The sequence below is a fragment of the Lepisosteus platostomus genome, unplaced genomic scaffold (genome assembly GCF_059453375.1).
Source record: "Lepisosteus platostomus isolate fLepPlt1 unplaced genomic scaffold, fLepPlt1.hap1 Scaffold_49_H1, whole genome shotgun sequence".
In the NCBI taxonomy this organism is placed as follows: Eukaryota; Metazoa; Chordata; class Actinopteri; order Semionotiformes; family Lepisosteidae; genus Lepisosteus; species Lepisosteus platostomus.
In genome coordinates, this window is record NW_028291669.1 from 255,812 (window position 1) to 327,900 (window position 72,089).

Consider the following 72,089-nt stretch of genomic DNA (forward strand, 5'->3'; position numbering starts at 1 on the left):
TAGCATGCACAGTAGCCCAGCGTTTAGCATTGCTAGCTCACAGTGCTGAGGCCCTGGGTACACTTCTGGACCTGGGGTGCTATCTGTATGGAGCTTGTATGTTCTCCCCATGTTTGCATGAGTTTGCTTTGGGTGCTCCGGCTTCCTCCCACAGTTCAAAGAACTACTGGTAGGTTAATTGGCTTCTGGGATAATTGGTGAGTGTCTGTGTCTTCCCTGCATTGGACTACCATCCAGTCCCAGGTATCTCCTGCTTATTACTTTCTGAGGCTCTGGCTCCCCCGTGCCCCGCGACCCCCTGACCCCCTGACCCTGAATTGGATGAAGCGGTTAGAAAATGGGTGGTTTCTGTTATGCTCTGGTCATGCTCTGCCATAGCAACAACTTGTAAAAAATGCAGATGCTAGGATTTAACTCAAAGAAGGAGCTCAGATCACTGTGTTGGCATCACTGTACAGGTGTCCGGTGTGTTTTAGAACATATGTTAAAATCTTATTTACTAACTTCTAGACTTTTTACCCCCCATATCAGTCTGCAGGTGCACAGTGGTCTGTGGACACCCTCCTTGCTCTGTCGTAAAACAGGAAATAAAAAGCAACTGGTTTTGACTTTAATGCACTGAGACTGTGGAACTCACAGAACTCTCTTGTCAGAAAGGCAGCTTCTAACAGCTTTTAAGTGAAGACTAAGAACACTTTTCTATTTTATTAAAATAGATTATATATGTTTTGTTTAAATATATGTTATAAATGTTAAAACGACAGCTCGTATAAGCTTGTATTTTTACCTTTCGATCATTTTTAGAATTGCTTTGAGTTGCTTTTACCATGATAAACAGTACAAAATATGAGGTGTTGAACTTGTCAAAAGTTTTAAAGCGCTTTATGACGTAAAGTGTGATGACAGTCCTTGGCGGTCTATGTAACAATTCTTCTTGAAGTAGGTCATCGGGCCAACAGTATATAAACATTACAGCTCAAGTGCTTTTGTATCTGAACGCTTTTAGGTAAGTAATTTAGCAGCTGCGGTATTAATCGTGATTTTAATGGCAAATTCAATTGCAGGTAAAATAAAAATGGATAACTTTCTTTCTAGCTTCGTGAAGCGGTCACGCCACATTATACATATATACCATAATAAGAAACATAATATGTACAGTAGAATTTTTCACTTTAAGCTGGCATTATCCAGAACCGGGTCAGGGCCCGGACCCGGACCGTGCAGTGTGGTCCGTCGGCCTTCTAAAGATGTTTAGGAGATCGGGGCGCCCTTGGATTTGATTAGAAACTTGCATAATTTCTTAACTTGACCCCATTATCCTAAAAAAAACGGCCAGGCCCAGACCAAAGCATGAAGGCTGCGAGGATCGGGGGACTCTCATTTTTGGTCACAGCGTACAGTAGTAGATCAGTAACCTCTGTTTATCGTGATAACCTTTAATTATTTTCCAGTACTTTTTTAAATGATAAAACACATTGTCTCGCCAGTTTTGCTAAAGATACGGTTTTAGTGTTTACGCATAAATTTGTAAGCCGTAGGTTTAAATCTCGTGTTCTTATTTGCCGCATTTTCATCGTAAGAGAGGCGCTCGTTTGCGATTTACACGCTGAATATTGTAAGCAGAGGAGCCTTAAGGCACAGCCTCGCCTTAACACCATCGTTTGCATTGTTATTGTCATCCAGAAAAGCAGTCGTAAGAAAATGAATCTGTGCCGGCTCCGAACATTAAAAAAACTATATCTAGACTGCAAATACATCCCAATCTTACTATCAACACGTTTTAAGAGCGCTCTCCTTTCCACCGGTATACAAGCTAAGAGAGAAATGTTGGAAATCCCATCTGAAGTAGCCCTCGTCTCAGCTTCGGAGCTGTGAGCGATGGGGATCATAATTAAAAGGGGTACAGTTACTTTGAAAATGTGTATGTGATACTTAAATTTAAATAAAATAAAAAGATAAATTATATAACACAGACTGCTATCAATGTCCATGTGTTTAAGACGTATGAATCGGTTTTAAAACAGGCACACCCCTTTACTTCTCACAAATCCAACTGGAGTCTCAGTCCGTCGTCGCGATGAATTAGGAGCTCAGATGTAGGCTAAGTGATTGCAATTTACTTATTTAAAAGAACCACTTCAAATCAAAAGGGAGACATTTTGTAATGGTAGTTATCGTATTATACAGTATACGTAATTGTAGATATACAGTACATAAAGGGTATGAATAGGTGTGAGCTTTTACTGTATATTTAATATTTTATCTGACCCATTTGTAGAAACCGCCTACCCAGATTTAGTTAAGTGGTCTGCCACCATAAAGACAGAAAAATATAATGACATCCTGTTACATTAACTGTAAAATAAACGCCGTAACTGCGGCCATATGAAAATTTGGATAAAGATTATACAAACATCCTAAGGAGCTCTATGACATATGAGCGTCGTAATAATGGTTGGTGACCTGACGTAACAGTGCTCCCTGAATTACGTGATCTGTATTTACCCAAATACACATATATCACATAGGGAGATGCAGTCAAACATTGCATTGCTATCGTCGTGGTGAACTATTTCTCCGCTGTTTGAGACTTGTTTGGTAAGTGTCATCAAATATTCTTGTCAATTTGTAGCGAAATCGATATACTGTATCATAATCCTTCAGCTATCTATAATGTAGTGAAACGGCTAATTAATATTGATAAATTCCCTTATTCACAGTGACTTTTGCTCAAATCCCTGTTGCATAATGGGTTAATTTTATATAAAAAACATTTATATCATAGATATAATACAAGCTTTGAAATGAAATAGTACATTTCCAGGTTTCAGTTAAACATTTTTAAAAAAGCTCATGACTTTAAGCATTCTGAACATTGAGAATGTTATTTGGGAAACAAATGTTTATTATAATGTTTATGTTTAGGATCTGTCTCCTACTGAGTCAGCATGCAGCATTCAACACCATTAGGTTTAATATTAAAAAGTTGTGTATTTCCTGAATTGTTTTTTTTATTCTTTTCTATTAGACCATACTAGACTGTGCAGGATATCATTTATTTGCCATTTTTGCCTTTTCCAGATACCTGGGAAACAAAGCTCATATCTCATTTGCCAATGGAGCCCAGTCCTAAGCCTGGTGCTCTGTCCCCCTCCCCGAAGGACAAAGACTCGAATCGACCCGCGCCCTTAAGGCGACAGGATCTGATCTCCACGTACTGCCCGCCTCCCAAGATACAGCTTCTGAAGGACACCTTCCAAGAGAAACTGTTGCAGGAAAAGGAGAAAAAAATGATCGCCATATACAATCGACGGCAGGAGGCGGCTCTACAGAAGATGAGAAAATCTTTCCAATAAGTCAAATATGCTGCGGAGAAGAAGACGGGGAACAGCTATCGCTTCCAAACCCAACAGGGCCCCGAGAAGAACATTGTGGGGTATGATCGGTCTTACCCCCTGAAGCCTATGGGTAACAGGAAAGTCTCCGGCCCTGGTGAGGTTCCGGCTGTGGACCGCCCGGAAGCACAGAGTGATTCCTTGTTTGCCTCCACCCTGCCTCAGGATGGTCATGAGAGGCCCTGCGAGAAGCCGGGCAGGAGGGACTCAAGAGTACGCAAACCTAAGGACAGGACTGTCCTCCCCATGGTGGCGACCCCTCCAGGGCAATGCCCTTCTCATGCCAATGGGAAGGAGCACTTTCAGTTGCAAGAGGAGCTACGAAAAGTGGCCGAGGCAGAGGCCGCGCTGAAGGAGGAGCATCGCCGGAGGGAGGCCAGTCTGCAGGATGTGATGCGCCGGAAGGAGGCCATGATGAAGGACGAGATTCGCCAGAAGGAGGCCATGATGCAGGCGAAGCTCTTTAGAGCTCAGGAGGAGCTGAGGATGGTTCAGAGAGAGATGGAAGACTCCAGAGAGGTGGCCGGAAGGGAAAATAGAGGACTCCTGACCCGAAGGAAGACACTCCAGGCGAGGCAGAGCGAGCTTCACCCCAGAGGACCGTGGGCCAACCACCGCTCTAAGGCCGTGCCTCTTCTGACCTGCAGAATGGAGAAGCAAAAAGCCTTCACTCCAAGGAAAGCCCTTCCTTTCAAAGGAGACAACCTTGATTATGGTTCTCCAATGGAAGACTGCGGATGCGCAGAATCGCACTTTCCCTCTGCGCTTTCCCATCAGGAGAGACGTCAAGTGAGCCCTTGCAGCCGTGGGCTAGAAGACGTCCCCTGTGGAAGGAGAAAGTACCTCAAGAAAGCAAGGCTCCCTGAAAGTGACGTGTCAGCGGCACAGGCCGCGCAGGCCCACTTTAGAAATAACACCGCATGTCTGGATGAACAAACTCTGTCAGTGGAAAACAGATATTTGTCCCCTACAAGTCTGATGTGCCCTACCGCTGAGCAATTTCCATATGAGAATAGCCAGAGTGGAAACCCTCAGCTGGTGCCCTGTGAACTGTGTCACAGGAAGTTTGCTGTAGAGAGGTTGGAGAAACACAGCAAGATCTGCAAGAAGCTTCAGAATTCAAAGAGGAAGGTTTTTGACTCTTTCAAGCACAGGGCCAAGGGAACAGAACTGGAGACATACATCCATAAGAAGAAGGTTAGACCGCCAATCGTGGTAAGGGCTATCCTTAAACTCTTTCCAAGCTTCCCTTGTTTTCTCCTAGAGTCAGACTCAGCTTATAAATCAATGTAAACAATAAATAAGTGTTTTATGAAGTACTCTTCTGAAAAACTGCCGCAAAGGCACATTTCCAGACAGAATAAATGGGTCTTAGTGACTTCTGAATTCTGTTGTAAAAATCTACATGAGATATCAAGCAAATAGCACTCACGGGAAACAAAACCATAACTAAATTGTACTCTCTACCCAATGACATGAAAGGTAGGCCCAGAAAGCTACGTTATTACTGTATTGATATTTTCTTGCCTTGTGAATAGTTTGCGACCAGACTGTGTACGCAGTGCTAGTCTGGACTTTTTCTGGAAGCTGTTTCATTGGTTTCATTTCCTGTTCCCAGCTGAGAAAGAACAACTGGAGGCAGAAGCACGAGGATTTCATTCGGAGCATCAAATAGGCCAGGGAGGTGCAGCAGGTGATCACGCAAGGAGGGAAGGTTGTGAACCTGCCCCAGCCCCCGCGAATCCAAACCCCGACTACGTGCCCTGCCCTCACTGCGGCCGGCGCTTTGCCCCCAGGCTGGCACAGAGGCACATCATCAAGTGTCAGCACATCAGGAGCCGCCCTCCTCCTCCTCCTCACAGATGAAAACTGATGTGAAGAAGAGTAAAAGAGTCATGATCTTGGCTCACGACTCACGTCCTGCTTTTTCTTTTTAGAAATATATTTAGCACAGTTCATCCGTATGATGATAAAAAAAATGTTACCTTGTTTTAATAAAATGATTTTTTTTTGGTGGACTGGTGTTTGCGTAACTGTGGTTATTTCAGTTTTTTTCCCTTGCGAGAATGTGTGTCGACCGTGAAAATAAATTTCAAGCTGATCTTATCATTCATACACCTTGACCTCCTAAAAATAATTGTTCAACCTGGAACGTACAATTAGCAGGCAATAGAACAGGTCACATTGGCCTTGGAACCATCAAAAAGTAGTATTCACACATTCTCTGCATCAATTTTCCTTAAAAACAACTGAAAAAGCAAGGTAAAGTGTGATTGATTTTTTTAATTAAAGTTATTTGATTTAATTTATTTAATTTTCATAATATTTGAAATATGTTGGGATTAATGTGACTCAATATTATCTGCAGCTCTTACACTCCAGGCACCTGATAAAGTGGAACGCAGTGTCTTTGCCTTACATGGCGCTCAGCTCTTCCTCAATCCCAGCAGAAGCAGCAGCCTTCGGGTCCTGCCTCATGCACAGCTTAAAATGCAACACCGAGTAATACAACAAACAACAGGGAAAACCATTCACGATCAGACACATCCGTTGATTGCTGGCTCTCAGTAAAGGGACATTGCTGTGGTCCACGCATGAATCTGTTTTCTAAGTGCCTTATCCAATACAGTGTTGAGGCCAGTTTTCCCAGAAGCCATCTAAAGGGGAACACACAATAACTTGTAAAACCTCCAATTTACATCACAAAATAGACTACATTTCAAGGTTAAAGAATTACCATGTTCTGCGATTCAGAACGAGGCAGCAAAACTTCCTGTAATCTGATGTGGCCCTGTGACATTGTAAAGGAGCAGGCTTGTGAATACATCTCGTTTAATCCAATGGAAATATTGCTCTCAACTTTTTAACGTTTTTGCCAATAAATAATATTACATTGTTAACTCTGCATAAAGAACCTTGGAATGGAACGTTTTTTGCAGTGAAATGTTTGCTGCATAACCTATACCTTTTCTCTCCTACATCACATTGCATTAGTCATTACAGTGATTAGTGAGCAGGAAGGGCCGCATCACATCGCAATTTGTGTGGAACTTGAATGCGAATTTGTTACAACATGGCGTAACTTACAGTACTTTCACAAAATTCATGATTTTGTGCTCAATTTTGAGTTTGTAAAGTTTTTCTATAATGTCAATGATTTTATTTTGTGACTGAAATTAAATACTTTTGTGTCTGCAAAATTGGGACTGTAGTTCCACCTTAACCTACTAGTACTGTATGTCTTTGGACTGTGGGAAGAAACTGGAGCACCTGGAAGAAATCCACACAAATGAAGGGAGAACATACAATTCCATCCAGACTGCACCCCAGGAATTGAACCCAGGACCCCAGCTCTGTGAACCACAGTGCCACCTCATTGCTATAGTCACTATAATTAATGTCAAAACTCATTTGCAAATGAGCAGCCTGGGATCCAAAAGGATCAAGACAAGGATCCAAACAAAGCACTATCCCAAAGCTTGGCTTTGTACAGTATATCATACAGGGCTTGATGCAGAAGGCAGATAATCTAAGTCCATGCAATAATTGCTAAGGGAAAGTGACTGTGTTTTTGGAGGGAAGTCACTCAACATGGAGCTGTGTTAGTGAAATGATTGTTCTGATGTACGGCTGATGTCCAAACACTGAAAACATGATTGTGTATGCAATCGCACTCCTGAGCTCCATTGGGTATGGTTAAAATAACTTTTTAGAGTTCATCACATTCAAAGTGTGTGTACCTGATGAAAGTGTAACACGCATTTGGAGGAGTTATTCAGGATTTTCTTTCATTCAACTATTTCAAGACCCATTATTTTCAGATGTTGTAGTATACGTGAATAATGAAAGGCCTTCATATTACACAATGAAGGAATGACTTCGCAGGTGTGAAGAATAAAAGATTAATTCAGCTCACTTTGGGAGTTTCACAATGGCCCTCCTTAAAGAAATGTGGGTTTGATTAAAGGAGTGAAGAAAAAGCACTGAATAATATTTGCTTCTGTAAACGTAATCATCTCAAAATATGGTTGAAGAAATTGAAGAAGGTTAAACATAATCCAAAACGTATACGGTCAATTTAAGTACAACCAGAATTCTAGTGTTTATGCAATGCATCTGTGGGTTGATATGATATGAGTCAAGCAATGCTGAATGAACAAGTACCTGAAATTCAATAGGATTTTGTGTATTGATTACACATAGGTGTGAAATTCTCATGTACAGTGGTATTCATGGATTCCTTACACAAGCAGCCGTTGTTATGATACTTTCGTAATCTGAATATAAATCTGTTATCTACTTGAAACTGTAATTATTGAATAGATTAATGTCTTTGAAATGCTTCATTAACTGGGCAGTTTCCATGTTTGGAAATGTTTTTATTTTGATTGCTGATTGCTAGATACTGTATGTTTAATAGGCATGCTGTTAATATTTTCTACAAGAGCCAAATAAGACAGTTATGCTGTAGTAAGTTCTATATAAGTTATATAACATAAGTTATATTTTGTTCTGAGGTCAATTTGAATCTCATACTAAATTACTGGTGTCCTTTTATCTGAGAAACACTACCTGATTGATCACCTGATGCCTAGAAATTAGCATGCACAGTAGCCCAGCGTTTAGCATTGCTAGCTCACAGCGCTGAGGCCCTGGGTACACTTCTGGACCTGGGGTGCTATCTGTATGGAGCTTGTATGTTCTCCCCATGTTTGCATGAGTTTGCTTTGGGTGCTCCGGCTTCCTCCCACACTTCAAAGAACTACTGGTAGGTTAATTGGCTTCTGGGATAATTGGTGAGTGTCTGTGTCTTCCCTGCATTGGACTACCATCCAGTCCCAGGTATCTCCTGCTTATTACTTTCTGAGGCTCTGGCTCCCCCGTGCCCCGCGACCCCCTGACCCCCTGACCCTGAATTGGATGAAGGGGTTAGAAAATGGGTGGTTTCTGTTTTGCTCTGGTCATGCTCTGCCATAGCAACAACTTGTAAAAAATGCAGATGCTAGGATTTAACTCAAAGAAGGAGCTCAGATCACTGTGTTGGCATCGCTGTACAGGTGTCCGGTTTGTTTTAGAACATGTGCTAAAATCTTATTTACTCACTTCTAGACTTTTTACCCCCCATATCAGTCTGCAGGTGCACAGTGGTCTGTGGACACCCTCCTTGCTCTGTCGTAAAACAGGAAATAAAAAGCAACTGGTTTTGACTTTAATGCACTGAGACTGTGGAACTCACAGAACTCTCTTGTCAGAAAGGCAGCTTCTAACAGCTTTTAAGTGAAGACTAAGAACACTTTTCTATTTTATTAAAATAGATTATATATGTTTTGTTTAAATATATGTTATAAATATTAAAACGGCAGCTCGTATAAGCTTGTATTTTTACCTTTCGATCATTTTTAGAATTGCTTTGAGTTGCTTTTACCATGATAAACAGTACAAAATATGAGGTGTTGAACTTGTCAAAAGTTTTAAAGCGCTTTATGACGTAAAGTGTGATGACAGTCCTTGGCGGTCTATGTAACAATTCTTCTTGAAGTAGGTCATCGGGCCAACAGTATATAAACATTACAGCTCAAGTGCTTTTGTATCTGAACGCTTTTAGGTAAGTAATTTAGCAGCTGCGGTATTAATCGTGATTTTAATGGCAAATTCAATTGCAGGTAAAATAAAAATGGCGGATAACTTTCTTTCTAGCTTCGTGAAGCGGTCGCGCCACATTATACATATATACCATAATAAGAAACATAATATGTACAGTAGAATTTTTCACTTTAAGCTGGCGTTATCCAGAACCGGGTCAGGGCCCGGACCCGGACCGTGCAGTGTGGTCCGTCGGCCTTCTAAAGATGTTTAGGAGATCGAGGCGCCCTTGGATTTGATTAGAAACTTGCATAATTTCTTAACTTGATCCCATTATCCTAAAAAAAAAACGGCCAGGCCCAGACCAAAGCATGAAGGCTGCGAGGATCGGGGGACTCTCATTTTTGGTCACAGCGTACAGTAGTAGATCAGTAACCTCTGTTTATCGTGATAACCTTTAATTATTTTCCAGTACTTTTTGAAATGATAAAACACATTGTCTCGCCAGTTTTGCTAAAGATACGGTTTTAGTGTTTACGCATAAATTTGTAAGCCGTAAGTTTAAATCTCGTGGTCTTATTTCCGCATTTTCATCGTAAGAGAGGCGGTCGTTTGCGATTTAGGCGCTGAATATTGTAAGCAGAGGAGCCTTAAGGCACAGCCTCGCCTTAACACCATCGTTTGCATTGTTATTGTCATCCAGAAAAGCAGTCGTAAGAAAATGAATCTGTGCCGGCTCCGAACATTAAAAAAACTATATCTAGACTGCAAATACATCCCAATCTTACTATCAACACGTTTTAAGAGCGCTCTCCTTTCCACCGGTATACAAGCTAAGAGAGAAATGTTGGAAATCCCATCTGGAGTAGCCCTCGTCTCAGCTTCGGAGCTGTGAGCGATGGGGATCATAATTAAAAGGGGTACAGTTACTTTGAAAATGTGTATGTGATACTTAAATTTAAATAAAATAAAAAGATAAATTATATAACACAGACTGCTATCAATGTCCATGTGTTTAAGACGTATGAATCGGTTTTAAAACAGGCACACCCCTTTACTTCTCACAAATCCAACCGGAGTCTCAGTCCGTCGTCGCGATGAATTAGGAGCACAGATGTAGGCTAAGTGATTGCAATTTACTTATTTAAAAGAACCACTTCAAATCAAAAGGGAGACATTTTGTAATGGTAGTTATCGTATTATACAGTATACGTAATTGTAGATATACAGTACATAAAGGGTATGAATAGGTGTGAGCTTTTACTGTATATTTAATATTTTATCTGACCCATTTGTAGAAACCGCCTACTCAGATTTAGTTAAGTGGTCTGCCACCATAAAGACAGAAAAATATAATGACATCCTGTTACATTAACTGTAAAATAAATGCCGTAACTGCGGCCATATGAAAATTTGGATAAAGATTATACAAACATCCTAAGGAGCTCTATGACATATGAGCGTCGTAATAATGGTTGGTGACCTGACGTAACAGTGCTCCCTGAATTATGTGATCTGTATTTACCCAAATACAGATATATCACATAGGGAGATGCAGTCAAACATTGCATTGCTATCGTCGTGGTGAACTATTTCTCCGCTGTTTGAGACTTGTTTGGTAAGTGTCATCAAATATTCTTGTCAATTTGTAGCGAAATCGATATACTGTATCATAATCCTTCAGCTATCTATAATGTAGTGAAACGGCTAATTAATATTGATAAATTCCCTTATTCACAGTGACTTTTGCTCAAACCCCTGTTGCATAATGGGTTAATTTTATATAAAAAACATTTATATCATAGATATAATACAAGCTTTGAAATGAAATAGTACATTTCCAGGTTTCAGTTAAACATTTTTAAAAAAGCTCATGACTTTAAGCATTCTGAACATTGAGCAACAAAAGCAACTGGTTTTGACTTTAATGCACTGAGACTGTGGAACTCACAGAACTCTCTTGTCAGAAAGGCAGCTTCTAACAGCTTTTAAGTGAAGACTAAGAACACTTTTCTATTTTATTAAAATAGATTATATATGTTTTGTTTAAATATATGTTATAAATATTAAAACGGCAGCTCGTATAAGCTTGTATTTTTACCTTTCGATCATTTTTAGAATTGCTTTGAGTTGCTTTTACCATGATAAACAGTACAAAATATGAGGTGTTGAACTTGTCAAAAGTTTTAAAGCGCTTTATGACGTAAAGTGTGATGACAGTCCTTGGCGGTCTATGTAACAATTCTTCTTGAAGTAGGTCATCGGGCCAACAGTATATAAACATTACAGCTCAAGTGCTTTTGTATCTGAACGCTTTTAGGTAAGTAATTTAGCAGCTGCGGTATTAATCGTGATTTTAATGGCAAATTCAATTGCAGGTAAAATAAAAATGGCGGATAACTTTCTTTCTAGCTTCGTGAAGCGGTCGCGCCACATTATACATATATACCATAATAAGAAACATAATATGTACAGTAGAATTTTTCACTTTAAGCTGGCGTTATCCAGAACCGGGTCAGGGCCCGGACCCGGACCGTGCAGTGTGGTCCGTCGGCCTTCTAAAGATGTTTAGGAGATCGAGGAGCCCTTGGATTTGATTAGAAACTTGCATAATTTCTTAACTTGACCCCATTATCCTAAAAAAAAAACGGCCAGGCCCAGACCAAAGCATGAAGGCTGCGAGGATCGGGGGACTCTCATTTTTGGTCACAGCGTACAGTAGTAGATCAGTAACCTCTGTTTATCGTGATAACCTTTAATTATTTTCCAGTACTTTTTGAAATGATAAAACACATTGTCTCGCCAGTTTTGCTAAAGATACGGTTTTAGTGTTTACGCATAAATTTGTAAGCCGTAGGTTTAAATCTCGTGGTCTTATTTCCGCATTTTCATCGTAAGAGAGGCGGTCGTTTGCGATTTACGCGCTGAATATTGTAAGCAGAGGAGCCTTAAGGCACAGCCTCGCCTTAACACCATCGTTTGCATTGTTATTGTCATCCAGAAAAGCAGTCGTAAGAAAATGAATCTGTGCCGGCTCCGAACATTAAAAAAACTATATCTAGACTGCAAATACATCCCAATCTTACTATCAACACGTTTTAAGAGCGCTCTCCTTTCCACCGGTATACAAGTTAAGAGAGAAATGTTGGAAATCCCATCTGGAGTAGCCCTCGTCTCAGCTTCGGAGCTGTGAGCGATGGGGATCATAATTAAAAGGGGTACAGTTACTTTGAAAATGTGTATGTGATACTTAAATTTAAATAAAATAAAAAGATAAATTATATAACACAGACTGCTATCAATGTCCATGTGTTTAAGACGTATGAATCGGTTTTAAAACAGGCACACCCCTTTACTTCTCACAAATCCAACCGGAGTCTCAGTCCGTCGTCGCGATGAATTAGGAGCACAGATGTAGGCTAAGTGATTGCAATTTACTTATTTAAAAGAACCACTTCAAATCAAAAGGGAGACATTTTGTAATGGTAGTTATCGTATTATACAGTATACGTAATTGTAGATATACAGTACATAAAGGGTATGAATAGGTGTGAGCTTTTACTGTATATTTAATATTTTATCTGACCCATTTGTAGAAACCGCCTACTCAGATTTAGTTAAGTGGTCTGCCACCATAAAGACAGAAAAATATAATGACATCCTGTTACATTAACTGTAAAATAAATGCCGTAACTGCGGCCATATGAAAATTTGGATAAAGATTATACAAACATCCTAAGGAGCTCTATGACATATGAGCGTCGTAATAATGGTTGGTGACCTGACGTAACAGTGCTCCCTGAATTATGTGATCTGTATTTACCCAAATACAGATATATCACATAGGGAGATGCAGTCAAACATTGCATTGCTATCGTCGTGGTGAACTATTTCTCCGCTGTTTGAGACTTGTTTGGTAAGTGTCATCAAATATTCTTGTCAATTTGTAGCGAAATCGATATACTGTATCATAATCCTTCAGCTATCTATAATGTAGTGAAACGGCTAATTAATATTGATAAATTCCCTTATTCACAGTGACTTTTGCTCAAACCCCTGTTGCATAATGGGTTAATTTTATATAAAAAACATTTATATCATAGATATAATACAAGCTTTGAAATGAAATAGTACATTTCCAGGTTTCAGTTAAACATTTTTAAAAAAGCTCATGACTTTAAGCATTCTGAACATTGAGAATGTTATTTGGGAAACAAATGTTTATTATAATGTTTATGTTTAGGATCTGTCTCCTACTGAGTCAGCATGCAGCATTCAACACCATTAGGTTTAATATTAAAAAGTTGTGTATTTCCTGAATTGTTTTTTTTATTCTTTTCTATTAGACCATACTAGACTGTGCAGGATATCATTTATTTGGCATTTTTGCCTTTTCCAGATACCTGGGAAACAAAGCTCATATGTCATTTGCCAATGGAGCCCAGTCCTAAGCCTGGTGCTCTGTCCCCCTCCCCGAAGGACACAGACTCGAATCGACCCGCGCCCTTAAGGCGACAGGATCTGATCTCCACGTACTGCCCGCCTCCCAAGATACAGCTTCTGAAGGACACCTTCCAAGAGAAACTGTTGCAGGAAAAGGAGAAAAAAATGATCGCCATATACAATCGACGGCAGGAGGCGGCTCTACAGAAGATGAGAAAATCTTTCCAATATGTCAAATACGCTGCGGAGAAGAAGACGGGGAACAGCTATCGCTTCCAAACCCAACAGGGCCCCGAGAAGAACATTGTGGGGTATGATCGGTCTTACCCCCTGAAGCCTATGGGTAACAGGAAAGTCTCCGGCCCTGGTGAGGTTCCGGCTGTGGACCGCCCGGAAGCACAGAGTGATTCCTTGTTTGCCCCCACCCCGCCTCAGGATGGTCATGAGAGGCCCTGCGAGAGGCCGGGCAGGAGGGGCTCAAGAGTACGCAAACCTAAGGACAGGACTGTCCTCCCCATGGTGGCGACCCCTCCAGGGCAATGCCCTTCTCATGCCAATGGGAAGGAGCACTTTCAGTTGCAAGAGGAGCTACGAAAAGTGGCCGAGGCAGAGGCCGCGCTGAAGGAGGAGCATCGCCGGAGGGAGGCCAGTCTGCAGGATGTGATGCGCCGGAAGGAGGCCATGATGAAGGACGAGATTCGCCAGAAGGAGGCCATGATGCAGGCGAAGCTCTTTAGAGCTCAGGAGGAGCTGAGGATGGTTCAGAGAGAGATGGAAGACTCCAGAGAGGTGGCCGGAAGGGAAAATAGAGGACTCCTGACCCGAAGGAAGACACTCCAGGCGAGGCAGAGCGAGCTTCGCCCCAGAGGACCGTGGGCCAACCACCGCTCTAAGGCCGTGCCTCTTCTGACCTGCAGAATGGAGAAGCAAAAAGCCTTCACTCCAAGGAAAGCCCTTCCTTTCAAAGGAGACAACCTTGATTATGGTTCTCCAATGGAAGACGGCGTATGCGCAGAATCGCACTTTCCCTCTGCGCTTTCCCATCAGGAGAGACGTCAAGTGAGCCCTTGCAGCCGTGGGCTAGAAGACGTCCCCTGTGGAAGGAGAAAGTACCTCAAGAAAGCAAGGCTCCCTGAAAGTGACGTGTCAGCGGCACAGGCCGCGCAGGCCCACTTCAGAAATAACACCGCATGTCTGGATGAACAAACTCTGTCAGTGGAAAACAGATATTTGTCCCCTACAAGTCTGATGTGCCCTACCGCTGAGCAATTTCCATATGAGAATAGCCAGAGTGGAAACCCTCAGCTGGTGCCCTGTGAACTGTGTCACAGGAAGTTTGCTGTAGAGAGGTTGGAGAAACACAGCAAGATCTGCAAGAAGCTTCAGAATTCAAAGAGGAAGGTTTTTGACTCTTTCAAGCACAGGGCCAAGGGAACAGAACTGGAGACATACATCCATAAGAAGAAGGTTAGACCGCCAATCGTGGTAAGGGCTATCCTTAAACTCTTTCCAAGCTTCCCTTGTTTTCTCCTAGAGTCAGACTCAGCTTATAAATCAATGTAAACAATAAATAAGTGTTTTATGAAGTACTCTTCTGAAAAACTGCCGCAAAGGCACATTTGCCAGACAGAATAAATGGGTCTTAGTGACTTCTGAATTCTGTTGTAAAAATCTACATGAGATATCAAGCAAATAGCACTCACGGGAAACAAAACCATAACTAAATTGTACTCTCTACCCAATGACATGAAAGGTAGGCCCAGAAAGCTAAGTTATTACTGTATTGATATTTTCTTGCCTTGTGAATGGTTTGCGACCAGACTGTGTACGCAGTGCTAGTCTGGACTTTTTCTGGAAGCTGTTTCATTGGTTTCATTTCCTGTTCCCAGCTGAGAAAGAACAACTGGAGGCAGAAGCACGAGGATTTCATTCGGAGCATCAAATAGGCCAGGGAGGTGCAGCAGGTGATCACGCAAGGAGGGAAGGTTGTGAACCTGCCCCAGCCCCCCGCGAATCCAAACCCCGACTACGTGCCCTGCCCTCACTGCGGCCGGCGCTTTGCCCCCAGGCCGGCACAGAGGCACATCCCCAAGTGTCAGCACATCAGGAGCCGCCCTCCTCCTCCTCCTCACAGATGAAAACTGATGTGAAGAAGAGTAAAAGAGTCATGATCTTGGCTCACGACTCACGTCCTGCTTTTTCTTTTTAGAAATATATTTAGCACAGTTCATCCGTATGATGATAAAAAAAATGTTACCTTGTTTTAATAAAATGATTTTTTTTTGGTGGACTGGTGTTTGCGTAACTGTCGTTATTTCAGTTTTTTTCCCTTGCGAAAATGTGTGTCGACCGTGAAAATAAATTTCAAGCTGTTCTTATCATTCATACACCTTGACCTCCTAAAAATAATTGTTCAACCTGGAACGTACAATTAGCAGGCAATAGAACAGGTCACATTGGCCTTGGAACCATCAAAAAGTAGTATTCACACATTCTCTGCATCAATTTTCCTTTAAAACAACTGAAAAAGCAAGGTAAAGTGTGATTGATTTTTTTAATGAAAGTTATTTGATTTAATTTATTTAATTTTCATAATATTTGAAATATGTTGGGATTAATGTGACTCAATATTATCTGCAGCTCTTACACTCTAGGCACCTGATAAAGTTGAACGCAGTGTCTTTGCCTTACATGGCGCTCAGCTCTTCCTCAATCCCAGCAGAAGCAGCAGCCTCCGGGTCCTGCCTCATGCACAGCTTAAAATGCAACACCGAGTAATACAACAAACAACAGGGAAAACCATTCACGATCAGACACATCCGTTGATTGCTGGCTCTCAGTAAAGGGACATTGCTGTGGTCCACGCATGAATCTGTTTTCTAAGTGCCTTATCCAATACAGTGTTGAGGCCAGTTTTCCCAGAAGCCATCTAAAGGGGAACACACAATAACTTGTAAAACCTCCAATTTACATCACAAAATAGACTACATTTCAAGGTTAAAGAATTACCATGTTCTGCGATTCAGAACGAGGCAGCAAAACTTCCTGTAATCTGATGTGGCCCTGTGACATTGTAAAGGAGCAGGCTTGTGAATACATCTCGTTTAATCCAATGGAAATATTGCTCTCAACTTTTTAACGTTTTTGCCAATAAATAATATTACATTGTTAACTCTGCATAAAGAACCTTGGAATGGAACGTTTTTTGCAGTGAAATGTTTGCTGCATAACCTATACCTTTTCTCTCCTACATCACATTGCATTAGTCATTACAGTGATTAGTGAGCAGGAAGGGCTGCATTACATCGCAATTTGTGTGGAACTGGAATGCGAATTTGTTACAACATGGCATAACTTACAGTACTTTCACAAAATTCATGATTTTGTGCTCAATTTTGAGTTTGTAAAGTTTTTCTATGTCAATGATTTTATTTTGTGACTGAAATTAAATACTTTTGTGTCTGCAAAATTGGGACTGTAGTTCCACCTTAACCTACTAGTACTGTATGTCTTTGGACTGTGGGAAGAAACTGGAGCACCTGGAAGAAATCCACACAAATGAAGGGAGAACATACAATTCCATCCAGACTGCACCCCAGGAATTGAACCCAGGACCCCAGCTCTGTGAACCACAGTGCCACCTCATTGCTATAGTCACTATAATTAATGTCAAAACACATTTGCAAATGAGCAGCCTGGGATCCAAAAGGATAAAGACAAGGATCCAAACAAAGCACTTTCCCAAAGCTTGGCTTTGTACAGTATATCATACAGGGCCTGATGCAGAAGGCAGATAATCTAAGTCCATGCAATAATTGCTAAGGGAAAGTGACTTTGTGTTTTTGGAGGGAAGTCACTCAACATGGAGCTGTGTTAGTGAAATGATTGTTCTGATGGACGGCTGATGTCCAAACACTGAAAACATGATTGTGTATGCAATCGCACTCCCGAGCTCCATTGGGTATGGTTAAAATAACTTTTTATAGTTCATCACATTCAAAGTGTGTGTACTTGATGAAAGTGTAACACGCATTTGGAGGAGTTATTCAGGATTTTCTTTCATTCAACTATTTCAAGACCTATTATTTTCAGATGTTGTAGTATACGTGAATAATGAAAGGCCTTCATATTACACAATGAAGGAATGACTTTGCAGGTGTGAAGAATAAAAGATTAATTCAGCTCACTTTGGGGAGTTTCACAATGGCCCTCCTTATAGAAATGTGGGTTTGATTAAAGACGTGAAGAAAAAGCACTGAATAATATTTGCTTCTGTAAACGTAATCATCTCAAAATATGGTTGAACAAATTGAAGAAGGTTAAACATAATCCAAAACGTATAAGGTCAATTTAAGTACAACCAGAATTCTAGTGTTTATGCAATGCATCTGTGGGTTGATATGAAATATGGCCGTACTGCATTTCGAACAAGTTGTAAGGGATTTAGCCAGGAGAGGTATTCTCATTCACTCAGTAAGGTCTTTATTCATTTTGCAATATGGGAAAAACCCATCACCTGTCTGCGCAGAGAAGTGAAAGCTGATTCAAAAGCAAGCAGGGAGACCCCTTGTTTTATATCTTTTTTAAGCTGATGCAACACTTCAAGGACAGGCAAAGCAGTCATTTTCCATTCCTTATAGGTTTTTGCTTTAAGCAAAGAAGAGCAGTTATTCAAATGGTTTCTCACACTCCCTTCTTCAAGCAGCCGAGATAAACAGTATTAAAACATCCTGTGCCCTTGACAAGTTGGGTGCTATCACACTTTGTTCTAAGTATCCAGCTGCTTCTGCAGCACAGCTCTGTCCGTAAACAACATAGAATAAAACACTTTTTCTCAGTAACTTTTCATTACATTCCCTCCTTTTTATCCTTAAATGTGTTCATACCACAGAGTCCTCATAGGGGTCACCCTAGTCAGACAACAGCACAACAGCAAAAACACTACAACAGGCATGAATAGCTTTAAGAAAAACAGTACCCAAGACCCAAAAAATGATTTTAACCATGAAAAGAAGGGGAACTCATTGCCAATGCCCTGTTCTTGATTTACCCTGTTCTTAAGTTCTTTCAGCCGGTGTATTGCGAGGGTGAGGTGACCATGGTCATCATCACTAGCAGGGATATACAGATGCAGCCATTCAAAACAAGCGGGCGATACCGCATTATTTTGCGGTGTGCTTATCGCGGTGTAACACAAGTTACCATATTAATACCGTGTATTCTCGCATAGTACCGCATAATACCACATGTTCTAATGAATGACCTTGGACAAGCTGTAAACTCAAAGTATTGCCCTGGTCCACATTCTTTTTTTCATTGACCGTCTTTGTAAAAGTAACACCACAGCATTTCGTTGATCCAATCACGCATTTGTTTCCAATCATGCAAAGTACAGTCATTTTTGAGAATCTCCAATTCACCATGCCTTTTGCATGCTCATAAGAGATATTGATTTAGGAACATAAACATATTACTGTATGCAAACTGTACTGTATACAGTATGTATATGTATATTTAATGTCTTTACAGTGCCCGTTTAAGTATTAAATATTTATATGGAATTTTACCACTGAAGGGAAATCTTAGTAGCTGAGCATAAAAAGAATAGGAGCATAACGCGTGTGAAGGCCATAAACGATATTAATTTTGGAACATAAATATACAGTATTACAGTATGTAAACTGTATATGGCTGGTCTCGGTACAAAAATACACACCAGTATTCCATTTCTCCCTAAACAATATTAAGCATCGAAGTCTTTAACTAACATGTGAAATAACGTGTGTATAAAAAGTGGTAGTTTTAAGCTTTTCTGCAAATACGCTCAATACAGGAGCAAACAAGCATACTTTTAGAATTTGATTAATAGGGAATATAATATGGAATCGCATATCTAAAGAAATTAATAATGATATAATTCTATTCATGTGCTGAACTTGTAAGTGAGAGGTTGGCTGTTCAAATCCAGCCTGTGCCATGACTTTTCTTTTAACAAGCATTTCTTTGAAGAAATAAAATAGCAATATTATGGACAATTAATTGACTTTTTATATTTCTAAATATCACAACATGTTCGAATCTAAGTCATTTTTTAATAACAATGAATAGTCACCACGCATGCTTACACAGCTCCCTGGGTAAAGTATCACAAAGTCTTAGAGAACTTAACATTTTTATTATCAACAAATTGTAAATACGCTGTTTACATTGGGGTTATTAATATTTCACTTGAGTGTATGGGGGATTGTCAGCAGACCCCCCCCCCTCTTAGACTGCGCAAACAATTTTTTTAATTTTTAGAAAGAAATGGCGGCTGTATGCTTTACAATATAAACATTTACTGTCAAACTTTAAATCAACAATTGATTTAAAGATGATCTGTCAAAGTGCAATGGAAAACAATATTGTTTTTGTTTTTGTTGTTTTTATCCCGTAAGGCACTTTGAGAAGCCACCTTTAAAGGCACTATATAAAGGCACTGATTCCTATGGAATGTGTATTCTTTCTTCTTTTTTTCAGCATGGAATAAACCTATTACGTGATTTTAAGGTTTGTGTGAGAAGCCAGGGTATCAGCTTGTTCTCCCCACCGCCTCTCTCTGTGTACAGTAGAGCCTCCTGTCCTGACTGGTGGAGCTCATACAACTGTGTCTGGAGGGGATCCATGGTATCAGGGTCAACCCCATGGCTATGCAGCTTGTTTCCCCCCCTGCACCTCTCTGTGTACAGTAGAGCCTCCTGTCTTGACTGGTGGAGCTCATTCAGCTGTATCTGGAGAGGATCAAGCGGGGTATCAGCTTCAAACCCACGGCTGGGCAGCTTGTTCCCCCCTCCTGCCCCCCTCTGTGTACAGTAGAGCATTATCTCATGACTGGTGGAGCTCATACAGCTGTGTCTGGAGAGGATCCAGGGTATCAGCTTCAACCCCACGGCTTGCAACTTGTTCCCCTCTACCACCCCTCTGTGCGTACAGTAGAGCCTCCTGTCCTGACTGGTGGAGCTCATACAGCTGTATCTGGAGAGGGAGGGAGAGAGGGGTGCGGAACCAGGGAACTATTTACATGGAAAACGGGCGATCTCCCCAGCCCGTATGCCCCTTTCACTGTGTGGCAGCTGCAATAGTCAGCGGCCTACCTAAACCCCGCCCTGACCACTCCTGTCCTGCCCCTCACCGCGCACCCCAGCTGGGTGTTCTTCAGCCGCCCCCCAGGGCGAATGCGCTACAATGCTAAAAATAAGATACACTCTGCAGACATTCACAACAGCGACTGTCAGAAGATAGGACACAGCAACTCAGACACCCATTGAATGGAAAGGGACACTTTAATGTTCTGTGCGGGTGGTACAGCACCCCACCGCGCCCGCGCGCCAGCAAAGAGAGAGATACACACCAGTTTTCATTGTCAAAAAGTAATTGTTTTTTACTTTTGTACACCAACGCATTAGCAAGTTAAAGCTATCCCATTGAGGAGCTGGGCACAATAATTGTTTTGTTCCTTGATTTTCTGATCTGCAAGGCCATTAGAATTCTGTCTGGCATTGCCAGATTGTGAAAAAATAAAAGTATTTAAATCATAAGATACAATCTACAGACATTCACAACATATACATATCTTAAAACATTTACATATCTTGTTAAATTATTACTTTAAATATGTACTTTAAGTTACTGAAACAGCCAGTTAATAAAATCGTTGCAATTTTGTTCTTGTTTGGAGGTGGGGATATTCTGACAACAATTGATTTAAAGACAATCGGTCAAAGTGAAATGAAATACAATATTACGCTGGGTAAACGTTCCGAGGTCAAATTCTTCCGTGATGGGGGTACCTTTAAAGGTCTAAGCCGGAAACCATCATTATGTCTCATTTTTTATTCTCTTTTCCAAACGAGAACAAAATTGCGACAATTTTATTAGCGGGCTGTTTCAGTAACTCAAAGTATTCATTTAAAGTAATAATTTAACAATAAATCCCGCACCCAGCAGAAGAATCCTACTCCGTTGGGCTGCTGAGCAAGGCCCTTAACCCCAACTGCTCCAGGGGCGCTGTACAATGGCTGACCCTGTACTCTGACCACAGGCTCTCTCCCTATCTCTTTCATCTGTGTGTCTGTGTATCTCATGGAGAGCAAGCTGGGGTATGCGAAAAGATAATTACTAATGCAAGAAATTGTAAAGGTTTAATAAAATAATGTTGTTGTATATCTAAGCAAGTGTTCCTGCATCCCTCTTCTGCACTATAGGCATGGCTTTTATTCTGTTTGCTCCATTTCTAAAACTTTTTGCTCATGTGCATTTTTGTATTTTTTTACACCTCTAGCACTTTAACGTCCCGAATTTTCATTTGCCTTAATTTGTAGAATGAATTTGAGTTTTAGCCTTAAAAAATCTTAAGTTTTCACTATCTTTTGTTTCTTGTCCTACAACTGTTATTATTGATCACCATGACTTCATTCAGCCTTTCCTGAACGTCTATGACAGGCAGAGAGAGTGCTGTTTCTGGGGCGATCTTTTGCAGCTGACATTTCACTGTTTTAAACGAACAAGAAATTAGATTGCTTATAAATCACTTATCCTATATAAATACAGCGTAATTGCCCTCCGAAAATCCTCTTTTTCTTGTTCGTTTTAGAGACCTTGATCGAAACTGATTTTATATGTCAGAAAGGAATTCTTTTCTCTGTATTTCCTACATTGCTTTGTTGAGATTTTAACTTTATATTTAGGCTCAGATTTCAACTATAAATCTTACACTAATTAATAGCAGTAAATACTGATGTTTTGCTCCCTCTTACCACAAAAATATATATGTTTTGTAGCTGGGATTAACTTTATTTCGTACGCGTAGCTACTGCGATTTGGACACGAAGCGGTTAAAGATGGCGGCAAATCAGGCACCCAGAGAGGGGGGGGGGCGTCTTCTCGCCTCCATAACTAAAATGCCAAATAGGAGTGGCTTAAGCGACATACACAGTCGTGTAACTGACAGTTTGAGGTAGCCTATCGTGTAAATTTCGCTTTGTTGCTGATAGGTTAAGCTTTCGAAACTCTGCCCCTGTTTTCGTTGGTTAAACGCAATGATCACAAGCACCACCATGGTAACTGGGATGTGTAGTTTTTAATTCCGTTTGAATTATAACTGTACGTACTGTCTTCATATTTGGCCAGGGCTTTAAAGAGAAGGCGCGCCAAAACATTTCGGTGCCGTCGTCTCCGCTTTAAAGGTACAACCGTGCTGGAAGAATTTGACCTCGGAAGTTTGCCCAGCGCACTTCAAGTACTGCACCTTCTCACACGTGTAGCCAGCTGCGTTGAGCCGTGGTTATATGATGTCATCTTTTATTTTATTATTTTATTTTGTGAACTTCCCCCAGATGAGTTCCGTTTTTCTGTATGGAGTTGGCTTTGCGACAGCCCTTGGGGTTTGTGAAGGTGCCCCTGGGGTCACAGGCGGCTCGTTTCTCTGGGGAGCCCTCAGACGCGCTGTGGCCGCCAGTCGGGTGAGACGCCAGCGGCATTTTTAATTTTATTTTCATTACAGATTCGTGTGGCGACATTATATATATTATTTCTGTAGTAGTACAGTTGTGTGCCAGATGAATCGCGGTAATGCACGAAGGTGATGTTTAATGCCTCACACGGTGTTGACCCACATGTTGTGTTTTGCTGAGCAGGAGAGAGACATTCAGCGTGTGTGACGCCAACGGGTTTTCTGTTCTAGAGGCTCTGTCATCCGTTGTGTTATAATTGTTTTCTTTCTTATTTAGTATTTCAGGTGTGTCGATTTTATGAACCAAATGTTAACGTACAACACGGGAAAAGGTGCATTGTAGAGTAAGATAACGGATATCGGCTTGTATCGTGGAGAGGACGTATAATGTGCTGAAAGATGGGAAGAGAAAGGGGCGATTTCTGCGCGCATTCTAATCATTGTGATTGATTTGATATTGATCTGATATGTGTGGTCATGTGAATGTACATAGATGGTGGGTATGGTGTTAATAATATATGATATGATATAATTACTTGTATATATCATATATCATTCTTTCTATTTTTATATATGGTAATCCTTCTAGATATTATGATTCTGTTTCCCGAAAGCATCGTAGCGCTAAGAACATCGTAAACTCGCTCTTAAGCTCGATCGTTAATTGACGAGTGTTTCCCAAAACCCATCGTACTGAAGTAGCACGTTAAATCCTTCGTCATCTACGTGCTCCCCGACCCGCTCGTTCATCACTAAGTGCTTCTTAAACTGGCCTCCTCCTGCCCACCCTGAGCGCCAGAGATCGCCAGACAGAGCACAGTCACTTCACGGCAGGGGCATCCTCTGGGAATACAGGACACTAAGAGTTTATATGAAGGACTTTGATATTGTGTTGTACTGTGTCAGAGGAAATTCGAAAAAAGAACATTTATTTATACAGTGATGAATCTATGAGTCATCTTGGGTATATTTCATATTCATTTTTATACTTGACTAGATGATATTATTTTCAGTATGAAGTGCAGCAATGCATTATTTAAGTGAAATCATTGGGCCTGACATGTATTTATAATGTAGCGCCACGCAGGGCGCTTTAGTCCTGCGCACGCAAGGCGGGCTGAGAACAGCACCTGGGTTCTACCGGACTGTATAGCGGGACGGAGGCTGGGATACAGTCTCTTCCCTTCAGGTGTGTGTGTGTGTTAGTGAAGGTGCAGCGCTGTAACCCCTGTCCCTGTGTGTGTACCTTTCCCGATTCGAGTTAATAAATGTGTTGTTCAGCCCCAGTCCTGAGTCCCACGCCTGCTCCATTCCGTACCCAAACCCGCGGTCGATACCGCGTAGTTCAACACCGTTTGATGTTCTGTCGTGATTGTTGACGGTAAAGCTTAGATCTACTTGTTTTTAAATTTGATTATAGGTCCTGTATTTGTTGAGTGACACATGCCAAGCTTAGTAGTTAATGTTTCCATTGAGTTCCAGTACACCCAATAACTATAAATAACAGTTTTTTCTTATGAAATATTGTGATTCTTAACTATGGCAGCGCGCCAAAAAATATTGCTTTAAATCAAGGACGTCGTGCGGGACGCATACACTGTCCACGCAGTTAATCTTGGTTTTCTTTTACGGCATGTCAGTCATTTCTTTTCTTTGCTCTTAGAAACAATAAGGTCCCTTTTTGTGCCTATCTATATGCTTTTGCTTAAACTATGATGTCAAGTTTACTTCATATTCCTTTTCACAACTTTATTTCATCCCACTGAAGGACCAAAACCGACACCATATAATGAAAGAATTGTCAATCGATTGTTTACATACGTACATACGTACATCGTAAAGTTGCTTGAAAGTCTCTAAGATTATTTGTTTTCGGGAAACTCACCCCTGTTCTTTATCCTTCTGCTCTCACTGTGTTTATTACCACTATCTACTGTCTCCTCTAACTGTGTATTGTCATCATGCATATCTTGTGTATTATTTATTGTTGTTGGTTTTGTCATTCTATTAAGAAGCCACCTTTCAAGGCGCTATATAAATTAATGTTTATTTTTATTATTATTATTTATTTTTTTAAAGTTGTACATTCTGACGCCATGAGATTTTTAGATTTTGAGATTCTCATATTTTTGGCTTCTACAACAAACAGGAACAATGCGCTTGAATGGTTCTGCAAAAGTTTAGCTGTATCTTTAAAGCCATCCTCATCTTTATCAGGTACAAAGAAAAGAAGGTAGGCCGGCTTCTGTTTGGAATGTTTTAGTTAGTTTTAATTTTTTAAACCCCAAGTAAACATATTTTGTGCCTTTCTCTGAACTTTTTTGCATTTCAGTTCAGTTGTTTTTAAGCTTATTTTACAGTTGCTAGGTTCCTGAACTGTGCAGTATTTCTTTTGGGTTTGGTGCAAATCATATTCTAACGGTTGGGGGGAAAAAGCACAGGTGCCATCCCACCATTAAACCCTGAAACTTACCTTAGCCGATTCTTCAACTAAACCAGACATGTTAACTAAGTGTTACAGTATGTTCTTCGAATGTGTGTCAGCCAATCAGATTTCAGGACTGGAATTATTGGTTTTGTAATAGGGAATATAGTATGGAATCACGTATCTAAAGAAATGAATAATGATATTAATTTAAGGATCTGAATATCTAAAAATATGTATCTATATAGCAGGTAGTATTACTGTATTCCACTTTCTTTGTAAATACGGAATAACAGATTCACAACGCAAAGCTGTGTCACTCTTCTGGGTAAAAAAAACTTTTTGAACACCCTGTTTTTAATAAGCTGCTGAGTAAAGAACAGCTAAACTGGGAAGAAAAGACTTTCAGAAAAAATGTTTCAGGTTTCAAGAACACAGATCCCCAATGCAATTTCAACCAAACCTGTCCCCACACACCCTCTCCCCACTGCGATTAGAATATACACAAAGCACTAAAATCTTTCGAGTAGATGATCAGGTGTTTCGCAGACGTAGGCATAGTACGTAAATCAGGCCTTATGAACTCACACCTGGGATTCGATTAATTAGGGTTATTTATTATTCATAAAGTTCATAAAGCCTGAATTACGTACTATGCCTATGTCTGCAAAACACCTTTTCTAGTTAATGCTACAGTACTTCTCTTTCTCGGGCGTGATTTTTTTAAGTAAAATCCAGGCTAGCAGGCTTGTTTTGTGATCTTCAAAAAGACCATGTTGAAAAAATCCTACAAAGAGATTTAAAGGCATGAGGTGTGCTGGCAGCTGTGGGACGCAGTGGTGGCCTGGCACGTTGAGGTGCGCTGGCAGCTGTGTGTTGTGACTCAGTGGTGGCCTGGCACGGTGAGGTGCACTGGCAGCTGTGTGGTGTGACTCAGTGGTGGCCTGGCATGGTGATGTGCGCTGGCAGCTGTGTGGTGTGACTCAGTGGTGGCCTGGTACGGTGAGGTGCGCTTTCAGCTGTGTGTGGTCTGACGCAGTGGTGGCCTGGCATGGTGAGGTGCGCTGGCAGCTGTGTGACGCAGTGGTGGCCTGGCACAGTGAGGTGCACTGGCACCTGTGTGGTTTGACGTAGTGGTGGCCTGGCACGGTGAGATGCCTTGGCATCTGTGTAATGAAATGGTGGCCGGGGAGAGTGATGTGCACTGGCAACTGTGTGGTGTGATGCAGTGGTGGCCTGGCACGGTGAGTTGCGCTGGTAGCTGTGTGGTATGACGCAGTGGCGGCCTGGTACGGTGAGGTGTGCTGGCAGCTTTGGGACGCAGTGGTGGCCTGGCACTGTGAGGTTCGCTGGCAGCTGCGTGACGCAGCTGTGGCCGGGCACGGTGAGGTGCGCTGGCGGCTGTGTGGTGTGACTCAGTGGTGGCCTGGCACGGTGAGGTGTGCTTGCAGCTGTGTGGTGTGACGCAGTGGTGGCCTGGCATGGTGAGGTGCGCTGGCAGCTGTGTGATGTGACGCAGTGGTGTTCATCAGGCACAAGTTCATCAGTGAAAAGACCACTGGCATTTTTCCTTCCCCCTACATTCTCAGAGCAGAATCGAATTTAATATTAGCATAATTTATTACAGTGCTAAGTTTAATATTATTTATTACTAATAGTTTATGCTAACACCTAACTTTCTTAACGCGAGAAGTACTAATGTAAGTACCTACTGTATTGTACTTAAGTACTACCATAAGAAGTACTGCTGCATGCAACAAAAAAAAAAGGAGTGGTGAAACAGCCCTACTCATACAGTATCAGTATCAACAGACATTTTATCAGTATCAGTTCTTGCTTTGTGCTGGGTTTAGCAGTTTTCCAAACATAGTCTTTCAGCGAATGCCATACCATCTCTATTGGATTTAAATCTGGAGATTCGGCTGGAGTTTTCACCCAGTTCACTCGTTCTTCTGTAAGCCTCGCCCTTGCTGCTTTGTGTTTCGGATCGTTGTCTTGAAAGAGACTGTGCCTTGATCCATTGTGCTCCCTGATATATGGGGCGGCATGCTGTGTGACCCCGACTTCCTCGAAGAATTCCCGATCCATAATTCCTTCGAAATAAAATTGTTTTTCAAGCAATGTAATGCAAGGTGCTTTCTAACGTTGGGCAATGTGTTTTTTCTTGAAATTTTGTTTCGAGAGACTAGATAAGTAATTCAAGTGTTTATGATATGTCACTGTTGTGAATGTCTGTGGAGTGTATCTTATTAGCCTGTCCTGACTGGTGGAGCTCATCCAGCTGTGTCTGGATATCTTGGTCAAATATTCGGGTAGTATGTTTTGTCTGTTTAGGGTTCTGTAGCATTCCACACGGCTGGGCAGCTTGTTCCCCCCTCCCTCCCCTCTCTGTGTACAGTAGAGCCTCCTGTCCTGGCTGGTAGAGCTCATCCAGCTGTGTCTGGCTAATATTAAAGCCAGTACTTTAATATTGTTTTCTGTATGTTTATCAATAGTGGGTACTGCCCTAATTCGGTCCTGCACCCGTTGTTAGGTGTTTTTTAGGTGTTGTTAGGGCTTCTACCAAATATGAACACATGGCTGAAAATGTATACAATTCTAATATTTCCTTTTTTCCCATTGAAGGTATAACATATGTGGTGTGAGAATGAGGTCCTCATTTAAGTGCATAAAACTCAGGCACTGGCGCAACAAACTGAACAAAGTTCAAGGGGGTATACGCTTTCTGTAGACACTTTATTTCCTCTTTTTCCATACTCTAAGAAATGATTTGGGAAACCTGTGGGACACTGGAGGTCATTACACATGAGCCTCTTTCTGCACCTTTTAAGCCATTGAAACCTAGTTGCCTTGTTACAAGGTCTAATATTACAGTAGGTGTGGTTTCTGTCTCCTAATTTCTGAGAATGATCAAATTGGGGAATAAGTTGTAGGGAATACCACTCTTGCACTTCTAAGAAAAGACTATCTCAAATGAAACTCGCTATAGAAAGACATCTTGTTGAAAAATTCTTTATTTTTTGTAATTTCTAAAGAAAAAACATTCATCAAGTCCTTCACAAATGTTTTGTTTGTGACTTTCTCTGTTGTTCCCTTTCACACTCAACTGAACTATGTGTTATGTCTTGTAAACGTAATCAAACATTTCACTTAGGTGTGTGGGTTAACACAAACCCATATTGTATGAAACATTCAGTTTTTCATTCACATTTTTTCTAACAATTGCATCCATGCTAGGACTACAGTAAACAACACTTTTTACTAAAGTAAATGAAATTGTTGATTAAACAAGACAAATTGTTTTAAATGTATGCAATACGACGACATGAAAAACAACACTGAAACTTTTCATTGAAATACTGGACGAGATTGTGCATATTCAATGGATTTCTCCTGGTGCTTTTTTTCATCAGTCTTTTCATATTCTTGTTCTCTACTCAGGTGTCTCCTGTTCCTTTGGTGATGTCTGCTGTACACACATGGCATCATACACTTGAGCAAAGTGTGATACCACCGTTTGTTCTTCTCCTAAAATAAAGATGAACATTGACAAAAGTCAGAAGCACTCTTTTCTTTGACAGACGAACAAACAATGCAAGAATAACCATACTCTCTGTTCCTTACTCATTTCTACCTACCTGTTTGACCACTTTGTCTGCTTCAGTCAGGACAGGGTGCTGGGGCTGACTCTGAGCAATCTGAGAAGAGCTCTCTGTGATCTTCTCCCCTACAGTGGCTACATTGTACTCTGTTTGAAATCCAGGTATCGCCTCCGGTAAGTTCCTCGGTCCTTTTTGGGACTTGAAAGGGTAGAATCATTTTGTGACTACATTTCATTGTCATGCACTGATATGTTCTGGTTTGTGTTCGATTACTGCAGGCGTTCAAGTACTTTCTTTTTGTTCTAGATTGGCAGTGTTTGAGATGGTAGGAACTTGTCATATTCTCAACTTATTTTCTCTATGGGACTCTGAATGCTCTGTAAACATACTATTTTAGCAATTCTTAGAAATCTGAAAGCAGTGTTACCTGTATCATTTTTTGTTTTGGTAGTAGTATTGCAGCTCCAACATCAGCACTTAAATAATGGTTTGTGATGTTACTTGTCCTTGGAGTTAGTATACTCCTGAGAAGTCAAGAGAAATCTTAAGTAAGCATTAATTGTGTTTCACTTTTGAAAGCAAAGTACGTGTCAAGTACTTTGAAGGCATTTGTTGATACTTTTAAGCACTTTCGTTGATTATTATTATCCTTCAATTAGTTATTACAAGTCCAACATTCTCTACATGATCTCACTCCATTTTCAGAATGTGGGAATACAGTTGTTTTAAGGAAATGCCACTGAATAGATAGTAGCTGCACTCTACAAAGATGAATTTGCTAATTAATCAGTCAGGGACACAGCTTATACTTCAGTAGTCTTAGATCATGTAATGATGATTATTGTACTTTATAACTAGCAAAATCCCCATATCCTGTTCATTGCCCCTTTTTCAGTCATGTGGATTGACTTATGCCTGAAGTGGTTAATTCTCACCTTGACATCTCATAGAACAACTGAATCTCTACCAAGGGTGAATGTGTCCTTCCTCTTAATGTCTAAAAGAAAAGGTTAAAATTCATTGAAGCAAAATGCAACAACCCAAAATGTTGGGGAAGTCGTTTCCACAGTTATTTCATATGACAGTGCTTGGAGTGAAACTACATGACCATGGTGAAGAAGTAAAAACACTTTACCTTGTTCCTCCTGACTGATGTCCTTATGCGTGTTTTGCACAGTTGAGCGTTTTGTGTCTTGTCGTCTGTGTAGGCAACAGCCCTCTTCCCTGGGATAGAACTAGATGATATTTAGACACGTTAATTTGACTTCTCCATTGCTCACATTGATGTGGATATGATTATAATGCTCGGTTTTGTGGGCTTCCCAAGAAAACAATAAATCCCTTACTACTTGTTCGAAATGCAGTAGCACAGATCCTAACAAATACAAGAAATAGAATATCATTCCTGTTTTGAAAAAACTTCACTGGTCACCTGTATTATCTAGGATAAATTTGAAAGTTCTTTTACTTGTTTTTAAAGCTTTAAGTGACCTAGCACGTCTGTACCTTACTGAATGTCTGTCTTCATATGTTCCTATACGTGACCTGAGATCTGCACATACTGGCCTACTGCAAATACCACATGTGAAATGCAGAAAGAGTGGAGAGGCTGCTTTTTGTTTTTATGCTTCTTAATTATGAAACTCACTTCCACTTTTTATTAGGCAGTCAAGCTCGGTACATTGTTTTAAAAAACATTTGAAAATGTTGCTTTTAGTTAAAGTGGTTCTTTGTTCTTTCTATTTCTTTTTCTTTTTTTAGTTCTCTTTAATTGTTCTTATTTTATTACGACTTTCCTAATTTGTATTTATTTAATTGACATGTATGTTGCTTTACTGTATTGCTGTATTTTCCTTTACAACTGAAAGTATATATCTCTCAATTTTAATATTTTATTTTTACGCTTGTTTTTTAAAGCACCAAAGCACTATTTGTATGAAAGGTGCTCTATAAATAAAGTTTATTATTATTATTTTTAATATTATTATTATACTTTGTTACATTTTTGGTTAGGACAAAGATTCTAGTAGAGGTGGCCTCTTTTACCCTGTTCCAAAAAATTGGAAAACTACCTTCAGAATACACTGACAATGACCATCTACTGTCTCCTCTAACTGTGTATTGTCATCATGCATATCTTGTGTATTATTTATTGTAGTTGGTTCTGTCATTCTGTAAAGAAGCCACCTTTCAAGGCACTATATAAAATAATGTTTGTTATTATTATTTACATTTTTCATCGTAAAATCTGGCGAAGAGTCTTAAGAGAATATCAAAGAACACGTTGCTCTTACCTTTGCATTCCAAGAAATGCCCTCAGCTCGGATTGCAGAGATTGACCTCTCTGTCTCAAATTCTGAGAAACATAGACTGGATTGAAAAATGACCATTTCCTAAGATTCACATAACATCACCAGTCAACATTTGCCACTTGACATCAATAGAAACCATAGAGTACATGACATTTCCAATCAGTTTTCTTTCAAGGTACAATAGCAATCGCCTTGCCAGAAGAGTTATACTGCGGTAGATAAATATTACAAATGTCAGATACACGCAGAGTTGTTTGGATTACTATGAAAAGATTGGCAAATATATTTATGTTCATTATATTTCTTGGAGTGACAGAGCTAAAGAGAAAAAAATACTTACCTTTATCTCTGCAGACAGGATCGCAAGGGATTCCCTTATACTGGGTTCCTATATAACAAATAATACATTATTCAAAAAACATGATATTTCTCTGTCCATTGGCAGCATGATTGTTTATCATTACAGTTTTAGTTAGCTTTAATTTTGGAAACCCCAAGTAAACATAGTTTGTGCCTTTCTCTGAACTTTTTGGCATTTCAATTCAGTTGTTTGTAAGCTTATTTTACAGTTGCTAGGTTGATGAAGTTCCTGAACTGTGCAGTATTTCTTTTGGGTTTGGTGCGAATCATATTCTAGCAGTTGGGGGAAAAAAGCACAGGTGCCATCCCACCATTAAACCCTGAAACTTACCTTAGCCGATTCTTCAACTAAACCAGACATGTTAACTAAGTGTTACAGTATGTTTCAAAGTGTGTATTTTAGCAAACACAACTGAAGTTCTGTTGTCTCCTTGGAGACACCTGGAACTGGTGTGATGCTGGTTCTATGACATCATTCGTTCTAAATGTAAATGCAGGTATTGGCACAACATAGTAAATTGATGTAAAGTTATGGATCCATTTATGATTTTCACTCAGTTTAAAAGAGTTCCTGTCGTGTGGTTAAACTTTGTGTTACGGAGGGTTAACTGGGGTTCTGGCTATTAGTTAGGCTTGGTCATTCAGTCATCTGGTTCATGAAATAGGAAACTAAGAGATCTGTGTTTTAGTTTTACTGTTTGTTTTTGTTCCATAGAATAAGAAATGTTTCATTAATATTAGTAATAGAGTAGCTGTTTCTCTAAACAGTGTGTGTCAGTTTGCACTGCAGGTGTGCCAGGTAGAGACCATTTAAGAACGAAAAAATATGCTGTCATTTACTGCCGTGGCTAATTTCTGTTAACCTTGTCTCTCACTCACTTTGATGAGCAAAATGTTCATACATAAAGCATACATTTCTGATTGGTCAGAAGAAGCTTCTTAACATATAAGTAATAAAGAAAGTCAGAAATTTAGGCACTTAGGTCAGCCTTAGGCAGTTAACCAAGACCATAATCCGATAAGAAGCTATTCCCTTTCATGTTGCTAAATCACATGTAGGATACATGAGTTACACCTCCACTTAAGAGACCTTAAAGAGACCTTGGCCAGCCAGGAGTGTGGAAAACCGTAAAACAGTTCTTGAGGACCTAATTGTTAACTCTTAACAGGCAAAGGTTCCTTCAGTCCTATGAGAAATATTTTAGAATTGAACTAAAGTGTGTTTCCGATACAGGAGCATATGTCTGTCAGGGCCTGTTGGAGAGGCCCTGCGTGAGAACCCCTGGCTGCAGTTCCACATCCCCCTGAAAGTAAATAGAGCCATAAGCATGGAGCTAAGGACACTGTTCCAGGACATGCTGGCTGTCGATCCTGACCAGCGACCAGAAGCCATCCAGCTGAAGAAGCAAGTCAGGCAAGCCATGGCACGAGAGAAAACATCTTTGTAGTGACTGATAGCAAGATGTCCGTGACCAAGGGCAATTCGTCTGAGTAAAGTCTGATTTCATTCTTATGTCCCGAAAGGCCACTGCCTTTGTGCTGTAGATTTCTGATTTAGACGGGCATTTCTATGGACAACTTTGACTTTTCTGTGGGTCCAATGAAGATAAGTTTTTTAACTTATTCTTTGTTACAGTTTTCGAAAGTTTAAAGACATTCACTGAGTTGACGATAAAGGAAAAGTTTCATCTTTCACCTCTTCGAAGGTAGGCCGGTCAGAGGTACAATATATGTCTTCATGTCTTCATCCTCCATGTTTGTAACTACAGGTTTCACAGTGTTGAGCTAAGACACAAAAACACCTACAAGTGTCAGTTCCAAATGTATCAAATGTATAAACCTGGGCTGAAAAAGTGTGTACAGTATATACTCTGTGTAGGTCTGATAAAAGTATTCGAGTCAAAGTGTCATATGGATACAAATTCTCATGATTTTGTATTGTGTGTTTTTTCTCTGTTCTGTTTTATTGAAAGAAATCAGATGCTCTTCCTGAAACTTACCTTAGCTGATTCTTCAGCTAAACCAGACAGACTTCTGAAATTCTCAAATATTATCAAATCTTGTTGGTGCAGAGGTGGTGGAGCCCATTACCAACAGACTCACAGCTGAAATTGCTGTGAAAAGGGCTTCTACCAAATATTAACATGTGGTTGAAAATGTATACAATTGTAATATTTCCTTTTTTCCCATTGAAAGTATAACATATGTGGTGTGAGAAAGAGGTCCTCATTTAATTGCATGAAACTCTGGCACTGGCGCAACAAACTGATCAAAGTTCAAGGGGGTATACGCTTTCTGTAGACACTTTATTTCCTCTTTTTTCATACTCTAAGGAATGATTTGGGAAACCTGTGGGACACTGGAGGTCATTATACATGAGCCTCTTTCTGCACCTTTTAAGCCATTGAAACCTAGTTGCCTTGTTACAAGGTCTAATATTACAGTAGGTGTGGTTTCCGTCTCCTAATTTCTGAGAATGATCAAATTGGGGAATAAATTGTAGGGAATACCACTCTTGCACTTCTAAGAAAAGACTATCTCAAATGAAACTCGCTATAGAAAGACATCTTGTTGAAAAATTCTTTATTTTTTGTAATTTCTAAAGAAAAAACATTCATCAAGTCCTTCACAAATGTTTTGTTTGTGACTTTCTCTGTTGTTCCCTTTCACACTCAACTGAACTATGTGTTATGTCTTGTAAACGTAATCAAACATTTCACTTAGGTGTGTGGGTTAACACAAACCCATATTGTATGAAACATTCAGTTTTTCATTCCCGTTTTTTCTAACAATTGCATCCATGCTAGGACTACAGTAAACAACACTTTTTACGAAAGTAAATGAAATTGTTCATTAAACAAGACACATTGTTTTAAATGTATGCAATACGACGACACTAAAAACAACACTGATACTTTTTATTGAAATACTGTACGAGATTGTGCATATTCAATGGATTTCTCCTGGTGCTTTTTTTCATCAGTCTTTTCATATTCTTGTTCTCTACTCAGGTGTCTCCTGTTCCTTTGGTGATGTCTGCTGTACACACATGGCATCATACACTTGAGCAAAGTGTGATACCACCGTTTGTTCTTCTCCTAAAATAAAGATGAACATTGACAAAAGTCAGAAGCACTCTTTTCTTTGACAGACGAACAAACAATGCAAGAATAACCATACTCTCTGTTCCTTACTCATTTCTACCTACCTGTTTGACCACTTTGTCTGCTTCAGTCAGGACAGGGTGCTGGGGCTGACTCTGAGCAATCTGAGAAGAGCTCTCTGTGATCTTCTCCCCTACAGTGGCTACATTGTACTCTGTTTGAAATCCAGGTATCGCCTCCGGTAAGTTCCTCGGTCCTTTTTGGGACTTGAAAGGGTAGAATCATTTTGTGACTACATTTCATTGTCATGCACTGATATGTTCTGGTTTGTGTTCGATTACTGCAGGCGTTCAAGTACTTTCTTTTTGTTCTAGATTGGCAGTGTTTGAGATGGTAGGAACTTGTCATATTCTCAACTTATTTTCTCTATGAGACTCTGAATGCTCTGTAAACATACTATTTTAGCAATTCTTAGAAATCTGAAAGCAGTGTTACCTGTATCATTTTTTGTCTTGGTAGTAGTATTGCAGCTCCAACATCAGCACTTAAATAATGGTTTGTGATGTTACTTGTCCTTGGAGTTAGAATACTCCTGAGAAGTCAAGAGAAATCTTACGTAAGCATTAATTATGTTTCACTTTTGAAAGCAAAGTACGTGTCAAGTACTTTGAAGGCATTTGTTGATACTTTTAAGCACTTTCGTTGATTATTATTATCCTTCAATTAGTTATTACAAGTCCACCATTCTCTACATGATCTCACTCCATATTCAGAATGTGGGAATACAATTGTTTTAAGGAAATGCCACTGAATAGATAGTAGCTGCACTCTACAAAGATGAATTTGCTAATTAATCAGTCAGGGACACAGCTTATACTTCAGTAGTCTTAGATCATGTAATGATGATTATTGTACTTTATAACTAGCAAAATCCCCATATCCTGTTCATTGCCCCTTTTTCAGTTATGTGGATTGACTTATCCCTGAAGTGGTTAATTCTCACCTTGACATCTCATAGAACAACTGAATCTCTACCAAGGGTGAATGTGTCCTTCCTCTTAATGTCTAAAAGAAAAGGTTAAAATTCATTGAAGCAAAATGCAACAACCCAAAATGTTGGGGAGGTCGTTTCCACAGTTATTTCATATGACAGTGCTTGGAGTGAAACTACATGACCATGGTGAAGAAGAAAAAACACTTTACCTTGTTCCTCCTGACTGATGTCCTTATGCGTGTTTTGCACAGTTGAGCGTTTTGTGTCTTGTCGTCTGTGTAGGTGTAGTGGAAATCTAATGAGTAAATTGATTCTTAAAAATGTAGAGAGCTTTACAAAAAAATATATTGGTGCTTTTAGATAATATTTCAAGGATATAACTGCTATGCTACAGTACGTGCAGAATTTTAGAAAACAGTTCGTCAACAAAGTACACTGTTTAGGTTAGTTTAGAAGACAATGTACCAAAATAATATATGCTGTCTGGGTCATTAGAATTAGCTGAAAGTAACTGATAAGCTTTGAATAACAAATCTAGTTTTTCTTCTCCCGCTCTATGATGTAATCTGTTTTCTCTTAGAGAAAGGGGAAGTTTTAGAAGGGACCAAGTGCTGAACTGTTTTACAGCGCAACGTCTTATAAAAACCCTGTACTGCTTGTAACAAATTGAGTCTCTGGTTGCACTTGGCGAAGTGGCAGCAGGGCTCCCAATATTGCAATATTGAAATAAAGACCTTACTCAGGTGAGAACTCTCTCTTGTGGCTTCCTTGATAGTTATATTTCCATGACAGTTTGGGGGCTCGTCCGGGATCACAAACCTGAACGCGAACGGCTGCTGAAACTCCATCCGGACCCGGACAATTTTAGCAAATTAGACGAACCTCGGAGGATAAACTGTTTATCCTTCCAGAGACGCGTCTGGAGAATTGGCAGCTGTCTGACGTCAGTAAGTGATCCTTAAAAATTAATAGTTTGAGAAGCGAGCCACAGGGGTGTTCTCACGCGGGTTTGATGAGTCTGGGACTTATATAAAGAACTTATCTTAACATAGACGTGTGGTTTTTGCTCTGCGGAGTAGTTAATGTGATAAGGTTCTAAGTAAGGCACCGATCGGTAAAAATGGGAAATTAAAATTCAAAGATGAAAATGGGACCGAGCAGTCCAGCAAAAGTACATGTACGACAAATTCGGAGAAACAATTATAGCCTGAGTTAGAGTAAAAAAAAAATATGTTCATGAACTGTAAAGCTAGGGTAATAGGTGTAAGGGAACTTGCACATAATTTATATATGATAATTAGGGGCCCATAACTATGAAGGATCTTTGTAAGTGAATCAGAATGGACAGAGGAAAGTTGAATTAGGAAAAAGAAGTTTCCTGAAGAAGGGGAAACTTAGAAGAGAAGGAGAAGAAATGAAAGAAAATGAATTGGAAAACTTATTTAATGGAAAGAGGAATCACAGAAAAAATGGGAAGCTTAAAAAAAGACTAGTCTTGAAACTAAAGAACAGCAAGCTGCAGCTAAAGTCATGGCCATGCGTACTAAAAAGAAAAGATCTCCACCGAAATTAGAAAGCGGTCCGGAGCCACTTGTTTGTGAAATACCAATGTGCACTTTTCCAGGTCCAGAAGGAACTCCAGCATATGTACAGTACATTGACATTGGTCTCCTAGTGAATTATTTGCATTAGTTAAGTCTTTTCCTTAATTGCCTGATGATCGTAAAGAATTTAGAAGAAAGGCAAGCGCCTTGTTCTTGATTGTCTTAAGCCTAATTACAGTGACATAACCTTGTTGCTAGATCATATTGTTCCTAAAGGTTTACAACGTCCTCTAAAAAGGAGGAGGCAGATTGGCGGATATGTGACCCAAATGATGAAGAAGTATCCATCTAAATTAAACCACAAGGACATGGAGAGGAAAAGTTAGGCGGCCGCTTCTAAAAAGAGGTAAGGACTCCTCTTTTCTAAAAAGTCCCTTGTCCTCTCCATGTTGCTGTGGTGGGTTCAGGGTTTTCCTGAAGCTGAAGCGAGTACAACAGAAAAATGAGTTAATGGTGTATGTGTTTTAGATGCCTGTTTTGTGAAGGTGGGGTAGAAAAGGAGGGATTGCTGAAGGAATAGCATCTCGCCCTGCCCGTGCGAAAAAATCCAGGTGTTGCATCCTGGTACACGACTGCAGTATGGCTGAAGGTAGTAACTAGAACTGTACTCGCAGAAGAGCCAAAAATGGTAACTCGATTCAACTGTGTGTTTAAAGCCAGGATTTGGAACCTGGTCCGTGTTCCTGTATTGTGATAGTTTGTCAGTTTGTCTCGACTGGGGGATTCCGCGGGGCGCGTGGGAGACGTGAAAATGGTTTGGGGTGAAGGAAAAAAAGTTTGATTAATCCAAAGTGAAACTTAAAAGAAATATTGACTGTCAGACGGAATTTAGGCTGAACAGGAATGTAGAAAAGTGTATGAACCTTTGGATAAAAATATTTAGAGGAATATTTGAGAATTCAACAGAATATCATAGATGAGACGGAAAAATCCCTGATGGAAAAGCTAAGAGCAATGGCTGAACGAAACGAAGTTGTATATGTAGAAAAAGAAAAAGCAAAAGAAGAAATAGAACGCCTTAAGAGAGAATCTGGGAGAAGGGTGGGAATTAGTGTGGAGATTTTTGAAAGAGCATTACCCACCGAAAACTGATTAGAGAAAAGTAACAGCATGTCAGCAGAAGGAAGTGAGGATGTTTTCAGATTTTACAGAAAGGTTTATAGCTTTATGAATAGTATACTCGGGGTTAGCCGATGAAAAGGAAGTGAATGAAGATACTTCCACAGTAATAAAACAAATTTACTTGGGTGGGTTAAAACCTGATGTTGCCAAGAATGTGCAACTATGCTTTCCTGATATTACGAACAGAGACAGATGTGATTTAATAACTCGCGAAGCATGCATGCAGAAGTGCGAGCGCTGCAAATGGGAGGTAAAAAGACTCCCAAGGAGGAGAAAAGGGAGCCGCCAGTTTGTCGAAATTATTGTGCGACTTTAATGTTATACCGAGATATAAAACCTCAAAGACAAAACTACTAATAAGCTGGTGTGCAGTTACTAAAAAAAAAGGTGTTTTTTGGAGAAATTGTAAGAAAGAGGCTTGATTTCACAATTAAAGAACATATCAGAAGCTGAAACGAGAGCCGTGTGTGAACTAACAGTTTTAATCTAGTAAACCCCTCTGTAGCCTTCCTAAATTTATCTCAGGATTTAAATAAAAGTGAAATAATCTTACAGTGTGCAGTAACTGTGGGGCACAGGAGCACAGCTGTCCTGTTTTTAGACTAAAACAGCATAAAGATATGATATAACGTTTTCTAACGGGTAACAGGAGGCTACAGGAGAAGGGGTGTAAGGGTTGTGTTTAAAGCAAATAAGCTGTCCCAGTCTGCTTGGGTAAAGATGTACAGTTTCAACTACTGATGTGGGTGGGGGACACCCCAGACCTATTTTAGGCCCAGACTGCAGCATTTTCTGTATGAAATAGCATTTATGTGAACTACCTCGAAAGAGTTATGTGATATTGTGATTGTTTACCTAATGAGGGAATCCATAAGGCCGGACTACTCCAAGTATTGGATCTTGAGAGGAAAAAAAAAGGAGTATAAACCAACTACATGATAAAGCCAGGGTGAATGCCTTCTCAGAACGAGCTTGTCTAGTGACGTATTGGTTTAAGGGGGGTAGTGCAGTCTAAAGACAAAATTGCCTTGACCCCTGCAGCAGAAACCGTTTTTGATGTTTTGAAACAAGCTTTCTTGCAGGCACAGGCCCTGGACAGGATTCCCTCAGACGGATCATCTGTATGTAATCTGTCTGTAAGTGAAAGAAATGGGTCGTGAGCTGTTGTGCTGGTGCAGGAGGCATGGAGATAGGCATCGTCTGGTGGGTTATTATTATTCAGGACCCCTTGATGCGGTGGCCAAGGGGCCGTGTTTATGTGTTGTGCAGGCTACCTGCCTGGCTGTATAAACTGTGAATAATCTGGTGTAGAACTAGCAGACTGAATGAAAAGATTTAATTGAAACTTGTAAATATGCTAAATGGAAAATTGTAGCAATTTATATAGACTGTATATATACATTTGGTGTATGCCACAATTTTGGATGGCAGTGAAGGAATAGGGATTTCCCCAACATGGCAGGGACTCCAGTTAAGAATGCTGGGTTTGTCTCTGAACTGTTAGAAGCTTTGCAGCTGCTGACTGAAGTAGCTGTGGTAAAGTGTAAATCACATAATAAAGAAATGTTTCCAGTAACTCGAGGGAACAACTTTGCAGATGTAGCTGTCAGGTGAGCAGTACTTGTAGAACAGGAGTCTGAGACCCCTGTGAGACCTCTGTTGGGGAAAAGGGGACAGCTGCAGGATATTCAGGCTGAGGCCTCTAAAGCAGAGAAAAGGACATGGTTAGAAAAGAGTGTGGTGCTGCCAGCACACTGGACACTCTGCAGGCCCTCACAGCCTAATGCCCTTTGTAGCTCGACAAATGCACTCTGTCGGACACCTGGGTGGGGACCGTGTTTGAAGCAGTAGCCACTTATGTGGTATCTCAATGTGATGCTTATCAAAGGAACTCAACTACAGTTCAGGTGCAGGTGCTACAGCTCAAAAGGCCTGCTCCTGAGAAACCTTTCATGCAGTAGCAAATGTTTACAATTTACATTTGTAAAGGGAAACCTTGGCTCTTATAATCTGTTTTCCCAGTGGGTTGCTGTCACTGCCTCTGTGTCTACCAAACACTTGATGATGGAGATAAGCCCTCGGTGGGCACTGACCTACCGCTTGTATTATGATCAAGGGACAGGCTGTGGCTGGATTATTCGGGGTGAGATGGACTGAGATCACCCTCAGTCTGCTGGAACAGTGGAATGAAGGAACAGAACTCTAAAAGATCGACTAGACATCAGACTGAAGGAACGCCATGGAATGCTGTGTAATTACTGTGTAATAGAGCCTGTTTGATATCATCACAAGCCAATCAACAAAACTTCCAGGAGGGATGAATTTGGCTAATGGATTGTTGAATTTGCTAATTCTCTATTGTAGTATTGTAGGTTGTTAATTGAAGTGGTGCATGGGGCTGGTGAATAGGTGCTGGACGCTTGGTGACCTCCAGTAGAGGGAAGACACGACCTGATACCTGGCGAGTGGGTGTGGTGAGGAAGATATACCCTGCCAGATGTTGCAACCCTGCTGGGAAGGACCATATCAAGTGCAACTGACTACCGACTCTGCCATCTGAGTGACAGGACGAGATCGCTGGATCTACGCATTGCGCCGACACCGAACCACTGCACCAGAGACTGAGTGAACATTAATTATTATATTGTCACTGTTTCTGTGTTTGTTGAGCTTCCTGAGGGGGGGCGACAGTGTACCTGTTAAGTGTAATGAGTTTTACTTTGATAAAATGGGGATATGGAATCAATACTTTATCAGTCAGCCACAAATAATAATCAGAGCTCATGTTGGGATTGTATTGCTATATAAGATGCTCATGGGAGTAATCCCCTTTGATAGAGGTAATTATTTAGGTTTATTGGCATGGGTAAATAGCCCTGCTTTTAGTCTGAGTGTAACTCAGATATATTAAAATGGAAATAACTGTTTGCTCCTCGCTATAATCACAGTTTTAGGCCATTCTCTATTAGGGTGATAGACAGCTGTTTAGGTGAGCAAAGACTAAACAGTACTTGTATTCTAGACAATTATTAGCAAATTAATGACTTAGCAAAGCACATCTATGATGAAGAAAAATATATATCACAATTATAATCCAGATAATTGGGGCATTGGTGCATGGCTACAGTCTGTGCTAGGAACCTGGAGAGGGTCTCTGGTTCAATACATATTTGTGTGTCTGGTATTATTCGTTATGATCATACTGTTAATATCCTGCTTGAAAAACATGTGGACTAAAGCTGCTGCTTCTGTGCTAATTGTACGCCCTGAAGGGATCATGAAGGTAAAAAAAATGTAGAGAAAGGTTCTCTTATCTTGTGGCAGAACCTGATGGGTAGAACAATATAGTTTTAAGGGGGGTTACCCTTGGGAGTGATTCCCATAGATGCACATTATTATTATGGTTTGTTTGTTCATAATAAGATGTTTTGCAGGAACGGACCAAAGAGAAATTTTACAACTTCAGCTAGAATTGTTCTGCAAAACGGCACAGCTGAGGCAGTGGAAGAGTGTGTAGATTTTTCTAAGAGTTATTACCCAGCTGTTGACCAATCTTGTAAAAAAAAACCCTAAGAAAAATGCTGGGCTCCAGCCCACAGGGATTTACCTGTGCTGTAAGAACTAATGCGTGAATAAGGAGACTGGATTCTGGTGAAAGACAGGAAAAAGAGGTGGTGTTCGCTCAGGTGGAGGGGGCCGTGCCAGGTGCCCTGAATTCATGCTTCCCACTGTAAAAAGGTCACAAACGAACTGAGCAAAGACCAGGAGTGATTTCTCCACAGGGATAGATGGGGATCACATGCTTGGGACTGATGTGCACAGCCTTTTTCCTTTTTATGTGGAAGCCTGTCACCACCCAGAAAGAGGAAGAATCTAAACGCGAAGCCTCTTTGTATACAAACTGGCTGAATGAAACTGATAATGAGGGGGATATGAGTAATTTGTGGTACAAATTTATAAATCATACTGTAAAGTTAAAGAAATTTAATGCATCTTGTTATGTATGTGCTTTAATGCCTCATTCTACAGCCTCACCCATTTCTCTCCTGGTTAGAATCACTGTTTGGGCCAGGGGGAATGTTTGTCTTTAAGTTACTAACACCGATTATAGTAGCTGTGATACTTGTCTTTCTGTTTTTGTGTTGCTGTACAAAATATATTATTCCAATGCTTTGAAATATGGTAATGAATATGTTTGCGCATCAGTATGTTCTGGTAAGAACGCAAGAATCCGAAGTATGGGAGCCTCCTGGGAGTCCATATGAAGAATCTAACTTTTAATCATTTTCAAGAATAAAAAGGAGGGAATTGTAGTGGAAATCTAATGAGTTAATTGATTCTTAAAAATGTAGAGAGCTTTACAAAAAAATATATTGGTGCTTTTAGATAATATTTCAAGGATATAACTGCTATGCTACAGTACGTGCAGAATTTTAGAAAACAGTTCGTCAACAAAGTACACTGTTTAGGTTAGTTTAGAAGACAATGTACCAAAATAATATATGCTGTCTGGGTCATTAGAATTAGCTGAAAGTAACTGATAAGCTTTGAATAACAAATCTAGTTTTTCTTCTCCCGCTCTATGATGTAATCTGTTTTCTCCTAGAGAAAGGGGAAGTTTTAGAAGGGACCAAGTGCTGAACTGTTTTACAGCGCAACGTCTTATAAAAACCCTGTACTGCTTGTAACAAATTGAGTCTCTGGTTGCACTTGGCGAAGTGGCAGCAGGGCTCCCAATATTGCAATATTGAAATAAAGACCTTACTCAGGTGAGAACTCTCTATTGTGGCTTCCTTGATAGTTATATTTCCATGACAAGGCAACAGCCCTCTTCCCTGGGATAGAACTAGATGATATTTAGACACGTTAATTTGACTTCTCCATTGCTCACATTGATGTGGATATGATTATAATGCTCGGTTTTGTGGGCTTCCCAAGAAAACAATAAATCCCTTACTACTTGTTCGAAATGCAGTAGCACAGATCCTAACAAATACAAGAAAGAGAATATCATTCCTGTTTTGAAAAAACTTCACTGGTCACCTGTATTATCTAGGATAAATTTGAAAGTTCTTTTACTTGTTTTTAAAGCTTTAAGCGACCTAGCACGTCTGTACCTTACTGAATGTCTGTCTTCATATGTTCCTATACGTGACCTGAGATCTGCACATACTGGCCTACTGCAAATACCACATGTGAAATGCAGAAAGAGTGGAGAGGCTGCTTTTTGTTTTTATGCTTCCAAATTATGAAACTCACTTCCACTTTTTATTAGGCAGTCAAGCTCGGTACATTGTTTTAAAAAACATTTGAAAATGTTGCTTTTAGTTAAAGTGGTTCTTTGTTCTTTCTATTTCTGTTTCTTTTTTTAGTTCTCTTTAATTGTTCTTATTTTATTACGACTTTCCTAATTTTTATTTATTTAATTGACATGTATGTTGCTTTACTGTATTGCTGTATTTTCCTTTACAACTGAAAGTATATCTCTCAATTTTAATATTTTATTTTTACGCTTGGTTTTTAAAGCACCAAAGCACTATTTGTATGAAAGGTGCTCTATAGATAAAGTTTATCATTATTATTTTTAATATTATTATTATACTTTGTTACATTTTTGGTTAGGACAAAGATTCTAGTAGAGGTGGCCTCTTTTACCCCGTTCCAAAAAATTGGAAAACTACCTTCAGAATACACTGACAATGACCATCTACTGTCTCCTCTAACTGTGTATTGTCATCATGCATATCTTGTGTATTATTTATTGTAGTTGGTTTTGTAATTCTGTAATGAAGCCACCTTTCAAGGCACTATATAAAATAATGTTTGTTATTATTATTTACATTTTTCATCGTAAAATCTGGCGAAGAGTCTTAAGAGAATAACAAAGAACACGTTGCTCTTACCTTTCCATTCCAAGAAATGCCCTCAGCTCAGATTGCAGAGATTGACCTCTCTGTCTCAAATTCTGAGAAACATAGACTCGATTGAAAAATGACCATTTCCTAAGATTCACATAACATCACCAGTCAACATTTGCCACTTGACATCAATAGAAACCATAGAGTACATGACATTTCCAATCAGTTTTCTTTCAAGGTACAATACCAATCGCCTTGCCAGAAGAGTTATACTGCGGTAGATAAATATTACAAATGTCAGATACACGCAGAGTTGTTTGGATTACTATGAAAAGATTGGCAAATATATTTATGTTCATTATATTTCTTGGAGTGACAGAGCTAAAGAGAAAACAATACTTACCTTTATCTCTGCAGACAGGATCGCAAGGGATTCCCTTATACTGGGTTCCTATGTAACAAATAATACATTATTCAAAAAACATGATATTTCTCTGTCCATTGGCAGCATGATTGTTTATCATTACAGTTTTAGTTAGCTTTAATTTTGTAAACCCCAAGTAAACATAGTTTGTGCCTTTCTCTGAACTTTTTGGCATTTCAATTCAGTTGTTTGTAAGCTTATTTTACAGTTGCTAGGTTGATGAAGTTCCTGAACTGTGCAGTATTTCTTTTGGGTTTGGTGCGAATCATATTCTAGCGGTTGGGGGAAAAAAGCACAGGTGCCATCCCACCATTAAACCCTGAAACTTACCTTAGCCGATTCTTCAACTAAACCAGACATGTTAACTAAGTGTTACAGTATGTTTCAAAGTGTGTATTTTAGCAAACACAACTGAAGTTCTGTTGTCTCCTTGGAGACACCTGGAACTGGAGTGATGCTGGTTCTATGACATCATTCGTTCTAAATGTAAATGCAGGTATTGGCACAACATAGTAAATTGATGTAAAGTTATGGATCCATTTATGATTTTCACTCAGTTTGAAAGAGTTCCTGTCGTGTGGTTAAACTTTGTGTTACGGAGGGTTAACTGGGGTTCTGGCTACTAGTTAGGCTTGGTCATTCAGTCATCTGGTTCATGAAATAGGAAGCTAAGAGATCTGTGTTTTAGTTTTACTGTTTGTTTTTGTTCCATAGAATAAGAAATGTTTCATTAATATTAGTAATAGAGTAGCTGTTTCTCTAAACAGTGTGTGTCAGTTTGCACTGCAGGTGTGCCAGGTAGAGACCATTTAAGAACCCAAAAATATGCTGTCATTTACTGCCGTGGCTAATTTCTGTTAACCTTGTCTCTCACTCACTTTGATGAGCAAAATGTTCATACATAAAGCATACATTTCTGATTGGTCAGAAGAAGCTTCTTAACATATAAGGTATAAAGAAAGTCAGAAAGTTAGGCACTTAGGTCAGCCTTAGGCAGTTAACCAAGACCATAATCCGATAAGAAGCTATTCCCTTTCATGTTGCTAAATCACATGTAGGATACATGAGTTACACCTCCACTTAAGAGACCTTAAAGAGACCTTGGCCAGCCAGGAGTGTAGAAAACCGTAAAACAGTTCTTGTGGACCTAATTGTTAACTCTTAACAGGCAAAGGTTCCTTCAGTCCTATGAGAAGTATTTTAGAATTGAACTAAAGTGTGTTTCCGATACAGGAGCATATGTCTGTCAGGGCCTGTTGGAGAGGCCCTGGATGAGAACCCCTGGCTGCAGTTCCACATCCCCCTGAAAGTAAATAGAGCCATAAGCACGGAGCTAAGGACACTGCTCCAGGACATGCTGGCTGTCGATCCTGACCAGCGACCAGAAGCCATCCAGCAGAAGAAGCAAGTCAGGCAAGCCATGGCACGAGAGAAAACATCTTTGTAGTGACTGATAGCAAGATGTCCGTGACCAAGGGCAATTCGTCTGAGTAAAGTCTGATTTCATTTTTATGTCCCGAAAGGCCACTGCCTTTGTGCTGTAGATTTCTGATTTAGACGGGCATTTCTATGGACAACTTTGACTTTTCTGTGGGTCCAATGAAAATAAGTTTTTTAACTTATTCTTTGTTACAGTTTTCGAAAGTTTAAAGACATTCACTGAGTTGACGATAAAGGAAAAGTTTCATCTTTCACCTCTTGGAAGGTAGGCCGGTCAGAGGTACAATATATGTCTTCATGTCTTCATCCTCCATGTTTGTAACTACAGGTTTCACAGTGTTGAGCTAAGACACAAAAACACCTACAAATGGCAGATCCAAATGTATAAACCTGGGCTGAAAAAGTGTGTACAGTATATACTCTGTGTAGGTCTGATAAAAGTATTCGAGTCAAAGTGTCATATGGATACAAATTCTCATGATTTTGTATTGTGTGTTTTTTCTCTGTTCTGCTTTATTGAAAGAAATCAGATGCTCTTCCTGAAACTTACCTTAGCTGATTCTTCAGCTAAACCAGACAGACTTCTGAAATTCTCAAATATTATCAAATCTTGTTGGTGCAGAGGTGGTGGAGCCCATTACCAACAGACTCACAGCTGAAATTGCTGTGAAAAGGGCTTCTACCAAATAGTAACATGTGGGTGAAAATGTATACAATTGTAATATTTCCTTTTTTCCCTTTGAAAGTATAACATATGTGGTGTGAGAAAGAGGTCCTAATTTAATTGCATGAAACTCTGGCACTGGCGCAACAAACTGAACAAAGTTCAAGGGGGTATACGCTTTCTGTAGACACTTTATTTCCTCTTTTTCCATACTCTAAGAAATGATTTGGGAAACCTGTGGGACACTGGAGGTCATTATACATGAGCCTCTTTCTGCACCTTTTAAGCCATTGAAACCTAGTTGCCTTGTTACAAGGTCTAATATTACAGTAGGTGTGGTTTCCGTCTCCTAATTTCTGAGAATGATCAAATTGGGGAATAAGTTGTAGGGAATACCACTCTTGCACTTCTAAGAAAAGACTATCTCAAATGAAACTCGCTATAGAAAGACATCTTGTTGAAAAATTCTTTATTTTTTGTCATTTCTAAAGAAAAAACATTCATCAAGTCCTTCACAAATGTTTTGTTTGTGACTTTCTCTGTTGTTCCCTTTCACACTCAACTGAACTATGTGTTATGTCTTGTAAACGTAATCAAACATTTCACTTAGGTGTGTGGGTTAACACAAACCCATTTTGTATGAAACATTCAGTTTTTCATTCAAGTTTTTTCTAACAATTGCATCCATGCTAGGACTACAGTAAACAACACTTTTTACTAAAGTAAATCAAATTGTTCATTAAACAAGACACATTGTTTTAAATGTATGCAATACGACGACACTAAAAACAACACTGAAACTTTCCATTGAAATACTGGACGAGATTGTGCATATTCAATGGATTTCTCCTGGTGCTTTTTTTCATCAGTCTTTTCATATTCTTGTTCTCTACTCAGGTGTCTCCTGTTCCTTTGGTGATGTCTGCTGTACACACATGGTATCATACACTTGAGCAAAGTGTGATACCACCGTTTGTTCTTCTCCTAAAATAAAGATGAACATTGACAAAAGTCAGAAGCACTCTTTTCTTTGACAGACGAACAAAACAATGCAAGAATAACCATACTCTCTGTTCCTTACTCATTTCTACCTACCTGTTTGACCACTTTGTCTGCTTCAGTCAGGACAGGGTGCTGGGGCTGACTCTGAGCAATCTGAGAAGAGCTCTCTGTGATCTTCTCCCCTACAGTGGCTACATTGTACTCTGTTTGAAATCCAGGTATCGCCTCCGGTAAGTTCCTCGGTCCTTTTTGGGACTTGAAAGGGTAGAATCATTTTGTGACTACATTTCATTGTCATGCACTGATATGTTCTGGTTTGTGTTCGATTACTGCAGGCGTTCAAGTACTTTCTTTTTGTTCTAGATTGGCAGTGTTTGAGATGGTAGGAACTTGTCATATTCTCAACTCTGAATGCTCTGTAAACATACTATTTTAGCAATTCTTAGAAATCTGAAAGCAGTGTTACCTGTATCATTTTTTGTCTTGGTAGTAGTATTGCAGCTCCAACATCAGCACTTAAATAATGGTTTGTGATGTTACTTGTCCTTGGAGTTAGTATACTCCTGAGAAGTCAAGAGAAATCTTATGTAAGCATTAATTATGTTTCACTTTTGAAAGCAAAGTCCGTGTCAAGTACTTTGAAGGCATTTGTTGATACTTTTAAGCACTTTCGTTGATTGTTATTATCCTTCAATTAGTTATTACAAGTCCAACATTCTCTACATGATCTCACTCCATATTCAGAATGTGGGAATACAGTTGTTTTAAGGAAATGCCACTGAATAGATAGTAGCTGCACTCTACAAAGATGAATTTGCTAATTAATCAGTCAGGGACACAGCTTATACTTCAGTAGTCTTAGATCATGTAATGATGATTATTGTACTTTATAACTAGCAAAATCCCCATATCCTGTTCATTGCCCCTTTTTCAGTTATGTGGATTGACTTATCCCTGAAGTGGTTAATTCTCACCTTGACATCTCATAGAACAACTGAATCTCTACCAAGGGTGAATGTGTCCTTCCTCTTAATGTCTTAAAGAAAAGGTTAAAATTCATTGAAGCAAAATGCAACAGCCCAAAATGTTGGGGAGGTCGTTTCCACAGTTATTTCATATGACAGTGCTTGGAGTGAAACTGCATGACCATGGTGAAGAAGGAAAAACACTTTACCTTGTTCCTCCTGACTGATGTCCTTATGCGTGTTTTGCACAGTTGAGCGTTTTGTGTCTTGTCGTCTGTGTAGGCAACAGCCCTCTTCCCTGGGATAGAACTAGATGATATTTAGACACGTTAATTTGACTTCTCCATTGCTCACATTGATGTGGATATGATTATAATGCTCGGTTTTGTGGGCTTCCCAAGAAAACAATAAATCCCTTACTACTTGTTCGAAATGCAGTAGCACAGATCCTAACAAATACAAGAAAGAGAATATCATTCCTGTTTTGAAAAAACTTCACTGGTCACCTGTATTATCTAGGATAAATTTGAAAGTTCTTTTACTTGTTTTTAAAGCTTTAAGCGACCTAGCATGTCTGTACCTTACTGAATGTCTGTCTTCATATGTTCCTATACGTGACTTGAGATCTGCACATACTGGCCTACTGCAAATACCACATGTGAAATGCAGAAAGAGTGGAGAGGCTGCTTTTTGTTTTTATGCTTCCAAATTATGAAACTCACTTCCACTTTTTATTAGGCAGTCAAGCTCGGTACATTGTTTTAAAAAACATTTGAAAATGTTGCTTTTAGTTAAAGTGGTTCTTTGTTCTTTCTATTTCTGTTTCTTTTTTTAGTTCTCTTTAATTGTTCTTATTTTATTACGACTTTCCTAATTTTTATTTATTTAATTGACATGTATGTTGCTTTACTGTATTGCTGTATTTTCCTTTACAACTGAAAGTATATCTCTCAATTTTAATATTTTATTTTTACGCTTGGTTTTTAAAGCACCAAAGCACTATTTGTATGAAAGGTGCTCTATAGATAAAGTTTATCATTATTATTTTTAATATTATTATTATACTTTGTTACATTTTTGGTTAGGACAAAGATTCTAGTAGAGGTGGCCTCTTTTACCCCGTTCCAAAAAATTGGAAAACTACCTTCAGAATACACTGACAATGACCATCTACTGTCTCCTCTAACTGTGTATTGTCATCATGCATATCTTGTGTATTATTTATTGTAGTTGGTTTTGTAATTCTGTAATGAAGCCACCTTTCAAGGCACTATATAAAATAATGTTTGTTATTATTATTTACATTTTTCATCGTAAAATCTGGCGAAGAGTCTTAAGAGAATAACAAAGAACACGTTGCTCTTACCTTTCCATTCCAAGAAATGCCCTCAGCTCAGATTGCAGAGATTGACCTCTCTGTCTCAAATTCTGAGAAACATAGACTCGATTGAAAAATGACCATTTCCTAAGATTCACATAACATCACCAGTCAACATTTGCCACTTGACATCAATAGAAACCATAGAGTACATGACATTTCCAATCAGTTTTCTTTCAAGGTACAATACCAATCGCCTTGCCAGAAGAGTTATACTGCGGTAGATAAATATTACAAATGTCAGATACACGCAGAGTTGTTTGGATTACTATGAAAAGATTGGCAAATATATTTATGTTCATTATATTTCTTGGAGTGACAGAGCTAAAGAGAAAACAATACTTACCTTTATCTCTGCAGACAGGATCGCAAGGGATTCCCTTATACTGGGTTCCTATGTAACAAATAATACATTATTCAAAAAACATGATATTTCTCTGTCCATTGGCAGCATGATTGTTTATCATTACAGTTTTAGTTAGCTTTAATTTTGTAAACCCCAAGTAAACATAGTTTGTGCCTTTCTCTGAACTTTTTGGCATTTCAATTCAGTTGTTTGTAAGCTTATTTTACAGTTGCTAGGTTGATGAAGTTCCTGAACTGTGCAGTATTTCTTTTGGGTTTGGTGCGAATCATATTCTAGCGGTTGGGGGAAAAAAGCACAGGTGCCATCCCACCATTAAACCCTGAAACTTACCTTAGCCGATTCTTCAACTAAACCAGACATGTTAACTAAGTGTTACAGTATGTTTCAAAGTGTGTATTTTAGCAAACACAACTGAAGTTCTGTTGTCTCCTTGGAGACACCTGGAACTGGTGTGATGCTGGTTCTATGACATCATTCGTTCTAAATGTAAATGCAGGTATTGGCACAACATAGTAAATTGATGTAAAGTTATGGATCCATTTATGATTTTCACTCAGTTTGAAAGAGTTCCTGTCGTGTGGTTAAACTTTGTGTTACGGAGGGTTAACTGGGGTTCTGGCTACTAGTTAGGCTTGGTCATTCAGTCATCTGGTTCATGAAATAGGAAGCTAAGAGATCTGTGTTTTAGTTTTACTGTTTGTTTTTGTTCCATAGAATAAGTAATGTTTCATTAATATTAGTAATAGAGTAGCTGTTTCTCTAAACAGTGTGTGTCAGTTTGCACTGCAGGTGTGCCAGGTAGAGACCATTTAAGAACCCAAAAATATGCTGTCATTTACAGCCGTGGCTAATTTCTGTTAACCTTGTCTCTCACTCACTTTGATGAGCAAAATGTTCATACATAAAGCATACATTTCTGATTGGTCAGAAGAAGCTTCTTAACATATAAGGTATAAACAAAGTCAGAAAGTTAGGCACTTAGGTCAGCCTTAGGCAGTTAACCAAGACCATAATCCGATAAGAAGCTATTCCCTTTCATGTTGCTAAATCACATGTAGGATACATGAGTTACACCTCCACTTAAGAGACCTTAAAGAGACCTTGGCCAGCCAGGAGTGTAGAAAACCGTAAAACAGTTCTTGAGGACCTAATTGTTAACTCTTAACAGGCAAAGGTTCCTTCAGTCCTATGAGAAATATTTTAGAATTGAACTAAAGTGTGTTTCCGATACAGGAGCATTTGTCTGTCAGGGCCTGTTGGAGAGGCCCTGCATGAGAACCCCTGGCTGCAGTTCCACATCCCCCTGAAAGTAAATAGAGCCATCAGCACGGAGCTAAGGACACTGCTCCAGGACATGCTGGCTGTTGATCCTGACCAGCGACCAGAAGCCATCCGGCAGAAGAAGCAAGTCAGGCAAGCCATGGCACGAGAGAAAACATCTTTGTAGTGACTGATAGCAAGATGTCCGTGACCAAGGGCAATTCGTCTGAGTAAAGTCTGATTTCATTTTTATGTCCCGAAAGGCCACTGCCTTTGTGCTGTAGATTTCTGATTTAGACGGGCATTTCTATGGACAACTTTGACTTTTCTGTGGGTCCAATGAAAATAAGTTTTTTAACTTATTCTTTGTTACAGTTTTCGAAAGTTTAAAGACATTCACTGAGTTGACGATAAAGGAAAAGTTTCATCTTTCACCTCTTGGAAGGTAGGCCCTTCAGAGGTACAATATATGTCTTCATGTCTTCATCCTCCATGTTTGTAACTACAGGTTTCACAATGTTGAGCTAAGACACAAAAACACCTACAAATGGCAGATCCAAATGTATAAACCTGGGCTGAAAAAGTGTGTACAGTATATACTCTGTGTAGGTCTGATAAAAGTATTCGAGTCAAAGTGTCATATGGATACAAATTCTCATGATTTTGTATTGTGTGTTTTTTCTCTGTTCTGCTTTATTGAAAGAAATCAGATGCTCTTCCTGAAACTTACCTTAGCTGATTCTTCAGCTAAACCAGACAGACTTCTGAAATTCTCAAATATTATCAAATCTTGTTGGTGCAGAGGTGGTGGAGCCCATTACCAACAGACTCACAGCTGAAATTGCTGTGAAAAGGGCTTCTACCAAATATTAACATGTGGGTGAAAATGTATACAATTGTAATATTTCCTTTTTTCCCATTGAAAGTATAACATATGTGGTGTGAGAAAGAGGTCCTCATTTAATTGCATGAAACTCTGGCACTGGCGCAACAAACTGAACAAAGTTCAAGGGGGTATACGCTTTCTGTAGACACTTTATTTCCTCTTTTTCCATACTCTAAGAAATGATTTGGGAAACCTGTGGGACACTGGAGGTCATTATACATGAGCCTCTTTCTGCACCTTTTAAGCCATTGAAACCTAGTTGCCTTGTTACAAGGTCTAATATTACAGTAGGTGTGGTTTCCGTCTCCTAATTTCTGAGAATGATCAAATTGGGGAATAAGTTGTAGGGAATACCACTCTTGCACTTCTAAGAAAAGACTATCTCAAATGAAACTCGCTATAGAAAGACATCTTGTTGAAAAATTCTTTATTTTTTGTCATTTCTAAAGAAAAAACATTCATCAAGTCCTTCACAAATGTTTTGTTTGTGACTTTCTCTGTTGTTCCCTTTCACACTCAACTGAACTATGTGTTATGTCTTGTAAACGTAATCAAACATTTCACTTAGGTGTGTGGGTTAACACAAACCCATTTTGTATGAAACATTCAGTTTTTCATTCAAGTTTTTTCTAACAATTGCATCCATGCTAGGACTACAGTAAACAACACTTTTTACTAAAGTAAATGAAATTGTTCATTAAACAAGACACATTGTTTTAAATGTATGCAATACGACGACACTAAAAACAACACTGAAACTTTTCATTGAAATACTGGACGAGATTGTGCATATTCAATGGATTTCTCCTGGTGCTTTTTTTCATCAGTCTTTTCATATTCTTGTTCTCTACTCAGGTGTCTCCTGTTCCTTTGGTGATGTCTGCTGTACACACATGGTATCATACACTTGAGCAAAGTGTGATACCACCGTTTGTTCTTCTCCTAAAATAAAGATGAACATTGACAAAAGTCAGAAGCACTCTTTTCTTTGACAGACGAACAAAACAATGCAAGAATAACCATACTCTCTGTTCCTTACTCATTTCTACCTACCTGTTTGACCACTTTGTCTGCTTCAGTCAGGACAGGGTGCTGGGGCTGACTCTGAGCAATCTGAGAAGAGCTCTCTGTGATCTTCTCCCCTACAGTGGCTACATTGTACTCTGTTTGAAATCCAGGTATCGCCTCCGGTAAGTTCCTCGGTCCTTTTTGGGACTTGAAAGGGTAGAATCATTTTGTGACTACATTTCCTTGTCATGCACTGATATGTTCTGGTTTGTGTTCGATTACTGCAGGCGTTCAAGTACTTTCTTTTTGTTCTAGATTGGCAGTGTTTGAGATGGTAGGAACTTGTCATATTCTCAACTCTGAATGCTCTGTAAACATACTATTTTAGCAATTCTTAGAAATCTGAAAGCAGTGTTACCTGTATCATTTTTTGTCTTGGTAGTAGTATTGCAGCTCCAACATCAGCACTTAAATAATGGTTTGTGATGTTACTTGTCCTTGGAGTTAGTATACTCCTGAGAAGTCAAGAGAAATCTTACGTAAGCATTAATTATGTTTCACTTTTGAAAGCAAAGTACGTGTCAAGTACTTTGAAGGCATTTGTTGATACTTTTAAGCACTTTCGTTGATTGTTATTATCCTTCAATTAGTTATTACAAGTCCAACATTCTCTACATGATCTCACTCCATATTCAGAATGTGGGAATACAGTTGTTTTAAGGAAATGCCACTGAATAGATAGTAGCTGCACTCTACAAAGATGAATTTGCTAATTAATCAGTCAGGGACACAGCTTATACTTCAGTAGTCTTAGATCATGTAATGATGATTATTGTACTTTATAACTAGCAAAATCCCCATATCCTGTTCATTGCCCCTTTTTCAGTTATGTGGATTGACTTGTCCCTGAAGTGGTTAATTCTCACCTTGACATCTCATAGAACAACTGAATCTCTACCAAGGGTGAATGTGTCCTTCCTCTTAATGTCTAAAAGAAAAGGTTAAAATTCATTGAAGCAAAATGCAACAACCCAAAATGTTGGGGAGGTCGTTTCCACAGTTATTTCATATGACAGTGCTTGGAGTGAAACTGCATGACCATGGTGAAGAAGAAAAAACACTTTACCTTGTTCCTCCTGACTGATGTCCTTATGCGTGTTTTGCACAGTTGAGCGTTTTGTGTCTTGTCGTCTGTGTAGGCAACAGCCCTCTTCCCTGGGATAGAACTAGATGATATTTAGACACGTTAATTTGACTTCTCCATTGCTCACATTGATGTGGATATGATTATAATGCTCTGTTTTGTGGGCTTCCCAAGAAAACAATAAATCCCTTACTACTTGTTCGAAATGCAGTAGCACAGATCCTAACAAATACAAGAAAGAGAATATCATTCCTGTTTTGAAAAAACTTCACTGGTCACCTGTATTATCTAGGATAAATTTGAAAGTTCTTTTACTTGTTTTTAAAGCTTTAAGCGACCTAGCACGTCTGTACCTTACTGAATGTCTGTCTTCATATGTTCCTATACGTGACCTGAGATCTGCACATACTGGCCTACTGCAAATACCACATGTGAAATGCAGAAAGAGTGGAGAGGCTGCTTTTTGTTTTTATGCTTCCAAATTATGAAACTCACTTCCACTTTTTATTAGGCAGTCAAGCTCGGTACATTGTTTTAAAAAACATTTGAAAATGTTGCTTTTAGTTAAAGTGGTTCTTTGTTCTTTCTATTTCTGTTTCTTTTTTTAGTTCTCTTTAATTGTTCTTATTTTATTACGACTTTCCTAACTTTTATTTATTTAATTGACATGTATGTTGCTTTACTGTATTGCTGTATTTTCCTTTACAACTGAAAGTATATCTCTCAATTTTAATATTTTATTTTTACGCTTGGTTTTTAAAGCACCAAAGCACTATTTGTATGAAAGGTGCTCTATAGATAAAGTTTATCATTATTATTTTTAATATTATTATTATACTTTGTTACATTTTTGGTTAGGACAAAGATTCTAGTAGAGGTGGCCTCTTTTACCCCGTTCCAAAAAATTGGAAAACTACCTTCAGAATACACTGACAATGACCATCTACTGTCTCCTCTAACTGTGTATTGTCATCATGCATATCTTGTGTATTATTTATTGTAGTTGGTTTTGTCATTCTGTAAAGAAGCCACCTTTCAAGGCACTATATAAAATAATGTTTGTTATTATTATTTACATTTTTCATCGTAAAATCTGGCGAAGAGTCTTAAGAGAATAACAAAGAACACGTTGCTCTTACCTTTCCATTCCAAGAAATGCCCTCAGCTCGGATTGCAGAGATTGACCTCTCTGTCTCAAATTCTGAGAAACATAGACTCGATTGAAAAATGACCATTTCCTAAGATTCACATAACATCACCAGTCAACATTTGCCACTTGACATCAATAGAAACCATAGAGTACATGACATTTCCAATCAGTTTTCTTTCAAGGTACAATACCAATCGCCTTGCCAGAAGAGTTATACTGCGGTAGATAAATATTACAAATGTCAGATACACGCAGAGTTGTTTGGATTACTATGAAAAGATTGGCAAATATATTTATGTTCATTATATTTCTTGGAGTGACAGAGCTAAAGAGAAAACAATACTTACCTTTATCTCTGCAGACAGGATCGCAAGGGATTCCCTTATACTGGGTTCCTATGTAACAAATAATACATTATTCAAAAAACATGATATTTCTCTGTCCATTGGCAGCATGATTGTTTATCATTACAGTTTTAGTTAGCTTTAATTTTGTAAACCCCAAGTAAACATAGTTTGTGGCTTTCTCTGAACTTTTTGGCATTTCAATTCAGTTGTTTGTAAGCTTATTTTACAGTTGCTAGGTTGATGAAGTTCCTGAACTGTGCAGTATTTCTTTTGGGTTTGGTGCGAATCATATTCTAGCGGTTGGGGGAAAAAAGCACAGGTGCCATCCCACCATTAAACCCTGAAACTTACCTTAGCCGATTCTTCAACTAAACCAGACATGTTAACTAAGTGTTACAGTATGTTTCAAAGTGTGTATTTTAGCAAACACAACTGAAGTTCTGTTGTCTCCTTGGAGACACCTGGAACTGGTGTGATGCTGGTTCTATGACATCATTCGTTCTAAATGTAAATGCAGGTATTGGCACAACATAGTAAATTGATGTAAAGTTATGGATCCATTTATGATTTTCACTCAGTTTGAAAGAGTTCCTGTCGTGTGGTTAAACTTTGTGTTACGGAGGGTTAACTGGGGTTCTGGCTACTAGTTAGGCTTGGTCATTCAGTCATCTGGTTCATGAAATAGGAAGCTAAGAGATCTGTGTTTTAGTTTTACTGTTTGTTTTTGTTCCATAGAATAAGAAATGTTTCATTAATATTAGTAATAGAGTAGCTGTTACTCTAAACAGTGTGTGTCAGTTTGCACTGCAGGTGTGCCAGGTAGAGACCATTTAAGAACCCAAAAATATGCTGTCATTTACTGCCGTGGCTAATTTCTGTTAACCTTGTCTCTCACTCACTTTGATGAGCAAAATGTTCATACATAAAGCATACATTTCTGATTGGTCAGAAGAAGCTTCTTAACATATAAGGTATAAAGAAAGTCAGAAAGTTAGGCACTTAGGTCAGCCTTAGGCAGTTAACCAAGACCATAATCCGATAAGAAGCTATTCCCTTTCATGTTGCTAAATCACATGTAGGATACATGAGTTACACCTCCACTTAAGAGACCTTAAAGAGACCTTGGCCAGCCAGGAGTGTAGAAAACCGTAAAACAGTTCTTGAGGACCTAATTGTTAACTCTTAACAGGCAAATGTTCCTTCAGTCCTATGAGAAATATTTTAGAATTGAACTAAAGTGTGTTTCCGATACAGGAGCATATGTCTGTCAGGGCCTGTTGGAGAGGCCCTGGATGAGAACCCCTGGCTGCAGTTCCACATCCCCCTGAAAGTAAATAGAGCCATAAGCACGGAGCTAAGGACACTGCTCCAGGACATGCTGGCTGTCGATCCTGACCAGCGACCAGAAGCCATCCAGCAGAAGAAGCAAGTCAGGCAAGCCATGGCACGAGAGAAAACATCTTTGTAGTGACTGATAGCAAGATGTCCGTGACCAAGGGCAATTCGTCTGAGTAAAGTCTGATTTCATTTTTATGTCCCGAAAGGCCACTGCCTTTGTGCTGTAGATTTCTGATTTAGACGGGCATTTCTATGGACAACTTTGACTTTTCTGTGGGTCCAATGAAAATAAGTTTTTTAACTTATTCTTTGTTACAGTTTTCGAAAGTTTAAAGACATTCACTGAGTTGACGATAAAGGAAAAGTTTCATCTTTCACCTCTTGGAAGGTAGGCCGGTCAGAGGTACAATATATGTCTTCATGTCTTCATCCTCCATGTTTGTAACTACAGGTTTCACAGTGTTGAGCTAAGACACAAAAACACCTACAAATGGCAGATCCAAATGTATAAACCTGGGCTGAAAAAGTGTGTACAGTATATACTCTGTGTAGGTCTGATAAAAGTATTCGAGTCAAAGTGTCATATGGATACAAATTCTCATGATTTTGTATTGTGTGTTTTTTCTCTGTTCTGCTTTATTGAAAGAAATCAGATGCTCTTCCTGAAACTTACCTTAGCTGATTCTTCAGCTAAACCAGACAGACTTCTGAAATTCTCAAATATTATCAAATCTTGTTGGTGCAGAGGTGGTGGAGCCCATTACCAACAGACTCACAGCTGAAATTGCTGTGAAAAGGGCTTCTACCAAATATTAACATGTGGGTGAAAATGTATACAATTGTAATATTTCCTTTTTTCCCTTTGAAAGTATAACATATGTGGTGTGAGAAAGAGGTCCTCATTTAATTGCATGAAACTCTGGCACTGGCGCAACAAACTGAACAAAGTTCAAGGGGGTATACGCTTTCTGTAGACACTTTATTTCCTCTTTTTCCATACTCTAAGAAATGATTTGGGAAACCTGTGGGACACTGGAGGTCATTATACATGAGCCTCTTTCTGCACCTTTTAAGCCATTGAAACCTAGTTGCCTTGTTACAAGGTCTAATATTACAGTAGGTGTGGTTTCCGTCTCCTAATTTCTGAGAATGATCAAATTGGGGAATAAGTTGTAGGGAATACCACTCTTGCACTTCTAAGAAAAGACTATCTCAAATGAAACTCTCTATAGAAAGACATCTTGTTGAAAAATTCTTTATTTTTTGTCATTTCTAAAGAAAAAACATTCATCAAGTCCTTCACAAATGTTTTGTTTGTGACTTTCTCTGTTGTTCCCTTTCACACTCAACTGAACTATGTGTTATGTCTTGTAAACGTAATCAAACATTTCACTTAGGTGTGTGGGTTAACACAAACCCATTTTGTATGAAACATTCAGTTTTTCATTCAAGTTTTTTCTAACAATTGCATCCATGCTAGGACTACAGTAAACAACACTTTTTACTAAAGTAAATGAAATTGTTCATTAAACAAGACACATTGTTTTAAATGTATGCAATACGACGACACTAAAAACAACACTGAAACTTTTCATTGAAATACTGGACGAGATTGTGCATATTCAATGGATTTCTCCTGGTGCTTTTTTTCATCAGTCTTTTCATATTCTTGTTCTCTACTCAGGTGTCTCCTGTTCCTTTGGTGATGTCTGCTGTACACACATGGTATCATACACTTGAGCAAAGTGTGATACCACCGTTTGTTCTTCTCCTAAAATAAAGATGAACATTGACAAAAGTCAGAAGCACTCTTTTCTTTGACAGACGAACAAAACAATGCAAGAATAACCATACTCTCTGTTCCTTACTCATTTCTACCTACCTGTTTGACCACTTTGTCTGCTTCAGTCAGGACAGGGTGCTGGGGCTGACTCTGAGCAATCTGAGAAGAGCTCTCTGTGATCTTCTCCCCTACAGTGGCTACATTGTACTCTGTTTGAAATCCAGGTATCGCCTCCGGTAAGTTCCTCGGTCCTTTTTGGGACTTGAAAGGGTAGAATCATTTTGTGACTACATTTCCTTGTCATGCACTGATATGTTCTGGTTTGTGTTCCATTACTGTAGGCGTTCAAGTACTTTCTTTTTGTTCTAGATTGGCAGTGTTTGAGATGGTAGGAACTTGTCATATTCTCAACTCTGAATGCTCTGTAAACATACTATTTTAGCAATTCTTAGAAATCTGAAAGCAGTGTTACCTGTATCATTTTTTGTCTTGGTAGTAGTATTGCAGCTCCAACATCAGCACTTAAATAATGGTTTGTGATGTTACTTGTCCTTGGAGTTAGTATACTCCTGAGAAGTCAAGAGAAATCTTACGTAAGCATTAATTATGTTTCCCTTTTGAAAGCAAAGTACGTGTCAAGTACTTTGAAGGCATTTGTTGATACTTTTAAGCACTTTCGTTGATTATTATTATCCTTCAATTAGTTATTACAAGTCCAACATTCTCTACATGATCTCACTCCATATTCAGAATGTGGGAATACAATTGTTTTAAGGAAATGCCACTGAATAGATAGTAGCTGCACTCTACAAAGATGAATTTGCTAATTAATCAGTCAGGGACACAGCTTATACTTCAGTAGTCTTAGATCATGTAATGATGATTATTGTACTTTATAACTAGCAAAATCCCCATATCCTGTTCATTGCCCCTTTTTCAGTTATGTGGATTGACTTGTCCCTGAAGTGGTTAATTCTCACCTTGACATCTCATAGAACAACTGAATCTCTACCAAGGGTGAATGTGTCCTTCCTCTTAATGTCTAAAAGAAAAGGTTAAAATTCATTGAAGCAAAATGCAACAACCCAAAATGTTGGGGAGGTCGTTTCCACAGTTATTTCATATGACAGTGCTTGGAGTGAAACTGCATGACCATGGTGAAGAAGGAAAAACACTTTACCTTGTTCCTCCTGACTGATGTCCTTATGCGTGTTTTGCACAGTTGAGCGTTTTGTGTCTTGTCGTCTGTGTAGGCAACAGCCCTCTTCCCTGGGATAGAACTAGATGATATTTAGACACGTTAATTTGACTTCTCCATTGCTCACATTGATGTGGATATGATTATAATGCTCGGTTTTGTGGGCTTCCCAAGAAAACAATAAATCCCTTACTACTTGTTCGAAATGCAGTAGCACAGATCCTAACAAATACAAGAAAGAGAATATCATTCCTGTTTTGAAAAAACTTCACTGGTCACCTGTATTATCTAGGATAAATTTGAAAGTTCTTTTACTTGTTTTTAAAGCTTTAAGCGACCTAGCATGTCTGTACCTTACTGAATGTCTGTCTTCATATGTTCCTATACGTGACCTGAGATCTGCACATACTGGCCTACTGCAAATACCACATGTGAAATGCAGAAAGAGTGGAGAGGCTGCTTTTTGTTTTTATGCTTCCAAATTATGAAACTCACTTCCACTTTTTATTAGGCAGTCAAGCTCGGTACATTGTTTTAAAAAACATTTGAAAATGTTGCTTTTAGTTAAAGTGGTTCTTTGTTCTTTCTATTTCTGTTTCTTTTTTTAGTTCTCTTTAATTGTTCTTATTTTATTACGACTTTCCTAATTTTTATTTATTTAATTGACATGTATGTTGCTTTACTGTATTGCTGTATTTTCCTTTACAACTGAAAGTATATCTCTCAATTTTAATATTTTATTTTTACGCTTGGTTTTTAAAGCACCAAAGCACTATTTGTATGAAAGGTGCTCTATAGATAAAGTTTATCATTATTATTTTTAATATTATTATTATACTTTGTTACATTTTTGGTTAGGACAAAGATTCTAGTAGAGGTGGCCTCTTTTACCCCGTTCCAAAAAATTGGAAAACTACCTTCAGAATACACTGACAATGACCATCTACTGTCTCCTCTAACTGTGTATTGTCATCATGCATATCTTGTGTATTATTTATTGTAGTTGGTTTTGTCATTCTGTAAAGAAGCCACCTTTCAAGGCACTATATAAAATAATGTTTGTTATTATTATTTACATTTTTCATCGTAAAATCTGGCGAAGAGTCTTAAGAGAATAACAAAGAACACGTTGCTCTTACCTTTCCATTCCAAGAAATGCCCTCAGCTCGGATTGCAGAGATTGACCTCTCTGTCTCAAATTCTGAGAAACATAGACTCGATTGAAAAATGACCATTTCCTAAGATTCACATAACATCACCAGTCAACATTTGCCACTTGACATCAATAGAAACCATAGAGTACATGACATTTCCAATCAGTTTTCTTTCAAGGTACAATACCAATCGCCTTGCCAGAAGAGTTATACTGCGGTAGATAAATATTACAAATGTCAGATACACGCAGAGTTGTTTGGATTACTATGAAAAGATTGGCAAATATATTTATGTTCATTATATTTCTTGGAGTGACAGAGCTAAAGAGAAAACAATACTTACCTTTATCTCTGCAGACAGGATCGCAAGGGATTCCCTTATACTGGGTTCCTATGTAACAAATAATACATTATTCAAAAAACATGATATTTCTCTGTCCATTGGCAGCATGATTGTTTATCATTACAGTTTTAGTTAGCTTTAATTTTGTAAACCCCAAGTAAACATAGTTTGTGCCTTTCTCTGAACTTTTTGGCATTTCAATTCAGTTGTTTGTAAGCTTATTTTACAGTTGCTAGGTTGATGAAGTTCCTGAACTGTGCAGTATTTCTTTTGGGTTTGGTGCGAATCATATTCTAGCGGTTGGGGGAAAAAAGCACAGGTGCCATCCCACCATTAAACCCTGAAACTTACCTTAGCCGATTCTTCAACTAAACCAGACATGTTAACTAAGTGTTACAGTATGTTTCAAAGTGTGTATTTTAGCAAACACAACTGAAGTTCTGTTGTCTCCTTGGAGACACCTGGAACTGGTGTGATGCTGGTTCTATGACATCATTCGTTCTAAATGTAAATGCAGGTATTGGCACAACATAGTAAATTGATGTAAAGTTATGGATCCATTTATGATTTTCACTCAGTTTGAAAGAGTTCCTGTCGTGTGGTTAAACTTTGTGTTACGGAGGGTTAACTGGGGTTCTGGCTACTAGTTAGGCTTGGTCATTCAGTCATCTGGTTCATGAAATAGGAAGCTAAGAGATCTGTGTTTTAGTTTTACTGTTTGTTTTTGTTCCATAGAATAAGTAATGTTTCATTAATATTAGTAATAGAGTAGCTGTTTCTCTAAACAGTGTGTGTCAGTTTGCACTGCAGGTGTGCCAGGTAGAGACCATTTAAGAACCCAAAAATATGCTGTCATTTACAGCCGTGGCTAATTTCTGTTAACCTTGTCTCTCACTCACTTTGATGAGCAAAATGTTCATACATAAAGCATACATTTCTGATTGGTCAGAAGAAGCTTCTTAACATATAAGGTATAAACAAAGTCAGAAAGTTAGGCACTTAGGTCAGCCTTAGGCAGTTAACCAAGACCATAATCCGATAAGAAGCTATTCCCTTTCATGTTGCTAAATCACATGTAGGATACATGAGTTACACCTCCACTTAAGAGACCTTAAAGAGACCTTGGCCAGCCAGGAGTGTAGAAAACCGTAAAACAGTTCTTGAGGACCTAATTGTTAACTCTTAACAGGCAAAGGTTCCTTCAGTCCTATGAGAAATATTTTAGAATTGAACTAAAGTGTGTTTCCGATACAGGAGCATATGTCTGTCAGGGCCTGTTGGAGAGGCCCTGCATGAGAACCCCTGGCTGCAGTTCCACATCCCCCTGAAAGTAAATAGAGCCATCAGCACGGAGCTAAGGACACTGCTCCAGGACATGCTGGCTGTTGATCCTGACCAGCGACCAGAAGCCATCCGGCAGAAGAAGCAAGTCAGGCAAGCCATGGCACGAGAGAAAACATCTTTGTAGTGACTGATAGCAAGATGTCCGTGACCAAGGGCAATTCGTCTGAGTAAAGTCTGATTTCATTTTTATGTCCCGAAAGGCCACTGCCTTTGTGCTGTAGATTTCTGATTTAGACGGGCATTTCTATGGACAACTTTGACTTTTCTGTGGGTCCAATGAAAATAAGTTTTTTAACTTATTCTTTGTTACAGTTTTCGAAAGTTTAAAGACATTCACTGAGTTGACGATAAAGGAAAAGTTTCATCTTTCACCTCTTGGAAGGTAGGCCCTTCAGAGGTACAATATATGTCTTCATGTCTTCATCCTCCATGTTTGTAACTACAGGTTTCACAATGTTGAGCTAAGACACAAAAACACCTACAAATGGCAGATCCAAATGTATAAACCTGGGCTGAAAAAGTGTGTACAGTATATACTCTGTGTAGGTCTGATAAAAGTATTCGAGTCAAAGTGTCATATGGATACAAATTCTCATGATTTTGTATTGTGTGTTTTTTCTCTGTTCTGCTTTATTGAAAGAAATCAGATGCTCTTCCTGAAACTTACCTTAGCTGATTCTTCAGCTAAACCAGACAGACTTCTGAAATTCTCAAATATTATCAAATCTTGTTGGTGCAGAGGTGGTGGAGCCCATTACCAACAGACTCACAGCTGAAATTGCTGTGAAAAGGGCTTCTACCAAATATTAACATGTGGGTGAAAATGTATACAATTGTAATATTTCCTTTTTTCCCATTGAAAGTATAACATATGTGGTGTGAGAAAGAGGTCCTCATTTAATTGCATGAAACTCTGGCACTGGCGCAACAAACTGAACAAAGTTCAAGGGGGTATACGCTTTCTGTAGACACTTTATTTCCTCTTTTTCCATACTCTAAGAAATGATTTGGGAAACCTGTGGGACACTGGAGGTCATTATACATGAGCCTCTTTCTGCACCTTTTAAGCCATTGAAACCTAGTTGCCTTGTTACAAGGTCTAATATTACAGTAGGTGTGGTTTCCGTCTCCTAATTTCTGAGAATGATCAAATTGGGGAATAAGTTGTAGGGAATACCACTCTTGCACTTCTAAGAAAAGACTATCTCAAATGAAACTCGCTATAGAAAGACATCTTGTTGAAAAATTCTTTATTTTTTGTCATTTCTAAAGAAAAAACATTCATCAAGTCCTTCACAAATGTTTTGTTTGTGACTTTCTCTGTTGTTCCCTTTCACACTCAACTGAACTATGTGTTATGTCTTGTAAACGTAATCAAACATTTCACTTAGGTGTGTGGGTTAACACAAACCCATTTTGTATGAAACATTCAGTTTTTCATTCAAGTTTTTTCTAACAATTGCATCCATGCTAGGACTACAGTAAACAACACTTTTTACTAAAGTAAATGAAATTGTTCATTAAACAAGACACATTGTTTTAAATGTATGCAATACGACGACACTAAAAACAACACTGAAACTTTTCATTGAAATACTGGACGAGATTGTGCATATTCAATGGATTTCTCCTGGTGCTTTTTTTCATCAGTCTTTTCATATTCTTGTTCTCTACTCAGGTGTCTCCTGTTCCTTTGGTGATGTCTGCTGTACACACATGGTATCATACACTTGAGCAAAGTGTGATACCACCGTTTGTTCTTCTCCTAAAATAAAGATGAACATTGACAAAAGTCAGAAGCACTCTTTTCTTTGACAGACGAACAAAACAATGCAAGAATAACCATACTCTCTGTTCCTTACTCATTTCTACCTACCTGTTTGACCACTTTGTCTGCTTCAGTCAGGACAGGGTGCTGGGGCTGACTCTGAGCAATCTGAGAAGAGCTCTCTGTGATCTTCTCCCCTACAGTGGCTACATTGTACTCTGTTTGAAATCCAGGTATCGCCTCCGGTAAGTTCCTCGGTCCTTTTTGGGACTTGAAAGGGTAGAATCATTTTGTGACTACATTTCCTTGTCATGCACTGATATGTTCTGGTTTGTGTTCGATTACTGCAGGCGTTCAAGTACTTTCTTTTTGTTCTAGATTGGCAGTGTTTGAGATGGTAGGAACTTGTCATATTCTCAACTCTGAATGCTCTGTAAACATACTATTTTAGCAATTCTTAGAAATCTGAAAGCAGTGTTACCTGTATCATTTTTTGTCTTGGTAGTAGTATTGCAGCTCCAACATCAGCACTTAAATAATGGTTTGTGATGTTACTTGTCCTTGGAGTTAGTATACTCCTGAGAAGTCAAGAGAAATCTTACGTAAGCATTAATTATGTTTCACTTTTGAAAGCAAAGTACGTGTCAAGTACTTTGAAGGCATTTGTTGATACTTTTAAGCACTTTCGTTGATTGTTATTATCCTTCAATTAGTTATTACAAGTCCAACATTCTCTACATGATCTCACTCCATATTCAGAATGTGGGAATACAGTTGTTTTAAGGAAATGCCACTGAATAGATAGTAGCTGCACTCTACAAAGATGAATTTGCTAATTAATCAGTCAGGGACACAGCTTATACTTCAGTAGTCTTAGATCATGTAATGATGATTATTGTACTTTATAACTAGCAAAATCCCCATATCCTGTTCATTGCCCCTTTTTCAGTTATGTGGATTGACTTGTCCCTGAAGTGGTTAATTCTCACCTTGACATCTCATAGAACAACTGAATCTCTACCAAGGGTGAATGTGTCCTTCCTCTTAATGTCTAAAAGAAAAGGTTAAAATTCATTGAAGCAAAATGCAACAACCCAAAATGTTGGGGAGGTCGTTTCCACAGTTATTTCATATGACAGTGCTTGGAGTGAAACTGCATGACCATGGTGAAGAAGAAAAAACACTTTACCTTGTTCCTCCTGACTGATGTCCTTATGCGTGTTTTGCACAGTTGAGCGTTTTGTGTCTTGTCGTCTGTGTAGGCAACAGCCCTCTTCCCTGGGATAGAACTAGATGATATTTAGACACGTTAATTTGACTTCTCCATTGCTCACATTGATGTGGATATGATTATAATGCTCTGTTTTGTGGGCTTCCCAAGAAAACAATAAATCCCTTACTACTTGTTCGAAATGCAGTAGCACAGATCCTAACAAATACAAGAAAGAGAATATCATTCCTGTTTTGAAAAAACTTCACTGGTCACCTGTATTATCTAGGATAAATTTGAAAGTTCTTTTACTTGTTTTTAAAGCTTTAAGCGACCTAGCACGTCTGTACCTTACTGAATGTCTGTCTTCATATGTTCCTATACGTGACCTGAGATCTGCACATACTGGCCTACTGCAAATACCACATGTGAAATGCAGAAAGAGTGGAGAGGCTGCTTTTTGTTTTTATGCTTCCAAATTATGAAACTCACTTCCACTTTTTATTAGGCAGTCAAGCTCGGTACATTGTTTTAAAAAACATTTGAAAATGTTGCTTTTAGTTAAAGTGGTTCTTTGTTCTTTCTATTTCTGTTTCTTTTTTTAGTTCTCTTTAATTGTTCTTATTTTATTACGACTTTCCTAACTTTTATTTATTTAATTGACATGTATGTTGCTTTACTGTATTGCTGTATTTTCCTTTACAACTGAAAGTATATCTCTCAATTTTAATATTTTATTTTTACGCTTGGTTTTTAAAGCACCAAAGCACTATTTGTATGAAAGGTGCTCTATAGATAAAGTTTATCATTATTATTTTTAATATTATTATTATACTTTGTTACATTTTTGGTTAGGACAAAGATTCTAGTAGAGGTGGCCTCTTTTACCCCGTTCCAAAAAATTGGAAAACTACCTTCAGAATACACTGACAATGACCATCTACTGTCTCCTCTAACTGTGTATTGTCATCATGCATATCTTGTGTATTATTTATTGTAGTTGGTTTTGTCATTCTGTAAAGAAGCCACCTTTCAAGGCACTATATAAAATAATGTTTGTTATTATTATTTACATTTTTCATCGTAAAATCTGGCGAAGAGTCTTAAGAGAATAACAAAGAACACGTTGCTCTTACCTTTCCATTCCAAGAAATGCCCTCAGCTCGGATTGCAGAGATTGACCTCTCTGTCTCAAATTCTGAGAAACATAGACTCGATTGAAAAATGACCATTTCCTAAGATTCACATAACATCACCAGTCAACATTTGCCACTTGACATCAATAGAAACCATAGAGTACATGACATTTCCAATCAGTTTTCTTTCAAGGTACAATACCAATCGCCTTGCCAGAAGAGTTATACTGCGGTAGATAAATATTACAAATGTCAGATACACGCAGAGTTGTTTGGATTACTATGAAAAGATTGGCAAATATATTTATGTTCATTATATTTCTTGGAGTGACAGAGCTAAAGAGAAAACAATACTTACCTTTATCTCTGCAGACAGGATCGCAAGGGATTCCCTTATACTGGGTTCCTATGTAACAAATAATACATTATTCAAAAAACATGATATTTCTCTGTCCATTGGCAGCATGATTGTTTATCATTACAGTTTTAGTTAGCTTTAATTTTGTAAACCCCAAGTAAACATAGTTTGTGGCTTTCTCTGAACTTTTTGGCATTTCAATTCAGTTGTTTGTAAGCTTATTTTACAGTTGCTAGGTTGATGAAGTTCCTGAACTGTGCAGTATTTCTTTTGGGTTTGGTGCGAATCATATTCTAGCGGTTGGGGGAAAAAAGCACAGGTGCCATCCCACCATTAAACCCTGAAACTTACCTTAGCCGATTCTTCAACTAAACCAGACATGTTAACTAAGTGTTACAGTATGTTTCAAAGTGTGTATTTTAGCAAACACAACTGAAGTTCTGTTGTCTCCTTGGAGACACCTGGAACTGGTGTGATGCTGGTTCTATGACATCATTCGTTCTAAATGTAAATGCAGGTATTGGCACAACATAGTAAATTGATGTAAAGTTATGGATCCATTTATGATTTTCACTCAGTTTGAAAGAGTTCCTGTCGTGTGGTTAAACTTTGTGTTACGGAGGGTTAACTGGGGTTCTGGCTACTAGTTAGGCTTGGTCATTCAGTCATCTGGTTCATGAAATAGGAAGCTAAGAGATCTGTGTTTTAGTTTTACTGTTTGTTTTTGTTCCATAGAATAAGAAATGTTTCATTAATATTAGTAATAGAGTAGCTGTTACTCTAAACAGTGTGTGTCAGTTTGCACTGCAGGTGTGCCAGGTAGAGACCATTTAAGAACCCAAAAATATGCTGTCATTTACTGCCGTGGCTAATTTCTGTTAACCTTGTCTCTCACTCACTTTGATGAGCAAAATGTTCATACATAAAGCATACATTTCTGATTGGTCAGAAGAAGCTTCTTAACATATAAGGTATAAAGAAAGTCAGAAAGTTAGGCACTTAGGTCAGCCTTAGGCAGTTAACCAAGACCATAATCCGATAAGAAGCTATTCCCTTTCATGTTGCTAAATCACATGTAGGATACATGAGTTACACCTCCACTTAAGAGACCTTAAAGAGACCTTGGCCAGCCAGGAGTGTAGAAAACCGTAAAACAGTTCTTGAGGACCTAATTGTTAACTCTTAACAGGCAAATGTTCCTTCAGTCCTATGAGAAATATTTTAGAATTGAACTAAAGTGTGTTTCCGATACAGGAGCATATGTCTGTCAGGGCCTGTTGGAGAGGCCCTGGATGAGAACCCCTGGCTGCAGTTCCACATCCCCCTGAAAGTAAATAGAGCCATAAGCACGGAGCTAAGGACACTGCTCCAGGACATGCTGGCTGTCGATCCTGACCAGCGACCAGAAGCCATCCAGCAGAAGAAGCAAGTCAGGCAAGCCATGGCACGAGAGAAAACATCTTTGTAGTGACTGATAGCAAGATGTCCGTGACCAAGGGCAATTCGTCTGAGTAAAGTCTGATTTAATTTTTATGTCCCGAAAGGCCACTGCCTTTGTGCTGTAGATTTCTGATTTAGACGGGCATTTCTATGGACAACTTTGACTTTTCTGTGGGTCCAATGAAAATAAGTTTTTTAACTTATTCTTTGTTACAGTTTTCGAAAGTTTAAAGACATTCACTGAGTTGACGATAAAGGAAAAGTTTCATCTTTCACCTCTTGGAAGGTAGGCCGGTCAGAGGTACAATATATGTCTTCATGTCTTCATCCTCCATGTTTGTAACTACAGGTTTCACAGTGTTGAGCTAAGACACAAAAACACCTACAAATGGCAGATCCAAATGTATAAACCTGGGCTGAAAAAGTGTGTACAGTATATACTCTGTGTAGGTCTGATAAAAGTATTCGAGTCAAAGTGTCATATGGATACAAATTCTCATGATTTTGTATTGTGTGTTTTTTCTCTGTTCTGCTTTATTGAAAGAAATCAGATGCTCTTCCTGAAACTTACCTTAGCTGATTCTTCAGCTAAACCAGACAGACTTCTGAAATTCTCAAATATTATCAAATCTTGTTGGTGCAGAGGTGGTGGAGCCCATTACCAACAGACTCACAGCTGAAATTGCTGTGAAAAGGGCTTCTACCAAATATTAACATGTGGGTGAAAATGTATACAATTGTAATATTTCCTTTTTTCCCTTTGAAAGTATAACATATGTGGTGTGAGAAAGAGGTCCTCATTTAATTGCATGAAACTCTGGCACTGGCGCAACAAACTGAACAAAGTTCAAGGGGGTATACGCTTTCTGTAGACACTTTATTTCCTCTTTTTCCATACTCTAAGAAATGATTTGGGAAACCTGTGGGACACTGGAGGTCATTATACATGAGCCTCTTTCTGCACCTTTTAAGCCATTGAAACCTAGTTGCCTTGTTACAAGGTCTAATATTACAGTAGGTGTGGTTTCCGTCTCCTAATTTCTGAGAATGATCAAATTGGGGAATAAGTTGTAGGGAATACCACTCTTGCACTTCTAAGAAAAGACTATCTCAAATGAAACTCTCTATAGAAAGACATCTTGTTGAAAAATTCTTTATTTTTTGTCATTTCTAAAGAAAAAACATTCATCAAGTCCTTCACAAATGTTTTGTTTGTGACTTTCTCTGTTGTTCCCTTTCACACTCAACTGAACTATGTGTTATGTCTTGTAAACGTAATCAAACATTTCACTTAGGTGTGTGGGTTAACACAAACCCATTTTGTATGAAACATTCAGTTTTTCATTCAAGTTTTTTCTAACAATTGCATCCATGCTAGGACTACAGTAAACAACACTTTTTACTAAAGTAAATGAAATTGTTCATTAAACAAGACACATTGTTTTAAATGTATGCAATACGACGACACTAAAAACAACACTGAAACTTTTCATTGAAATACTGGACGAGATTGTGCATATTCAATGGATTTCTCCTGGTGCTTTTTTTCATCAGTCTTTTCATATTCTTGTTCTCTACTCAGGTGTCTCCTGTTCCTTTGGTGATGTCTGCTGTACACACATGGTATCATACACTTGAGCAAAGTGTGATACCACCGTTTGTTCTTCTCCTAAAATAAAGATGAACATTGACAAAAGTCAGAAGCACTCTTTTCTTTGACAGACGAACAAAACAATGCAAGAATAACCATACTCTCTGTTCCTTACTCATTTCTACCTACCTGTTTGACCACTTTGTCTGCTTCAGTCAGGACAGGGTGCTGGGGCTGACTCTGAGCAATCTGAGAAGAGCTCTCTGTGATCTTCTCCCCTACAGTGGCTACATTGTACTCTGTTTGAAATCCAGGTATCGCCTCCGGTAAGTTCCTCGGTCCTTTTTGGGACTTGAAAGGGTAGAATCATTTTGTGACTACATTTCCTTGTCATGCACTGATATGTTCTGGTTTGTGTTCCATTACTGTAGGCGTTCAAGTACTTTCTTTTTGTTCTAGATTGGCAGTGTTTGAGATGGTAGGAACTTGTCATATTCTCAACTCTGAATGCTCTGTAAACATACTATTTTAGCAATTCTTAGAAATCTGAAAGCAGTGTTACCTGTATCATTTTTTGTCTTGGTAGTAGTATTGCAGCTCCAACATCAGCACTTAAATAATGGTTTGTGATGTTACTTGTCCTTGGAGTTAGTATACTCCTGAGAAGTCAAGAGAAATCTTACGTAAGCATTAATTATGTTTCCCTTTTGAAAGCAAAGTACGTGTCAAGTACTTTGAAGGCATTTGTTGATACTTTTAAGCACTTTCGTTGATTATTATTATCCTTCAATTAGTTATTACAAGTCCAACATTCTCTACATGATCTCACTCCATATTCAGAATGTGGGAATACAATTGTTTTAAGGAAATGCCACTGAATAGATAGTAGCTGCACTCTACAAAGATGAATTTGCTAATTAATCAGTCAGGGACACAGCTTATACTTCAGTAGTCTTAGATCATGTAATGATGATTATTGTACTTTATAACTAGCAAAATCCCCATATCCTGTTCATTGCCCCTTTTTCAGTTATGTGGATTGACTTGTCCCTGAAGTGGTTAATTCTCACCTTGACATCTCATAGAACAACTGAATCTC

At 38.9% G+C, this 72,089-nt stretch overlaps 1 protein-coding gene and 1 long non-coding RNA gene across 2 annotated transcripts; one reads left to right on the forward strand and one right to left on the reverse strand.

Moving 5' to 3' along the window:
* Positions 1 to 13,586: 13,586 nt before the first annotated feature.
* Positions 13,587 to 15,673, forward strand: LOC148633067 (uncharacterized). Its single transcript, XM_088623816.1, has 2 exons — positions 13,587 to 14,906; positions 15,311 to 15,673. Exons 1-2 carry the CDS (start codon positions 13,587 to 13,589, stop codon positions 15,365 to 15,367), a joined length of 1,377 nt encoding a protein of 458 aa, XP_088479942.1. The 3' UTR covers positions 15,368 to 15,673.
* A 33,083-nt stretch (positions 15,674 to 48,756) lies between these two features.
* Positions 48,757 to 50,339, reverse strand: LOC148633068 (uncharacterized). The gene is made up of 3 exons (XR_015934093.1): positions 50,154 to 50,339; positions 48,997 to 49,096; positions 48,757 to 48,858 (listed from the first exon to the last, which is right to left on the reverse strand). It is a non-coding gene; the product is annotated as an uncharacterized LOC148633068 (long non-coding RNA).
* Between the last annotated feature and the right edge of the window lie 21,750 nt (positions 50,340 to 72,089).

What these genes read in the sequence shown, in the direction of transcription:
- LOC148633067 (XM_088623816.1), top strand. Translation starts at nt 13,587, where the DNA reads ATGATCGCCATATACAATCGACGGCAGGAGGCGGCTCTACAGAAGATG. An exon ending in AGGTTAGACCGCCAATCGTG is followed by an intron (nt 14,907 to 15,310) that starts GTAAGGGCTATC and finishes TCCTGTTCCCAG; the next exon opens with CTGAGAAAGAACAACTGGAG.